This window comes from Nilaparvata lugens, chromosome 13 (assembly GCF_014356525.2).
Source record: "Nilaparvata lugens isolate BPH chromosome 13, ASM1435652v1, whole genome shotgun sequence".
Lineage (NCBI taxonomy): Eukaryota > Metazoa > Arthropoda > Insecta > Hemiptera > Delphacidae > Nilaparvata > Nilaparvata lugens.
Genome location: NC_052516.1, coordinates 15,058,358 through 15,130,446, shown reverse-complemented (window position 1 = coordinate 15,130,446; position 72,089 = coordinate 15,058,358). Strand labels below are relative to the sequence as shown.

The 72,089-nt window shown below is 34.0% G+C and overlaps 5 protein-coding genes across 5 annotated transcripts in view; 4 read left to right on the top strand and 1 right to left on the bottom strand.

Annotated features, from left to right (window-relative positions):
* The window catches only part of LOC111064395 (poly [ADP-ribose] polymerase), a 33,107-nt gene extending 24,788 nt beyond the window's left edge, over nt 1–8,319 (top strand). Inside the window, exons 15-18 of the mRNA XM_039439887.1 lie at nt 402–626; nt 2,975–3,094; nt 4,895–5,055; nt 7,678–8,319. Coding sequence (XP_039295821.1) covers nt 402–626; nt 2,975–3,094; nt 4,895–5,055; nt 7,678–7,936 — 765 coding nt within the window. The 3' untranslated portion in view covers nt 7,937–8,319. The remainder of the gene's footprint in view (nt 1–401; nt 627–2,974; nt 3,095–4,894; nt 5,056–7,677) is intronic.
* A 4,404-nt stretch (nt 8,320–12,723) lies between these two features.
* On the top strand, nt 12,724–18,937 carry LOC111064402 (extensin-like). The gene is made up of 2 exons (XM_022352125.2): nt 12,724–12,835; nt 16,947–18,937. The coding sequence occupies exons 1-2, from the start codon at nt 12,827–12,829 to the stop codon at nt 17,610–17,612; spliced, it is 675 nt and encodes a 224-aa protein (XP_022207817.2). The 5' UTR covers nt 12,724–12,826; the 3' UTR covers nt 17,613–18,937.
* A 3,431-nt stretch (nt 18,938–22,368) lies between these two features.
* On the bottom strand, nt 22,369–26,383 carry LOC111064405. The gene is made up of 2 exons (XM_022352128.2): nt 26,247–26,383; nt 22,369–22,770 (listed from the first exon to the last, which is right to left on the bottom strand). The coding sequence occupies exons 1-2, from the start codon at nt 26,339–26,341 to the stop codon at nt 22,515–22,517; spliced, it is 351 nt and encodes a 116-aa protein (XP_022207820.2). The 5' UTR covers nt 26,342–26,383; the 3' UTR covers nt 22,369–22,514.
* Nucleotides 26,384–50,000: 23,617 nt separating this feature from the next.
* LOC120354104 lies at nt 50,001–52,469 on the top strand. The gene is made up of 2 exons (XM_039440360.1): nt 50,001–50,170; nt 52,110–52,469. The coding sequence occupies exons 1-2, from the start codon at nt 50,165–50,167 to the stop codon at nt 52,467–52,469; spliced, it is 366 nt and encodes a 121-aa protein (XP_039296294.1). The 5' UTR covers nt 50,001–50,164.
* Nucleotides 52,470–54,131: 1,662 nt separating this feature from the next.
* Nucleotides 54,132–61,030, top strand: LOC120354031. The gene is made up of 5 exons (XM_039439885.1): nt 54,132–54,677; nt 56,461–56,557; nt 57,829–57,930; nt 59,991–60,146; nt 60,737–61,030. Exons 1-5 carry the CDS (start codon nt 54,139–54,141, stop codon nt 60,797–60,799), a joined length of 957 nt encoding a protein of 318 aa, XP_039295819.1. The 5' UTR covers nt 54,132–54,138; the 3' UTR covers nt 60,800–61,030.
* The last annotated feature ends 11,059 nt before the right edge of the window (nt 61,031–72,089 follow it).

Here is a 72,089-nt window from a genome sequence, read left to right as displayed (position 1 = left end):
TAAAACAGGAGACATATAGATTGAAAACACTTAAAAACTTACCTTAGAAATGGGGGAAATTTTCGGAGACTGAGTCTCCTTCCTCAACCGAGCAGACTGCAGTTTTGAATCAAAAACTGATCAAACATATATTTGAATCAAAACTGCATTCTGCTCGGTTGAGGAAGGAGACTCAGTCTCCGAAAATTTCCCTCATTTCTAATGTAAGTTTTCAAGTGTTTTCAATCTATATGTCTCCTGTTTTAATTTATATTAAAAACTTTAAAGTGTCTTCTGTTATGTGCTATAAATAAATAATTAGGTACACAAATAGGTTTATTATTGAGTCTTAATTCTATTCGTGATTTATTGGTAATTTTTCTAATTCAATTTGTGATTTATTGTGTGTGTGATGTTTGCAGTCGAAAATGGAGATGCTAGACAGTCTGCTAGAGATGCAGGTAGCCTACAGCTTCCTGTCTTCGGGCGAGGAGCAAGGCCAACACACATTGGACGCGCACTACGGCCGGCTTAACGCTGACATCGAGGCATTGGAGCGAGCCTGCAAGGAATTCGAGATCATCGAGCAGTATGTCACCAACACACATGCCGCCACCCATCAGCAGTACAAACTAGAAATTCTGGATGTGAGTTTTCTTCTTGAGATTTTTTAAAAATGTAATCTTATTTCTTATTAAATTGTTATTTATATTTCTCATTCTTATATAATATATTTTTTTCAATTCTTGAAGTTTACTATCAATCTGTTTGGAGGAACCCGAGAAAATTTGAGCATCAAGTAGGCCTATTCAAAAGATAATATGAATAAATAAATAATAATAATAATAATAATTTCTCTGGATGTTGGACGACACATCCAGAGGAGTTTATTCATAAATTCAACATACATTACATTATATTACATATTTTTTAATATAACAATATTCAGGGTTTAGAAAATGATACCTCACTATATAATATATGTGTCGAGGTTATCATCAAATTAATACTAATTTATGCTACAACAGATAATACAAAAATTCCAAAAAATCTAAAACTATATCTATTACCCTAAGCATCACCTAGTACAAAGATACTAAACCGAGGTACTATTTTCTACCTATAAATTACCTTATTTAAAAAGAATACTACTTAAATCTAAATCCTACTTACTATTAGTTCCTCACTACTTTGTATCCCAATACTGAATAACCAATGTCTAATTTTTCTTTTGAAGCTATTGAAATTTTCCTCTCCTTTGATTTCTAATGGTATTCTATTAGATATTGTAGGCCCTAAATATCCTAGTGATCTTTGCCCAAATGCTGTATTCATCCTTGGTACTTCTTGGTTGTAACGTTCTCTTATTCTAGTATTATGGCTATGATTTATGATATGGTTCCTATTTTGATGTTTTTTCATATACCCTAATAACAACAATATATACAATTGCCTAACGCTGAGTACTCTATTTTCTATAAATAATTCTACAGTTGGAAACCGGATTTCCCTGTTTCCCATTATTTTCAAAATGCGTTTTTGAGTTTTAAATAATGGATCTATAAAACTGAAGTTAGGTGCACCCCAAACTAACAGACCGTACCTTAAAAGAGATTCAACTAATGTTAAGTATACAGTTTTTAACATTTCTTTGTCTATGATACGCCTTAATTGATAGAATTTGTATATAAGCTTTCTTATTTTGGCAGTTGTATATGTTATGTGCTTGTTCCATTTCAATGAATCATCTACTATTATTCCTAAATACTTTATATTGTCAGAGCATTCTATTAGTGGGCAATTACAATTATTGTTACTATTTCTATCACAATATATTATGAAGCTTCATTGTTGTCATGTGTGGTTTTGTGCTATTTGTTAATGAAAAAGATAAAAATTTTGTTTTTTCTGAATTTAATGACAATAAATTATTTCTTAACCAACTAGTGATTTTTGTTAGTTCTATCTCTGCTGTTTGGAACACTTCTTCCCAGTTTTTTCCTTGAAAAAGGAGTGCTGTATCGTCAGCAAAGGCTATAACTCTACCTTGAATTTGATATTTGATAATTTGATAAAATACCATTTTATTGTCAGTCAACTGATCATAGTTACAGACAACGTCATATTCTAATTCTAATTCATACACACAATAAATTCTTTTATCATATGTCTGATAAGATCACAATAGAACTAAATAAGTAGGCTGTAATAATAAAAAAACTGGTTCATTTGTCAGCTCTACTTCTATCAATTCAATTACAGAACTGCAGTTTTGTGTTGGAACCAACATATCTTCAGCTGAACTAAAGCATTTGCTCACAAGTGTTCACGAAACTGCAGTCCTGTATTTCAATTGATAAAAATGGATACATCTTCTTATTGATGGATCTTCTTAAAATTAATGTATTCAGGGCTACTTATTTTTATTTATAACATAGCATTATAGTAACCTTTTTTGAAATTAATATAAAATAATAGATTAAAAACGCAGTTAATTTGTGTTTTAATCAATTAATTAGTTTTTATTTGTGTTTTTTAATCGATTATTTTACATTAATTTAAAAAAAGGGTACCATAATTCTCTTTTGTTTGATAAAAGTGGAATTGACAAATAAAACAATGTTTTTATTATGGAGAAGTTCTACAACATCAATAATTCGACTAATTTTTTTAAGAAGTATGATAAATTGAAGCAACTGTATAAGCATAAGATTCTAGATATCTTACTAGATAAATACGAGGATAATTCAATTTCTATCCGCAAAATTGGTAGAATTTTGTTTATGTTGGCAGTACAGTTATGCGTCGATGACGCATGCTTTGTTTATTATTTATATCTGTGTAAGCTCCAAGTTTTTATCATTCATACATAACCTTTATTTGAAGAATATCAAACAACTTGAAACTTGACCCAAAATCAAACAACGTGGTTTGATTATTAATTCCTATTGTACTGATATGATGAATTGATGAATACGATGATTATTTTGTGCAGGTATTCAAAGTGATCAGGAAGGACGAAGAGAAACGCTTCAAGCCATTCAAGAAGTTGCCCAACAGGAAACTCTTGTGGCACGGTTCCCGCCTCACCAACTGGGCCGGAATTCTTTCTCAGGTAATTTTATTTCATTTTAGTCTCATTGAATATATATATATTCCTATGATTTCGCCACGCCACTAAGTAAAAAAGTCGTTCTATTCCATTCTATTCTATCATAGAGAAAAGATAGCATTAGAAGATATTCCATGGTATCGGGCGTTCATGTTCCAAATTTCACTGTCACGTGAGCCGATAGTCCTATTAAATCTTCTTTGTGAAGCTATGTGACGCTGGTGGTCTCTCATATTCAAGTGGATAGCATAACCTATAATTTTTATTTGTTCATAACTCTACCTTCATTGTATTATCATTTATCCCATCATCATCACCTAGACTCAACCTTCCGGCAGTCGCGCTGTTGTAAAAAGTACAACAGTAACACTTTTTTTGCTACACAAAACTATTGATACATCACTCCACTGAGTTGCAGTATCAACCGAGCAATGGTTCAGTTTTTAGGTGTCATTTAGTCGCGACAGTGCATAAGTCGCACTGTGCATTAGATAAGGAAAGACTGTATACGGGAACTGTGAACGAACTAATAACACAGAATTGATGGATTTGCTTCATGTTCCTTATTGGGCTATGAAATGGTAATCATCCAAATGTTCATACAATTAATTAATATGTTTTGACAGTAAACAGAGTACGTAAAGGTGCGTACAGATATACGCGTCGCGAACATGAGCAATTCACTTTTAATCAGCTGACTATATCTGTATTTTTACAGAAACGGTAAGATACAGATATGAAAAGCTTGGCATCAGCTGATAAAAAGTGAATTGCTCATGTTCGCGGCGCGTAAATCTGTACGCACCTTAACACTTGGAAAATTGGATGTTGTACAAAATACAACACGCGACTGCTTGTGTGATTTAGTAGGGCGCGACTACCGGAAGGTTAAAATACTTCTAGAAAGTCGCCTTTGTAAAATAATAAATAAAAATATTGTGCCGTTTTTACACTCTCCTCCCCCGGCCAAAACAGTAATAATAGACAGTAGTCGACAGTAATCGGCTTGATTTAAAAAAAAATCGGCTTGAAATTTGGAACATAAACGATCTATACCTAATGGGATATCTTCTTATGCAATATTTTCTCTATGAATCTATCCTATCATATTATATATACTCTGTTATACTCTACTCTACTCTACAATAATCATCACTCTCCATTCTCTATTCTACCTCTATACTATTGTAATGTTACACATTTCAAAAAAGGCGCTCAAATTAGATTATGATTGAAAATAGGCGCTCATAACCATTATTGGTAATAAATTATAATAAAATAAATCTGTTTCTTTTTCAAATTTAGAAATAATACATTTATTATATAATCTTTAATGAGCCTAAGAAGAACAGACATTCACTTTATAGGTTAAGGCAGAGGGGAGCAAAACTATTGATTTGGAGATGTACATGTGGTTGACTTGTGCTTTGAGAATAAATCTGTTTCAAACAAAGATATATTGTGAGTTTCTTTTATGTGTTTAGTAATGTGATGTGTGTTGTGTCACTATTCTATTCGAATATGTCCTTGCATGCAAACGTTGCAATATCGCACAACGTTGCAACACGGCTATTTTGCCCGAGTCTCAACATGTTTTATTCAGAGTATAGTATTTAAAAAGTTTTAAATTAACTCTAATCTTCACTCTCTATTCTCTATTCTATTCTATTCTTGTCCTTACATGCAAACGCTGCAATATCGCACAACTTGGCAGCAACACGTATATTTTGTCTCAACTTTTTTTATTTTGAATATAATACCTTTTTAGAAAGTTTTTATTGAATATTTTGAATTCTATTCCAGGGTCTGCGTATCGCCCCGCCCGAAGCCCCAACCACAGGTTACATGTTCGGCAAAGGTATCTACTTTGCTGACATGGTGTCGAAATCGGCCAACTACTGTATGACGTCACCCGGCAACAATGTCGGTCTATTATATCTGTGCGAGGTCGCTCTTGGAAACATGTAAGTACGATTTCAAAATTTCACTTGTGGGAAGAAAGTATATATCTATAGTAAGTGATATAGTAAAGTAAGTGAACCCTTCGAGTGAGGTCCACGTTATAATATTGTAGTGTAGAAAGATAGGAGTACAGCGTTGCCGATTCTATGCCTTGTCACCGCCCTTCTATAGTGAACAACTGATATGTACCAGTATATCTGATGTCAAAAAAAAAAAATAATCTATGTCTTAACAATTTAGTAATTACAATTGAATACATTACTAACAATGACCACACAACTTGTCAAAGTGGTCATATAATTTCCAAAACTTAAAATGAATGTCAAGTGAAATTTATGATGGAAATAAAATTATTTATTTATTTATTATATCATCTGTTCATTCTTGTTTAAAAAAATCTTTTTTGTCATAGTCATTCAATCTCAGCTGTTTTCAAGGCATGAAATCAAGCCGGTAAACAGCTGTTTGCAGAACAAATAAACATATGATTCTCATTACAGCATACTCTACTGTAATGAAACCATATGTTTTCTTTACAGTCGAGTAGGCTATGTTTCCTAGTTCCGAAATAGGAACAGCAAAACTGCTACAAAAAATCCACCTTCAGCGCTCCAGGTGGAAGTTTTGCAAACTTCCGCATAATTCATGATTCGGAATTTTTAAACTAGGTTATGTTTATAGAATGCATGTAGTAGCTTCATCACAAGCAGGCAATGTTTTCTATTTTTCAATTATTCTTCTTTAGATTGTTATGGAAAAAATAGTGTACGGACGTATGTCTTACGCAGTGCTCGAATGAAATTCTAGTCTCGGCTAATGCCTCGACTAGAAACAACATTCTGCAAAAGGCTCCTTCCCATCCTTGTGACGTAAGCTACAATAACATAATAAAGGAAAGAATTGGCTTATACCATAGCCTACTATAGATAGAAGGCCGGAACATGTTCAATATGGCAACGTGTGGTTCAAGCCGACCATGCTTTATTTGATATGCATAGATTCATTACACCATTAGAAAAATTGTATTTTGTTGAATCATTTGTATTACTGTATATTGTGAAATCATTTGTATTTGTTAGTAGGGATAGTAAGTATTTGATTTATGTCAATAATGCTATTATAAACCCACAGATATATGTAAAGATAGATGAAACTATTGCTATTGGATATCAATTCTTCTGTGATTTTTTGTATACTATTATGCCTGGATATAATTGAGTTAATGAACAAAGTTGAATGAATTCTCATTATTCCAGCAATTTATTCTTTCAATAACTTATTAATTCATTATTAATATGAATTATCACTTATCTTTAAAAGGCTACTTTGAAATTATTAAAACATGATATAAATCTTCAATACCGTACGCTTTGTATTTTTTTCTTCCAAAACACGACTAGTTTCCAACTCATCAAGATGAGTTGAAACAAGTCTAGTTTTAAGAAAAAAAAAGAATAATAAAGGATAGGGTACTTGATGATGTGTTTTAATATAAATTGATGGATATTATTACGAACAAAAACTAAATGGTAGTAGAATATATTACTTTTGATAAATATTATTGAACTATCGATTATCATTACGGTGTATAGTTAGTTATAGATGCACAAAAAGCGAATGCATTAAATTCAGTAGTTTCTTAAAAAGAAGACAATATTCGACTTTCATATTTTTATTTTACATTTAGAAGGTACTATTCAATACTTTCATCTATTAATGAAATACATTTGATCATTAAAATTGCTCGTAGGAAATACAGACACAGAAAGTAAGTACAGTGAAGTATATTGCCAAGCTAGGGGTGGGAAATTCGCGAATGACGCATCATCTCGTCTGAACTACTGGACTGATTAACTTGAATTGTGGATATAGATTCTTAATTGACCGAGCGAAGTGAGGTCTAAGATTCAAGTCGACGGTTTGGCATTTCTCTTAATGTTTAAATGTTTGAATGTTTAAATGTGTATATGTTGCGCATTTACGGCGAAACGCGGTAATAAATTTTCATTAAATTTAACAGGTATGTTCCTTTTTTAATTGCGCGTCGACGTATATACAAAGTTTTTGGAAATTTTTCATTTGAAGGATAATATAAAAGGAAAAAGGAGCCTCCTTCATACGCCAATATTAAGCTGGGTTTACACCAAAGTTATTAACAATATGTTAATAACTTAATCCTTATAGATTCTATTAGATTGAACGGAAGTTGACAAACACACATCTTCATTATGTGTATGATAAGTTATGTTCAATCTAATATAATCTATAAGGATTGAGTTATTAACATAACTTTGGTCTAATCGCAGCTTTAGAGTAAAAATCAGACTATAGAATTATTCATCATAAATCAGCTGACAAGTGATTACACAGATGTGTGGAGAAGCCAGTCTATTGCTGTATAAGGTCTATAGTTTCAATCAGGTACTTGTGGATGAGAATACTGCGTGAGGTCTACTGTTCACAGAACTACTAGTTTACCGATGATGGTTATACGCTTATTTTCAATTCTTCATGAAATCTTACGTCATGTTTTCAGTTTGTCAAGTTTTTAATTGGACCCTCTTGCGGAGCACGAGTTTACCTGCTAGTTAGTAATGAAGATTATTGTCTTATTTTGCTTGCAGGTACCACCGCTCCCACGCCGATTACATCGAGAAACTGCCGGCTGGTCACCACAGCTGCAAGGGAGTGGGCAGAACCGGGCCCGACCCCTCTAGCAGTGTTCACATTGAGGACGGACTGGAAGTGCCCATAGGGAAGCCGGTCGACCAGACCCAGCCTGGAAGCACCACCTCTCTGCTCTACAACGAATACATCGTCTATGACCGCGCCCAGGTCAAGTCCAAGTACCTTATCAAACTCAAGTTCAACTATAACTATTAGGAGGATAAGATCTTAGATCCTTAAGATCTTCAACACAGTGATAACTATTTGAATGAGGATAAATTACATTTTGAGGTACCGTTTCCAATCAAGTACAATTATAACTATAAGGATGATGATTTAAAGAACTTGAGACCAGCGATTACTTTTAAGAATGAAGATAAATCTATTATAAAGGGTGTTTCAGAGAAACGGGAAATTTTGAAAGTTGAATAATTTCAAGAAAAACAAATCTTTGAATAAAGTTTTTCATATCATTCAATAGTAAAAATACTGCTATTTTAGAATAAATAATACCGTAACATCTATTTTTTGAAGATGACTACTTCCAGGTATGTTCATTTTCTACGCAAACATTCCTATAGTCTCTTTTCTGTATAGGGCTACTTTTTATAGAAATAGAAAGAAAAATAAAAATCTCAGTACCCATTATTTAATCACAACATGTTTCGAACATTCATGCCATTTTCATGACTTGAAAATGGCATGAAATGGCATGAATGAAACATTAACATGTTTCGGACATTCATGCCATTTTCAAGTCTTGAATTATTTCAAGTCTTGAAAATGGCATGAATGTCCGAAACATGTTGTGATTAAATAATTCAAAAAGGGTACTGATATTTTTATTTTTCTTTCTATTCCTGTAGTCTCTTCATCACATTGTCCATGCATGGTTTGACGTAACATTTCAACTGGAATTTGAAATAGCTTCCCGAATCTTGACTTTCAATTCTGCAACAACGGAAGAATTGAGAGCCAAGATTCGAGAAGCGATTTCAAATTCCAGTTGTAATGTTACGTCAAACCATGGACAATGTGATGAAGAGACTACAAGAATGTTTGCGTAGAAATGGAACATACCTGCAAGATGTCTTCTTCAAAAAATAAATGTTACGGTATTATTTATTCTAAAATGGCATTATTTTTACTATTTAATGATATGAAAAACTTTATTTAAAGATTTGTTTTTCTTGAAATTATACAACTTTCAAAATTTCCCGTTTCTCTGAAACACTCTGTATGTTAAAAACTTGATTGAAGCGATAACTATTGTGAAGATAAATATTTAAAGTTGAAGTAGCGTTTCCAATCAAGTACAAATTATAACTATAAGGATGATGATTTAAAGAACTTCAGACCAGGGATTACTTTTGTGAATGAAGATAAATCTATAATACTATGAGGATGATGTTGAGAACTTGATTTAAGCGATAACTATTATGAGAATAAATTTTGGGATAAATCTAATGTTGAAGTACCGTATATAACTCCAGTTCAACTAAAACTGGATGATTAGAAGAATGTAAGTTTATCGATAAGTGATGATAAATTTAATGTTGAAATACTGTATCAAACTCATTGTGTCAATTTTTTGTGTTGTTTGAAATGTGAATGAAAATATTTTAGGAGTATAAGTTTTTTTGAGTACAGTAAGAGAGCTTGAGTTTAGTGATTACTTTTGTAAGTGAGGATAAATTTAAAGTTTAAGTAGCTTATGTAACTCAAGTTCAGCTATAACATTATTAGGTGGATGATTTAAAGGGTACTTGAATTCAGTGATAAGTGAAGATAAATTTGAAGTTTAAGTACTGTATCGAACTGAAGCTGAACTATAACTATTAGAGGAGGATCGAGAACCTTGAAAACTGGAGCTCAGCGATTGATTTTGTAAATGAGGATAAATTTAATGCTGAAGTACCTTATCTAACTTGAGATCAACTATAACAAACACTATTAGGATGATGATTTAAAGAACTTGAGACCAGCGATTACTTTTGTGAGGATAAAGTTAATGTTTAGTACCGTATCTAACTGAAGTTTAACTACATCTATTAAAATGAGTACCTTGAGAATTTAAGAACAGCGATTACTTTTGTGAATGAGGATAAATTTAATTTTGAAGTATTTTATCAAACTCAAGTTCAACTAGGAGGATAACGGTTCAATTACCTTGAAGATTTTTTTCAATGATAACCTGAATTCAAATCGAAGTAATCTTTTTGTCTGTTGAAGAACCGTGAAGTTCAGCGGTACGCTTTCTGTGCTGTTTGAAATGTGAATGAAAATGTTTTAGGAGGATAAGGGTCCTTCGAGTGCCTTTTAAGAGCTTGAGTTCAGTGTTTAATTTTGTGAATGATAATAAATTCAATGTTGAAGTACTTTTTTCTGTTTTGTTTGAAATGTTGATGAGAATATTTTCATTCAATTCTGAAATTCAGTTACTTTTGTAACTGAGAATAAATTTAAGTTTGATCGGTGTGGCTAATGATAACTTGCTGGATCTTGAGAATCGTTCATGAATAAGACCTTATCTTTCAAATGAGCCTGAACTTCAACTTAGCCTTTACTTTAACTTAGCCTAAACTTCAACTTTGTATAAATTTGAGTAAAAGACTTATAAAACTGGTGGCTAGTATTTATAGGGCAGCATCTATGTTATTGTAATACCATCATTGGTTACATTCCCTATCTTACCAATAATAGTTGACTTACCTTGTCGTCTTTTTGTTAGTTTATGTTTTGTGTACTTTAGTTACTTTACCAATGTTAATGTTTGTATGCTACCAATGAGAATCATTACTACAACTTGTTTACTGCATTGAAACTATAACCAAAAATATTGAATTGTTTATTAAATGATCAATAATAGAATTAATTGTTGCTGCCAATGAATATCTATATTTAATTCTTGATTAGAATGCATTCTCAGGTAATTTAAAAGCAATACAAAGAATAAATTCTGAAATAAATTGGAACAGATGAAAATAAATTCAGTTGATAGAACCATAATGATATATTTATTATGTATGATATGCCTGTTGAAATGATAGATCTGATTGTATTTCATTCGTTACATAGTTTATGGAATACTCGCATGATAAAATCTTTGATTCAATCTTGTTTTTTCGGCTCTACTACGTTAGTATATAATTTTTTATGGAAAACTTAATTTTCAACCATAAAATATTTTTGTTTATGACTACCATTATACGTTTAGACCTATACAATTTTTTTCGTAGCTACATGTCTCTACCTGTTAATAATGATTCTTTGATGTTTTCGTGTATTATTTGTAAGATTTTGTTTGTTTTTAAGTTACTGTTAATGTTAGTAAACGCTAGATTTTTTGATGTAAGAAATTGGAAGTTGCAATATTATGTTGTTTATAATAATTGCGTTTGATGAGTAATTGAAAAAAAAAACTAATTGAGATAAAGATGTCTATTGAATCTCATGAAGTTCTATTATTGCCTGCACTTTATTATTTTTTTGAAATTATTGCACTTTTTCAAGCATTTTCTCGATAATATAAGAAAAAATCAAGGATTAATATTATTTGTAACGTTTTGCTTTTAATAAAATCAATAAAATAGTGCCTTATCACTTTTCAAATTTGTGTTAATCTTGAAGAATATTGTCAATATGCAATTGATTGATTTTGTCAACTATTTTCATTACAGTTAATAAAATCGCAGTTTTCCATTGTTTCAATTGAACTTTTTGAAGTGTGCTTTATGCTGTGATTTTTTCAAAATAAATACAATTTTTTCAAAATCGTTTGTGTTCTTATGAGAAATTCATCCTTTAATATGCTTAACATTTTATAGGCCGATCATATGCTGATAGTGAATGTTTTTGTGATTTTTCTGGCTTCAAATTTATCAAGTTTTTTAATATTTTTCAATTTATTAATGCATTTTCAAGTGTAATAATAATTTGTTTCATCTTTCTGATCAACCGAGATACAAAGTTTTTAGTATAATGTATATTTGGACTGTAAATTTTTGTGATCTGTTTTCATAACCTCATTTGAACTATTTTTATCAAAATTAGGGAGAGGAACAGTTTTGGGTTTATCCTGTTGATTCTCTCCCAATCATTAATTTGATGTTGTGATTAAGGAATGTAATAAATGTAATCTATTTTCCTTGTCATTATCAATTTTCCAAGTTAACTGGAAGGGTTAACGTTTATTGAATCTCATAAATTTGTATTTCCTTCAAATTAATTCCCCACACTCGATTTTTATGCTGGATTCACATCAGTGGAAGCGACTGGCACAGTGAAATATAATCTACATGAGTTCTTATGGGACATTTCACACTCAGCACGGCCGAGCGAGTATGAATAGTCCCATTTGAATTTATGGAAATAATATTCTCACTTTCACTGACACTTATATGTGGGAATCCAGCTATCGAGTGTAGGGAATTAATTGAAAGGAAATACAAATTCATAAGATTCAATGAACGTTAATATTCCCATGCCGTAGCCTACTTTTTGAAAACTGCCTATCTTTAGATCTGTTCTATGTTCACCTGTATGTCTGTACACAGCGCAACAATCATTGATCTCTAGTAATTTTTATAGATGTGAATGTTACTCCACTCTTATTCTAAATAATTCCCCATTATAATTGAAGATTACAAAAATCTTTCCACGATAATATTTTTCATTCATTCTAATTCTTATTCATTTACACCCAAGATCTGATTGAATTTATTGATGCCACAAATCATTAATCGATTTCAAATTACTTGATTGAAGATTGATTCTTCCAAATTGTACGTGAGAACGGAATATTATTGTCGAGTAAAGAGGATGTGAAAGAAAGAGGGTAGAATAGAACGATAGAGAGAGAATAGGATATGAGTGTGTGAGAGAGAAAGAGAATAGTATGTGAATGTGTGTGTGAGAGAGAGAAAGTAGGTGTCATTAGGTATTGTATTGCGCTTCCTTGTCTAGTCTATTCGATCTTAAACTAAAATCTTATCTCTACTTGTAATGTATGTTAAAAGATCTATATATTGTGAGAGTACATGGAAATAAATCATCATTCGCCTTCAGGTCTCAGTGAAGATAGGACGTGTTTAGATTTGTTTCAATATGTTATTGGTGAGTATTTATCAGTCTATATTCAGTGATAAAATCCCATATTAGCATACATTGAACTTGTTTCTTAGTTATAAATTTGCCAAGTGGAGTCTAAAATATACTGGTTTTGTGTCTCATATAAATAACTTGTAATTTGTAAGGATATAACTTGAAACCTTATTCTAATTTATTATTTATTTAAATTGGAAACATTGGAATTTCCAATACTTCTAATTTTTCCCATGTTTTTTTTCTAGATTACGTTGAAACCAACATTCAACTTGAAAATTTGGTTGATTTGAAATTTTCATACTAGTCGCGTGAGCTTTAATAATAATAAATATAGTGAAGTAGCTACCATATAATGTTCCAAGTAATGTATTTTGAGTCGATGAACTGCACTTTGCAGTTTATAGCTGTTCAGGTTTACATTAGAATTCGACAATAAATTATTGTAATTTTTCGTTTTCTCTCGTCAAAAATGAAAATTTCCAATCAAATCAATTTATTTTCTATTTTTAACAATATATACAGAGCATGAAATTACCATAGTTACTGAAATAATTACCATATAACTAAAAAATCACAATTATACCCTGAAGAACAATACAAAAACCAATTTATATGGAAAATAATCCCAAAGGTTACAAAAACCTGTTTGGGCAGAAAAAACTAGGTAATTAAAATAAAAAAGAAGTTCTACAGTTAACAAAGCAAATTAAGAAAGAGTAATATTATAATAGTAATACTGTAGTAAAATTTTAATAGACATAAAAATAATCAGATTTGTATTGCCTATGATGAATATTTTTATCACAAAAAAAGAATTAATTAACAAACTTTATATCTATTTGAAAAAAAATTCTTCAGGTAGGTAGATTGAAATTTACAGTTATTATAAAGCTCAAACCAAATAATGTGGATCATGTATTTTTAGATATTTCTCAGGAATATTTATTATTTTCTTTAGATGTTGCTCAAAACAGTAAACTGCAGGAATTGTTCACTGTTCCCTCTCCTGAATACGACATGATCATTAAAAAATGCATTTCAGTTATACAGTATTAAAATGCTTGATAGCAGTGGTGAATATAGAATATTTTTTCGGGGGGGGGGGGGGTTAGGATAATGTAAGGTTAAGTGATTTCAAGTAAACACCCCATGATACTTAATATCAGTTTTGCTTCTCATATTCAGAGGGTAATTTGCGCTGAACGACATTTTTACTTTACCGTCAGGCCGTCAAAAATACCTTTACCGTGAAAGATTCCGATTTCTGTACTTTTCTCTGTAATTACTGTACTGAGCAACCACTGACCGCATGCATAAACAGAATATTGCAAGAGGGGAAATTCCCTGAGAAACTTAAAATATCAAAGGTGTGCCCTATTTTCAAAAGGGGTCTGAAGATAAATCAGAGAGCTATCGGCCTATGTCATTGGTGCCTGTTTTTTCTAAACTTATTGAAATAATAATGTGTTAGCAATTTGTTGTATTTTTGGAAGAAAATAACTTATTATCAGGAGTTCAATTCGGCTTTAGAAGAGGCAAAGCAACTGTCGATACAGTTGAGGGTTTAATTCATGATATTCTGCAGGTATTTGAAAATAGGTCTTATGCACAGGTTACATTATGTGACTTGAGCAAAGCATTTGACTGCGTCGACCATGCATGGTGACTTGATAGAGAAACTTCATTATTACGGTTTTCGGGGAGTGTCTCTAACACTATTTGAGTCTTACCTGAAGAATAGAAAGCAGATCGTCTGCGTCAATGGGGAGTGGTCTGATGTAATTTCTGGGCCTGCCCTTATAATATACGCCACTGCTTGATAGTAACCAAATATTTTCTTTAAAAGACGTTTTGCTACAATACAGGGTGAGTTATTCACTGAAACATAAAATATTTCCTCTACTCACAGATCAGAGAAATCACTCATCTTCAAATGCTTATAACTCAAGAATGGGAGTGAATTTCGCCACTGTGATGACATATATTGTTCCTCTCGTCAAATACTAATCTAACATTCCTAACATCGTCAATATCTAACATTCCTGAGAGTTTGAGCGATTCTAATTTTCGACCATTTTCGTAAAAATTCATGGATTTCATGAAAAATGCAAATCTCCCAGATTTGGTAGATACTCGGGGCTATGGATAGAGGTTAACTTAACAAGTGTTGTGCTATCTTAATTGCACTTTCAACGATTACTTTCTACTATACAAATCATAGAATCAATCATACAATATTCATTCCAATGATCATAGTTTTTTAAGCTAACAAAATGAAGCCCAAAAGATTGTGTAGGCTACATTACTCTTAGTACCTAATAAGCCAGTTTATGATTGCAATGAGAAATAACATTTTAAAACTTATTGAGGCAAAAAGTTTTGCCGGATTCAATTCTATATTCAAATAATGTATTTTTATTTCAAAGAAATAGTTTTGGCGCTCTTTTCATAGATTCCCATAATTCTTCAGCAGAGAATTAATAATTCATTCATTTATTAATAAACAAAAAGCTTAAATTGAAAACAGTGTTTTGAAAAGTGATGGCAATTATTCCATACGATATAACTTATTATTCCACGATATAACTTATATCATACACATGATGACCATATTGTTAAGTTCCGTTCAATCTAATAGAATCTATAATGATTAAGTTATTAACATTTTTTTGATAACTTTGGTGTAAACGCAGCGTAAACCTTCTTTTACTTCAAACCTTTAGAAATATGGCAATAAAGATGGTTTGTTAACGTTTTATCTTGAAAGGAGGACCATTTGAAATTTCACATGTATACATTATTTATAATAATATATTTTATCTTCACCAATCTTGATATATTTGAAATCTTGAATTTCGAGTCCTAGACAATAATTCCAATCTTGTACAAAGAATCATCAGTTTAATTACCCAGAATACAGAAGAGAATAATTAAAATCTTCAACAGAGCGCATGATTTGAGATGTCGTTTATAATCACTTGAAGGAAGTGTTCAGAATTTCAACTTTTCAAGGAGATAGTTAGTAGTTTAACAAGATTTATTAGGGAGGATATTCAGTTCACTTTAATAATTGAATACTTGGCTGGCTTTTTTAACTCTCAAAGAGTTAACTCCTCATTCTTTCATGACAAGTTTCACTTATTTATTTATTCGTAGATATAATCACAATATAAAATATATGATTAAGATGGAACAACAGGCTTGGCCCAAAACTATTCCATTCCCAAATTTTGATAATAAATAGCATGTCAAAAAAGTAGGTTATATGTTTCTACGGCAAGAAGTTTAATTTTAGTTCAAAAATATATATTAGCTAGAAATTTTGAATTTAGAAGAATTAAAACACCAAATTATAGTTAAATATTACACTTAACTATCACTGCACATTGGAAATTAATTAAGTTATTCTATAAAATTTACGGTACTTTATCCTACTTGTTTGAAGATAATCTAGAGCCACATTTTGATCGATTAGAATAAAAGAGTAAAAATATGCTCGAAATTGTTATTGATAACCGCAATTTTTTATAATTTTCATAACTAAGCAATGGTTTCAGTTTTTACATTCTCATCAATTTCAAGTGATCTCTTGAAAAATAAGAGCTAACAAAAAATTGTGTAACAGCCAACACTAGGCCTAGCCTCTTGCTTTATTTCAATAAATAAATTTGTGACATTTTTTTCAAAATGGATATCTGTCACCTCTAATGCAAACTAAAAAATGTATTCCAATTTAAAAACTTATTATAGTTTATTTATTCTTGAAAAGATAAACTTTTAAATATGTTCTGAATCACAATTCACACATTTGAAATTGGATTTTGGTCACACTTTTTTATGTGTTTTGTCTAAGTGCTCACAGCATCAATAATATTTACTAATCTCCTTTCAAATTTTCAGTTCTGTACATTAGCCCTCCCCTGCCTGGTAGCACCAACAGTCTATACTATCTATTGAAACTCTTCATTAAATTGCTTCTATTTCCAGTACCATACATCAGCCCTTCTCTGCCTGGTAGTAATGACAAATATATTAACATGTATAATAGATAACAATAATTGTTATACCATCATTATACCATCTATTAAAACTCTTCATTGAATATTGTTTTCATTTTCAGTACCATACATCAGCCCTCCTCTGCTTGGTAGCACTGGCAAGTGCCCAATACGCTCCACCAGGAGTACCAGAAAACGCAGCTCCTCAAGGAGGTTATGTAGCACCACCAGCCTTTGCAGCAGCCGCTCCACCAGTCTTCTTTGCTCCACCAGCATTTCCATTTTTTGCTCCCCCACCACCAGGGTTCGCCCCTCCGCCCCCTGCCTACGCTCCACCACCTCCGATTTTTGCTGCATCATTTGCACCTCCACCTCAAGCTAATGGCCCAGCATTTGCATTTGCTCCAGCTCCTGAAGTGAGCGGTCCACCATCTCAAGGATTTGCTGCTGCTCCAGAAGGGAATGCACCTCCACCTCCAGCATTTGCCCCACCGCCCCAAGTTAATGCTCCACCTCCTCCTGCATTTGCCCCTCCACCCCCTGCATTTGCCCCTCCACCACCTGCATTTGCCCCTCCACCACCTGCATTTGCCCCTCCACCACCTGCTTTTGCCCCTCCACCAGCAGAGTTCACCCAAGCGATTGCTTTCTCACCAGTAGCGCCACCAACTCTGCTGGCCGCCCCTGCTGGAGCTGAATTCGCACCACCCCCAGTTGGATTTGCACCAGCAGGAAGACCTCCGCCCCCTGCACCAGCTAAGGAATACGGTCTGCCCAATGTTGTCTGAGGGAGGAACAGCTACTCCATGCTAGAGTAAAGCGTGGGCTACACTTATCATGCAGCTTTCTGATCCTACTCCCATTCAATCACATATGATCAGTGATGACAACAGCCTGGAATGATGCATGCCACACATGTCTGTCTTCCCCCCACCTCTTCACCCCACATACATATTGGACATGAGTAGGCTCAGAACGCTGTATGTTAAGTGCCGCTCTGGCTTTACAAGCGTTTTTTCCCATACAAATTCACCAGAGGAGATTGGAGTAAAATATTTGTGCATAATGGAAGTGATAATATGATAAATGTTGGAAGATTTTTTGATAAAAAACTCAATTTGAACAGGATGAATTGCAATGAGAAGATGAAGTGGAAAAAGTGAATATTTTCATCATATAATAAATGAGCTAGATCTAGACAATAGATTAAGCAAGTAATCTAGACAATATATTTAGTACAATAGATTACTCTCTCAATATTTCGAGCAAAGTGGAGTTCTGATCAATATTAGAAACTGATTTCAACAAACTTTACTGGATTGGAATGAAATTTTGAACAGAGCTATGTAACTTAAAATAGTTTGGTCCTCTATAAGTCATGAATGGAAAGAATAAACTATTCATGAATGAATAGTGAAAAATTGCCTTTATAGGTGCGTACATATTTACGCGCCGCGAACATGAGCAATTCACTTTTAATCAGCCGATGCCAAGCTTTTTATATCTGTATCTTACCGTTTCTGTAAAAATACATATATAGTCAGCTGATTAAAAGTGAATTGCTCATGTTCGCTATCACTGTCTGTACAATCTGTACGCACCTTGAGAAATACTAGAGGCACGGAGTTTCGACCGAAATTCAAGGACCAATCTGGGTCTAATGTAATGGAAATTGGAGATACTTGTAATAGGCTTCCATAAACAACAGAAATAGATCCATTACTTGCCATAGTAGTTGTGGAAGTCAGTAAAAGCCTCATAACTTTTTCAGACATAATTTCTGTGCTATACCATGATCTGTCTTTTTAGATCAGAAAACTAAGCTCTTCTAAACATGAAATACGACTTCTAATTTTCAGCAATTCCCAAATCTGTTGATTTGTCTTAATTAGTATTCTAATGATTATGGATAAGTCTTCAAATGAATATCTCAAGTATCATCTTCTATACCTTCCATGTGCTATGATTTTATTGAAAGCATTATTTTATAGTTTCATAGTACTGTACTATTGGAAGAAACCATGCTTGGTGCCTATTGAATTTGAATTGAATTTTATTGACTAGGAGAAAATTGTTATTTTTGTATCAGAATTGAATAAAAATTGTTTTGGAATTCTCGGTTCTATGAAGTTATGCAAACCTCTTTGAAGAAACTATGCAATTTTCTAAATTATCTGCATAGAAGACGGCATTGCAGAATTATGTTTATTCTTGAAACTATGATGCATTTATTGAAGTACTTTGTTCCTTTTTCAAAATGAGAAAAAACCACTTTTCATCCCTTTCTCTATATTATTAAGTACTAATCAGTCTTATTCAGATTGTTGAGATTAAATATACCAGGATGAAATCACATCTTAAAAATCATATCTTAGTATTCAGAAATGTGACATTTATTTACATTTTTACAAAATTATTGAGCCGTATTATTCATAGTTACACAATAATTCATTATTATACAATATTATACAAAATTAAAAACGAACAATATCAATCTAGAACATTTCCAAACATATATTTTTCCATAGAATTACAATCCATAACAGTGTTAAATCCTCCAACAATAATTCTATCTTTAAAAATGACCTATATTTTGTCTTTGATAAATTTAAAATCAAGATAGTCTATTTACATCGTGTTTATCAGTATTCATCATAAATAGGAGATTTATTGTTCCATTTCCCTTAAGATTCTAAAATAGTTCGATATTTTTGGTGAATTTTATTCATTCCATATAGCTACAACTGAAGTTATAGCGTATTCTTGTAAAGTATCCAAGTCAAAACCAATTTAATTCGATTTCTTTTCGGTGTAGCCTTCAAAAATTGTTCATGATTGAATAGATAGGTAACTGCAATGATTCTGAATCTCCAACATTTAGACTGTCAATCGTCAATGTAGCTTTTGTTATGTAGTTTGTATTTATATTCATCAAAACGCTCTCCAATGATTTAAAACAATATCGGTCATAGAAAACTCTCTCTAATCATGTTATGCTTATTATACAGAGTGAGTCATATGTATGGGAACCCTCCAATAAGTTGGACACTGTTGTAGATATAACCATAGAGAAACAATAGCATAGGAAGATATCCCATGGTATAGGGCGTTAAAATGTCGCAACTTTTACTGTTATCTCAAGCTGATAGTCCACGTAGTTCTTTCCTGTGAAGCTTTATGACGCTGGTAGTCTCTCATATTGTGCCGTTCATACACTCTTACCTGGTCAAAACATTAAAAATCGACAATAATCGACAGTAATCGGCTTGAGATAACAGTAAAAGTTGCGACATAAACGCCCTATACCATGGGATATCTACTTACGCTATTGTTTCTCTGAGATATAACACTGTAACTTTCAGGATAAGTTATTGGTCAAATACTCTAACTTTTGACGTACAACTAAATTTCAACCCATCATAAGGGGGTGACTTAGGGGTTGTAACTCGAATATTTAAATGTAGACACTAAAATCATCATAGAATATTTTTATTGATTCTAGAATATTTTTATTGATGTAATCTTTCTTGTTTTAGAAAGGCCTTAAAAATGATGTACCACACAATGGGTGTTTACATTTAAAATATTCGAGTCACAACCCCTAAGTCACCCCCTTATGAGGGGTTGAAATTCAGTTGTACGTCAAAAGGTAGAGCATTTGACCAATAACTTATCCTGAAAGTAACAGTATTATATTTACAACAGTCTCCAATTTATTGAAGGGTTCCCATACATTATGACTCACTCTGTATAAAATTGATAATGAATTATGAAATTATTTTGATATTTATGAGAAATAATTCAAAGGTAACATTTTATTCAATACTTTTTTGTATTTCATAATACCATTCACCATATATTATCTTTTCTCCATAAAGGAAAAGGATGGCAGATGTCATAATCTACTATATCTGATGTTCAGTATAAATAATAATAATATGACTTGCTGATTCGACTAAAGCGGGTTATAGACGGGGAAAGTAGAGACGGTAAGCTACTGGTGACCAGTAGTTTTCATTATGTCGCTATCAATGTTTATTTACCAAACAACTGGCTTATTCCTAAATTGATGGAAAGTGAGGCAATGAAAAGCATTGTCTGACACTAACTTGAATTATCATCTCTATTTTTCCCGTCTATAAGCTTCTTAGCACGGTAATGTTCATAATACTGCATGTGTTGACTTTAATATCAGAGAGTATTGTTGGAAAAGGTTTTTCAATTAAGAACAGGAGAACCTCTCAAATAATCATAGTCCTGATTATAAATGGGATGCCACGAGAACGAATCAGAAAAGCCTTCTCTTCGGAAAACCGTCTTTGATTGGTGCTCGTGTCATTTAATCATGAGTGGAGTTTAACAGGCTTTTGTGCAATGGGGCTATGATAATGAAACATTTTTCATAGATTGCGTAATCGATAACATTCATTTCCCTACTTTGGCCTGGTTGCACAAAAGCCGCTTAAATTTTATCCTTCTCTGATTGGAAGAAAGCCTTTTTGATAAGACGGCTTCTCTGATTGGTTCTCGTGAAATTAATCACGATTGAAATTTAACCCGCTTTTATACAACTGGAACTAGGGTTGTAGGTAGGTAGACTATTATGAAAATCGGTAATTAACAAAAAAAAATAAATAAATTAAGGAGGCAGTTTCATCCCTGAGTATAGAGTAGATGACAGTAGTTAGTACGGTAGATTAGTACATTTAGTAACCACTGTAAATTATTAACGTTTGACCAGTGTTTGGATTCCAAAATGAACAAGTTAAATTCAACTTTCAATGTAAAATTGAAATCGAAATACATCTTTTATCCTCCACGCATCTTCGAATATATCTAATAATTACACTAATAAAATATAAAAGTAAAAACTTACAACAAATTCGGCACACAGAATTGTATCATTATTATGTTACGTGGTAGTGGTTGCGTTTCCCGTATGCATTGCAATTTCCTCAGCCAGGCTCTTATAAACGCCGGCAAAAGGAGTTGAACTAAATTTTTCAGTGGAATTTAAATTGAAAAAGTTAGTTTGTGCATCAGGATCTGCGGCGGTCAACACTAGACTTGTCATATCACAGGCATCCTTGTTCACAAAAGTGTTGACACCTTCGAAATTTGTTGTCACTTTCTGATTGTTCAGATTCTGTTGTCAAGAATTTGTGATAAAATCGAAAGAGTTGTTGACCGAGTAGCTGGTAGTGGTTGTGTTTGTCAACAGATCACCATCAACCACAGAAATATTGTTTTTGTCTGTTGTTTTCAGTGTAGCTTTTACATTAGATTCCGAGTTTCTACTGCTTGAACGACGTCGCCTGAACTTCTTCACAATTTCACAGTAAAATATATTGAAAGACATCGCCGTCAGAGCCATGCCCACAATAATATACACAGAACAAAACCAAATCGTTAGATCTGTGCTCTTTTTGTTGGAGCACAACAGCCGTGACGGTATTGTATCTCCTGAGCCAATTGTGCTCAATGTCATAAAACAAAAGAAAAGACTGTCCAAATAAGTCCAGGATCTTTCTAACCTACACAAAATTACAGCCCCACCACACAAATAAATTGTAATGACAATTAATGAAAGCAGGATCGGGGCTAAACAGTGTCCTCCCGAATTGCCGTTGAGAGTAGAGTTTGAGTCGTAGTTCGCCAAAACGTCGCTGGATGGCGTTGCTATCGGTGTACTAGTTCCGGGCGCCAATTTCAAAATTGTCGAGCGCGGTATTTTCTTGCCGGTCTGTAGGTGAATGTAGGTTGTTGGTTGTTGCCGATGTTGTGGTGAATGTTGTTGAAGGCGAGCGGACGTAGAATGGCTCCATTTGGTGGCGCTCTTGCTCTCGCATCTCTCTCTTTCGCCTCATTCTTCGCTCTTTCTCCATCATTCGGTTTTCGTCATAGCAACAGTAGCCGCAGTTTGAACAGAGACAGCAGCACAGAGATCTGAGAAAGAAAGAGAGGGAAAATAAAAATTAGTGAATAAAATGAGATAAATGCATCCAGTAATATCCGGAGTGGTAGAACAAAATGAAGTCATCTTTTATTGCCTATTCTGTAATTTTGTTGGTTGCCATGGAAAAATGTTTTATGTGAAATTTTCAGCTTCAAAATTTTATATTTGTTTGCTTTTTAAATGTGAATTGTGTTTAAAAATAATTTTTCTTAATTTTAAACTTTATAAAATAAAAACTCAGGAAGTGAAAGTGAATTATTAGTGAGAAACCATGAAGAACCCAATATATAACCTATAAACTTGAGTGCTAATAGGAAATGACATTGAGTAATACGGCAAGGCAGAACATCCAAAAGGATCTCTCTGCTGATAAAAGCCATATGAATAAATAAATAAAAATTGCAGTTCTCAGTTTATTGACACACATTTGTTTCATTTTTTTTTCAATTCAATCCAATTTATTTTTAACACACATACAAGTTTGATACAGAGATTAACAAGAAGAATACTTGCAAACAGCTACAACATTACACATCAAAACGAAATAAAAAGAAAGTGGCACAAAAAAGGGTGGAGGATTAAATGGTTTTTCCAACTATGGGTATCCATATACTATAGGAAAACCTTCAATCCTTGAGAAGGTGAAAAAGGTATCAGGAAAAAAGTAAATAGACGGTAGATATAATAGGATGGGATGGGGGAAGAATAATAAGGGGAAGGAAGGAAAGAGAAACCGATAGGACCAGGTATTGTTAAGCTGCATACAGACATACGCGCTACGAACAAGCGCATTTCACTTTCCTTCAGCTGATCATCTGATGCTTTATAATACATGTAATTTTTGTACAGGAGCAGTAATTTACAGATATAACAAACACTCAGTATAAAGCATCAGTACTATAAAAGTGAAATGTGTGTTCGTGGCGCGTATGTCTGTAGCCTACACACCTTAAAATTTAATAGATGCTCGGTTGGTGGTGTCATAGAGAAACAATAGCATAAGTAGATATCCCATGGTATAGGGCGTTTATGTCGCAACTTTCACTGTTATCCCAAGCCGATAGTTCATGTAATTCTTTCCCGTGAAGCTGTGTGACACTGGTAGTCTTTCATAGTGTGCCGTTCATACACTCTTACCCGGTCAAAACAGTAAAAATCGACAGTAATCGGCTTGAGATAACAGTAAAAGTTGCGACATAAACGCCCTATACCATGGGATATCTACTTACTCTATTGTTTCTCTATGATGGTGTTTTCTCAAACCTATGACAAGAGTAGTACAAATCGATTGATAACTCATGTTATCAAATATTGAAGTAGGGCTCGTATTACATTAGGCCACTAGTCTCGGTCTCGGCCACCAGAGAGCATTGATGGTCATGTGTAAAGCAAACTATGACACCATCAGTGAGACACCAGGATTGGTGGCGGGGCTGGCGACCCGAGTGGGACACCAGCAGGGCCACCAAAATCTGGTGGTCGGCCGTCAGAATCTGATGACTCTAGTACAGTGTAATGAGTACAATAAGAACTAATAATGTCCCACGACTCGCTCAGACACTTGTTGGTTCACTGGCGGCCGAGACAAGTGGCCTAATGTAATACGAGCCTAAGGAACATGCTCAGGAAAAGCTAATAAACTGTATAAAAGGATCCTGGAATCAAGTAATGAGACTAACAAAATTGATTACTGTTGTTCTAAAATAGTATATCTCAATCAGAATTGAAATACTGTAAAATGTTTTATTATTTTCGATCAGTTGCGACCTGAAAACTCTGACACCAGACCTGAACCAGTCAGGTCAAACGATATTATTAATATTATTATTTTCCATAAAAATCTACATGTAACTTAAGTTTGTTAATAAATCGTGTCCTAAGCGGTTCGAAGTTTTCTTCTTATATATGCATTTATTTATAGTAATACTAGTTTAATCCTGAAGGTTTATATTTTGGGTCTGATGAATGGTTCATTTCAAAATATCGGGGCACCGAGCTTTGCTCATTATTTTTATCTATTGATAAACAGAACACAATTCTCTAGAATGATCGTGTTTATATTTCACAGCTGGCTATACGTCATCTTATAAATTTTGGGGATTCGATTTTTCACATACTCACTTCTTTACTATCCACAGCTGTTTCAGCCAAGGATGAATTATCCTTTTAATGTCGTTTAGCGAGTTTTCTCAAGGATGAGACCTAGTGCAATCGAATCTTTATATCATAAAGAACCTACTACTATGTTCCAAATTTCGTGAAAATCGTTAGAGCCGTCTTAAAGATCCGTTAAACATAAATAGCCAGATATAAAAATAGCCAGTTATGAAAATAACCAGATATATAAATACAGAAATTTCTCGCTTAATATAATAAGATATTCTCTTCGAAAATGATGCATTCATTCGTAGAAATACTGAAAAAAGTCTATGAAACTGTATTACTATGTTATCGTATTTATACTGTATAGTTGTGTATAATTTGGTTCTGAACTTCTGATGAATTATTTCATTTCAGCGGTTTGTAATTCTCTTCAAAAATGTATTCATTCATGGTAGTACTACTTCTGGATTAATTCTGTATTTTATTTTGTTCTAATGAGTGATTCACTTCAGCGGTTTGTGATTCTCTTTAAAAGTGTATTCATTCATAGCACTGGATAAATTCTGTATATAATTGATTTTTGATGAGTGATTCATTCTTTCTCCATAGTCTTTAGTCTTCCAAACCGCTGGCAAAGAGAATTCTAATGTAAAACGAAGAAAGAATTAACAAGATTCTGTGTGAAGTAATCTTACGGTTGAAAAAGTTTGTCAAGGGAAAAGTTTCAGAAACTTTTAAAAAATGGGATGATGGCTCATCGTGCTTATCTCCAATTTCAGAAAAATTCACTTTGAAAAAGTTTTGATGGAGCTGATCCACAAAGGAGCTATTTATATAATGTCAAGTTGGAGTGACTCGGCGCACAAGGTTCAGATCTTTCGATATTCTTACCTTGCTAGATTATTATGATGCAAAGTACATGATTAATAGCATAGAGAAACAATAGCGTAAGTAGATATCCCATGGTATAGGGCGTTTATGTTGCAACTTTTACTGTTATCTCAAGCCGATTACTGTCGATTATTGTCGATTTTTACTGTTTTGTTGGGGTGAGAGTGTATCAACGGAACAGTATGAGAGACTACGAGCGTCACACAGCTTCACGGGAAAGAACTACGTGGACTATCGGCTTGAGATAACAGAAAAAGTTGCGACATAAACGTCCTATACTATGGGATATCTACTTACGCTATTGTTTCTCTATGTTAATAGGTGGATTATTAGATTATCAATTATAAAATCAAAGCCACAAACTCAAGTTCTGTCGTAAATTTCTCATGACCACATAGCGGGTAAACCAAGAGAATGTCATGTCTTGTTTCATCGGATAAGGAATAAGTTTTGGAATATTTCAAATATTTACCTGGTAAATACACCTCTAGCACAGTCTGACAGCAGAGTTCCCATACTGGTTAGGTAGATCAACATGAGTGGTATACCCAAAGCAGCATAACCCATTGTCACAGCCTTTCCCACTGCAGTCTTCGGGCCAAAACTGCCAAAACCTGAGAAACAAACGAAACATCCCATATTAATTAAAATATTGAATTATGAAAGAGAAAAAATGAAACGAGAAATTTTAGAGATGCAAATAGTGGTATCAACATAAAAAATGAATAAAAGTGGATTCCCACATATCAGTGACATTGAAAGTGAACGGCACAGTGAAAAATAATTTCCATGAGTTATGGTTGGACTGTTGGCTGTTCCCACTCCACACGATCAAGTGAGTATGGACATTTGCATTAAATTTAATGGGAATTATATTCTCACTTTCACTGTCACTGATATGTGGTAATTCAGCTTAAATGAACAGAATGAATGGATGAATTTAATTACGAGTAGACGATACTCCTTTCTTTAATATATAGGTCTATACTCGTACAATGAATGGCATTCACTCCGTTGTAGCTTAGAGAAAATATATAGCATAGATTTGCAATCTATATATATAAAAGCGAAATGGCACTCACTCACTGACAGACTGACTGACTCACTCACTCACTCACTCACTCGCAGTACTAAAAATCTACCGGACCAAAAACGTTCAAATTTGGTAGGTATTCAGTTGGCCCTTTAGAGGCGCACTAAGAAATCTTTTGGCAATATTTTAACTCTAAGGGTTGTTTTTAAGGGTTTAAAGTTCGTCTTTTAGCATGTATATTCTTCTTCTCCCAATCTCTTAATTATAATTGAAATTTCCATATCATATGTTACTATAGAACTATAATCTAGATAGAGTACCTCTTCGAAACAGTTGTTAACTGGCAACTAAATTAATAATTTTGTGAGGTTGGCATTAAGTTGAGTTGACTTTGTTAGGTTGGCACCAAGTTGAAGATTTAAATGCATTTATCGCGGAAAAATTGATTGGACACTGCTACTTCAATCCTGGGAATATTATATTACAAGCCGTCAGGCTCGCTTTGCTCGCCATATCCGTTTAGCCAGACGTTTAGTCTGGCCCCCGACTAACATATGATAAAAATGCTCAAATGAAAAATGCAGGCGAGCGAAGCGAGCCTGCTGATTTCATTCTTGGTCGATCCAGTCGGGGGTCTAGGGGGCGGAGCCCCCTGGCTAGACGGATATGGCGAGCGAAGCGAGCCTGACGGCTAGTAACTTAATAAGACTATAGATGCTTTACAGCTGTTATGTAGCTAAGGTGAATGTGATATTTTCGAGCTCAAAATTTAAGAGTTTTTATTCTTTATTTTGTGAATTTATAGTTTGTTTCATGTTTTTAAGAAACTTTCATTATTAATCCATCCAAATTTAAAATTGTTTGTTTTATTCTAATTTATATTTTAGATTGTGATTTGGTGTAGAAATTTGAATGGACATAACCTATAATATTTGGACAATTTAAAACTAAATTAGGAAATTGAAGAAGTTTTAGGCAATAGCCTGTTTTTTTCTTTTCCGATTCTTGTATTTTTTTGCTAACCTAATAAATAAATAAATAAGGTAATATAAGCTATATTTTTTTTTCTATGATTGTGTTCAGGGCTTTAGTTTCTCAGTAAGTTATTTCAAATATCTAATGATATGAAGCATATAAATTTGAAAATATACTTTGTGAAAATATTTAAGAACTGAAAATTTTATGAAGTGAACAACTATAAGACTTAAACTATTTCGGACTATTTTGTGGAACCGTATTCAAATTTGGGAGAGGAATAGCACAAGGTTACCCTACTTTTTCTCTCCCTATCATTTTTGATGATATACTTATTGTATGAATCAATAAAGAATAAATATTCAAATATTTATCTAACTGATGTAGTGACTACAACAGTGTTATTATCGTATAATATTGTTTCATCATGGAAATTGAAAAACAAGATCAATTGCACTGATACATTGCACCAACATTGAATACTGTAGGAATATTGAGGCCCGGTTGCACAAAAGCCGGTTAAATTTCAATCGTGATTAATTTCACGAGAACCTATCACAGGAGGCTTTTTCGAGAAGAGGGCATCTGTGATTGGTTTTTGTGGAATTAATCACGATTAATATTTAACCGGCTTTTGTGCAAGCGGCACTCAGGTAGGTCTACTTCATTCCACAATCAAAGACTTATCTTGAGTCCTTGACGGAAGATTAAATCAAAAATCAACTATCGATTGAACATTACAATAATTACAAAGCTATGCCTCAATTTGTTCACGACTCGTTTGCCAATAAATCTAATCCGATGTTCCAGGAATGCTCTGAGAATTTAATATTCGAAAAGGATTGTATGTAGTGAATTTCCGTGTTATGAAAATAAGAGTTTCTGATGATCAAAGAAAAACTTCCTCTCTTACAAAGAAGGAGAAGGTGAAAGAATACCAGCGTTGGGAATTATTTGGAACAAAAGAGTTGTCTCCCACTTCCGCCTTTTCTTCTTCTTCTTCTTCTTCTACTTCTTCTTCTTTCTATCCTCAGTTCTTTTTATTTTTCCGCCTTCCCACTTCTTCTCCATCACTTTCTCTTTATACCCACTTTTTTCATCTCGTTTGAGGTGGAAAATAATAATTTAATGAAGAAATTCCATGGCGCGGCTGCTGAGTAGCTGTGTTTCGGATGAATTTATTGGCTTTTCAAACGAAACCCGGAGTTTTTCATGCTGCGTGCTTCTGAGGTTGAGTAATCTTATTTTCACTGTAACGCGGTTTCTAATTATATTGTACCTGAGAGAATAATCGCGTATTACATGTGTCATAAATACCATGTAAATATGATTTCATGAATGAAATGCTGATTACCTATGGAAAAATACGACATCTTTCCAAAATGGAAATTTAAATATCATCTAATAACAACTATGAAATACTTATTACCTATGGAAAAAATACGACATCTCTCCAGAATGGAAATGTAATTTTTATCTATCTGCTATTCGGTATAATTTGTGTGGCTCCAAAAAAACTTTTAGCGTAACTTTCGGAATAGGCTCGTCATTGCAGTTTATTGTTTTTACGATAATTCCCAAATTGAAATGTTCATCTACTCACTCAGTTCATATTTTGCTACTTCCATTTAATATTATAATAATCATTATTGGATCTGGATATGGTTTCTGTTTTTTGTATTGTTAGTTTTGTAAATTTCTATTCCTATGGTCAACCGCACAAAAACAGTCCGATGGAAAGTGCAACACTGCCAAATATGAGTCGATCAACGTTTTTCATACTGATTATAGTTGAGGTTTAATTATAATATTTTCATAATATTACAGGACCAATTGACAAACGTCTATGGTTAAGGGGGTCATAGATGGGGGGGGGGGTGAGGTGGAATTCATATTCCTTATTTCAATCAAATTATTTTCGTGCGGTTGACTATAGTTTTGGAAAGTTGTGCTATTTTGACTAGTTTTACAGTCAACCCCACGAAAATAGTCCGATGGAGATTGGAACTGCTCATTACCTCCTCACTCCCCTCCAAAACCCATAGACGTTGCCTATTCGTCAGGTGTATAGTAAAAATATTGATTAATTCTCATTCATAATCAGCTGTAGACAACGTTCATCAACCATTTTTTGGCAACGTTGCACTCATCTGTTCCAATTTCCATCGAACTATTTTCGTGTGTTTTGCTACTGTGACAGACGACTGCGGAGCCGCATAAACGAAAATCTGCTTTTACTCGTTTCATAGAGAAAGGATAATATATTTCTTAATGTCAATTAATGAAAACCAGAGCTTTTCTCGTGGTGAACTGACTAGTTACATCGTGACTTCACCAACACTCTACAATCTATATTATAATAAAGGAAAGAAATTGCTTATACTCGTACGGAATCGGAAATTCACGAATGACGCATCATCACATCTGAACTACTCAACTGATTAACTCAAAATGTTGTACTGTATATTGATTCTTAATTTACTGAGGATGGTTATAGGCCTATTCTAAATTCCTCAAAATTCCAGTAGATCAAGTTTTCAGTTTGTCAAGTTTTCAATTAGACCCTTGCAGAGCACGGGTTACCTGTTAGTGTAATATAATGCAATACAATCAATAAATTACATTGCATTTAATGAATATTGCATGCTGTTCAATATTATTCATTCCTCAATATTAATAATGATTCGAATGAGTCACTGTCAATGTTGTAGAACCGTTCCATAATGAAATGTTACAGTTTTATTCATAAACTGTAGAATTTGACAATATATGTGTGTTTTTATCTAATTATTATTAATAATAATATTGTATTTTTCGTAATATTTCATCACAAAATATGACACACACAGTAATACACAGAATGAAATTTATATTATAAGAAAAATGTGGTGTGGTACACTCACACAACTTTCCTTGTTCATTGATCTATGAGCCTCATTAACGAGGATAATTTAGTGAATAACATTATGCCGATTGGCGGCTAAATAATTTTATTAAAACTACGATTATACTATTGTTATTGTTTTCAGATTCCGTTTTCTTTGTTTGAATTATGAAATTTGAGGATTTTTTAAAAGTTGTCAAAACAGCTGTTCTACAAATAAAATATCGACGTGTGTTCTTTTGAATAAACTGTTCTACCTACCTACCTCAAGCACAAGAAGGAGGTTACAAAGTAAATTTCTCAAGGATGGGGTGGACCCCCTGTTAGTTTCTCAGGGAGGAGACTCATGCTAGTTAATAGAGCTGATATATAACTATACAGGGTATGAATTTGAAAAAAAATCGGTCAAGTCATTTTTGAGAAAATCGTGAAAAACATGGTTTTTTAGTGATTATTCGCCATTTTTCTCAAGAATATTAGGCTACGGAGCTCCTGCAATTTTTCCAGAAATGAAACTCATGTCAGTTGATAGGGCTTATAAATAGCTATATTAGGCTATAAATTTGAAGAAAATCGTTAGAGCCGTTTTCGAGAAAACCGTGAAAAACATGGTTTTTTAGTCATTATCCACCATTTTTTCCGCCATTTTGAATTGAATTTTATTGAATTTCCTATTGTCGGATACTCATGGTATAAGGACTCAGGGGACCTTGAAACGTATAGAAAACATGGAATTAGGGTACCTTAAATTTAATGGAAAGCAATACTTTCCCTACCTATGGTAATAGGGCAAGGAAAGTAATGAAACGTATAGAAAACATGAAATTAGGGTACCTTAAATTTTTTTGGAAAGCAATACTTTCCTTACCTATGGTAATAGGGCAAGGAAAGTGAAAATAATACATAACTACTTTACAGTACATTACGAAAAATAATTAGGTTGCCCTAAGGTTAGAAACCCGCCTCGGGTCAACCATTATCATTCTCTGTATTGCATTCCTCTTGAAGCAAAGCCTTGTGTTGAGGTACAATGAATCTCCAATCAGCGAAGTTATTCTATTAATATAGACTGAGCACTCAATCACCATTGAACCAATTAATAGATGATCCTAGATGTCGCCCCACCACACTCTCTCATCACTGTATTCATCCCGTGTCAGTAAGCCATCTAATAACCTGCCCTTTGCATACATATCTATGTACATTAATCCCCTCTACAGCATGTATCACTATGTAACGGTGGATCAACATGCTACCAGACTCAAATGGAAGATTAAGTGCTAATCTGTAACGTGGCTTCATACGCCACGGTTAATATGCAGCAGCCATAAGCCAACACGACAAGCCTTGTCTCCTCCATAGCTGGAGGTTGATTGTGTAAGATTGATTGCGCTCATAATTGATGAATTGTGATTGATGTGTGGTTATCATGGGGAGAATCTTGAGAAACTTGAGGAGCCTCCAATAAGAAGAAATTTGGAAGATAGAGGGTACCTTACAAATATTAGAAAAAGTGTTGGTGATGATCAGAAGATTTATGATAATTATGGAGAGGATTCTGAGAGAAATATGAGGAACGAATTACGAGAAACTTATCATAAGAATGAATTTAGAAGCAAGAAGTAGGGTATTTACACAAATTTAAAAAATGTTGGTGTAGATGGATAGATAATCAATATTATGAAGGGAAATCTGAGAAAATTATGAGAAACCACTCAGAAACAACTTGTTATAAGGAGAAATTTGGAAGGAAGTAGTAGGTTATTTACAAGAATTCAGAAAATGTTGGTGATGATGGAAATATAATGATTAATAAAAACAATATAAAACTTGTAGTACCCTTTTTATTTAAAACATTTTAAAACTTTGAAACAATTCAACGACTAGTTTCGACCCACTTTAGCCATTTTCAAGTGAAAATGCCAAAGTGTTTTGGCAATTAATGTTTCTATTAATTTGAATAGACTAGCCCATATAAGTGGAGTGATTTTAAAGATAATGATGTATTGTTATTATGAAGAAAATGATGAGAAACTACTCATAAACAACCATCCATGAACAACCTGTTATATGAGGAGATATGGAATAAAGTATCACGGTATTCAAGAAGAAATAAATGTTTATATTCAAGGAGCAACTCCAAAGATTGCTTCTACATAGGTGGACATTGAAATTCTGTTCAAATTTAAGTTGGTGTATGATGTTGATTAGTTTAGTTTACTTTTATCTTAGTTTAGTTTCTTTCACGTCAAAATACACTTCAAAATGAAGCAACGCTTGGTGGTATTTGACACGGCAGCATATATCCGAAGACAAAATTCTGGAATTAATATTTATAAGGACTACTGGGAATCGAATAAAACATAATTTGACTGACACAAAATCCTCTACACCAACCAATGTTGCTGATTGCACTGATAATAAAACTGACAATGAAACACAAATTAAACTGAATTACATCATCAGACAAGCATAAAGTACAATGAAAGAGAACCACAGTAATTTTCAAAAAATCTAATTTGTAATCTCTAATTACTTCCCTTACAAACCCGTTTTTCTCAGGCAATAACTTGGAAACGAGCCAGGACCACAGTCATGCAAATTATTATGAAGGTCAAGTGCTAGTAGAGAAGAAAATGATTAAAGAAGAATGGCAGCTAGAAGAGACTAGAAAGGAAGAAGAAGAAGAAGAAGAAGAAGAAGAAGAAGACGGAAGAAGAAGAAGAAGAAGAAGAAAAAGAAGAAAAAGAAAAAGAAGAAGAAGAAGAAAAAGAAGAAGAAGAAAAAGAAGAAAAAGAAAAAGAAGAAGAAGAAGAAGAAGAAGAAGAAGAAGACGGAAGAAGAAGAAGAAGAAGAAGAAGAAGAAGAAGAAGAAGAAGAGAAGAAGTTGATGGAGTTGAGGAAGAAGAAGAAGAAGAAGAAGAAGAAGAAGAAGAAGAGAAGAAGAAGAAGAAGAAGAAGAAGAAGAAGAAGAAGAAGTTGATGAAGTTGAGGAAGAAGAAGAAGAATGAAGAATTCTTTGAATGAAGAATGAAGAAGAAGTAGGAGAAGAATAAGAAGGAGGCGATGAAAGTGAAGATGAAGTGAAAGAGAGTAAGGATAAAGTTGAATCTAGTAGAGTAGAAGTTAAGAAGGTGAAGAAGGAGAAGGAGGAAGATGTGGTGGAGGGGAGTAGAAGGAGGTGGAGAAGAAGAAGAAGAAGAAGAAGAAGAAGAAGGAGAAGAGAAGAAGAAGAAGAAGAAGAAGAAGAAGAAGAAGAAGAAGAAGAAGAAGATGGAGAAGAAGAAGAAGAAGAAGAAGAAGAAAAAGAGAGACGGAAGGTGGCACAAAAAGAGCGTCCTCTGAATTTCCGTTTTGTACTACTTCGTACCAAACGTTTCACAGTTTCCAAGTCTGAGACTTGGTGGGTATAAGAGTACTGAGTCTGAGACTTATCTCTGGAAGTGTTTGATACTCATAACTATATATATGTTCACTTATACTTAGTTATATTACACTTGTTTGAGAGTGAGATAGAGAGAGACAGTGTGAGTGAGAGAAAGACCCAGCGTCCTACAATAATTTATAATCGGTCTCATTCAACTCAGGTACCTTTTGTCCCTTTGTTTCCTGCACCTTTCCGGCGGGACTTGGTCCCTTTCCCTTGTGAGTACTTCTTTTCCCAAGTAGACTATGAGTAACGGCTTTATCTCAACTCGCCTGCGTATTACAATAATTATTGTCGTGGGAGGATTTTGAGAAAACTTGAAACTGGAGGTAGAATAGATAGTCGTAATTGATGTTGGCTGTATTTAATCTCCTTGTAGTTGTGAAGTATATGGAATTAACTGATGACCCAGACTAGTATCTCAAATCATTTTGATTAATTGACAGAGCGAAGTGAGGTCTAAGATTTAAGTCGATGGTTTGGCATTTCTCTCAATGTTTAAATGTTTGAATGTTGCGCATTTACGGCGAAACGCGTTAACAGATTTTCATGAAATTTGACAGGTGTGTTCCTTTTTAAATTGCGTGTCGACGTATATACAAGGTTTTTGGAAATTTTGCATTTCAAGTATAATATAAAAGGAAAAATCTGGTGTGGCGCACTCACACAACTTTCCTTGCCGTTAAGAAAATTGATCACTTGACGCTAGTGTACTCGCGCATCTCAAGTCTACTATTGAAAGATACAAATATTGTATGAGAAAGCTGGTGATAGGTCAATAACGCTGGAAACACACGAGGTCTGCTATCTCTTCGTAGTGAATGATTTATTAGAACCAACAGTTGCCAACAGTTTGCAATTTAATAATCACATTTTCTCGGATTTCAAGCTTATTTTCAATTCTAGGTGGAAATGTTACTGGACATTAATTGCAGAGATTTTCATGCTCAATCTTTTCCACTTGTTTTTTTTGTTTAAATTGTATATAAAGGCTGATAATTGAGAATCTAAAATCAAACTTTGCATAGATGGGGCAAATCTCCTGAAATTTTTACAGATATAGGACTTGTTGCAGTTGTTAGAGCTTATCAATGACTATTCCAGGTATGAATTTGATCAAAATCGTTGGAGCCGTTTTCGAGAAAATCGCGAAAAACCCTGTTTTTGACAACATTTCCGCCATCTTGGATTGCATTTGACCGAAATTGTTCGTGTCGGATCCTTATAGTGTAAGGACCTTACGTTATAAATTTCAAGTCATTCTATTAACTGGGAGATGAGATGATATCGTGTACACAGACGCACATACACTCATACACACACACAAACACATACAGACCAATAACCAAAAACCACTTTTTCGGACTCAGGGGACCTTGAAACGTATAGAAATGTAGTAATTGGGGTACCTTAATTTTTTTCGGAAAGCAATACTTTCCTTACCTATGGTAATAGGGTAAGGAAAGTAAAAAGGAGCCTCCTTCATACGCCAATATTAGCGTAAAAATAAGACTAAAGAATTATTCATCATAAATCAGCTGTCTAGTGGACTATAATACTACCCGTTCAAAAACATCGAACATCTTGAAAATTGTATCTTTCCATCAACGATGTAGACAGTTGCAGCCAGACCTGATAACAGTGCTCACACTCACATTCCAGGACGACACGTCATGGTACGATAGGATAGAAAGCTCTATATTTATTTAGTATTTTTCAGACACTTTTTATTGATAAATTATTTATTAATTTTTGAGAGAACATAACAACAGGTCAATGTAACTTACTGAGCGCGAGGTCTACTGTTCACAGAACTACTAGTATTAGTGGTGTTAACAATACAAAAGTTGCATTCATTCAACTAATTCTTGTGAAAAAATGTATACTTTCATTCGGGTATGCGACTAGGTGCCACCCCGACTTCTTGACACCCCGACTACTTGACACCCCGACTACTTGAAACCCTACTACTTGACACCCCGACTACTTGACATTCCGACTACTTGTCCCCTTTTAAAACCGGTTTTTAGGGGACAAGTAGATGTGAGCCATACCCGTCCAGTTGTCTCCTTTCTGAGGAGGTGACAACTAGTCGGGGGGACAGCCTGTCGCGAGGGTGCGAGGTGTCAAGTTGTCGTTTACGGTCAGGACTAGTTGGCACCTCCTTTCCAGTAGGTGTAAATAGTCGGGGTGACAACTTGACGACAATGGTATATTTTTACAAGGGTACAAGTAGTCGTCTACGGTCACGACAACCTATCCCCTCGACTCCATTCCACAAGAAATCACCATTCCAGCTGGCTATTCATTTGAAAGTTGGAAAATGAAGCCTAACTATCAGTGCCTAACTATATGAAAAGGCGATTCCCAATTTTGATATAATAAAATATTTTCAACATCATGTCTGTGCTTTTCAACCATGGTGCAATCAAGAATAAGTATAGAAACAGACTGTATAGAAACAAGTGTATATAAATAAATATTCATCCTCATATTAATTACCAGACTTCATGTAATACCTCAGTTGATAACCAGACTGATATAGTGAGGTCCATGTTATAATGGCAGTGTGGGAAGATAGGAGAAAAGGGTTGCCAGATCTCAGCCTTGCCACCCAAACAGCTGATACTGGTATATCTGATCAATTTAACGGTTCATTATTGTTGAAAATAGTTAATCATATTTTATTTGTCAAGAAAATATAATTTTTAAAGATGTAATAATAAATTTTCATGATTGAGATAAAATATTTTGTCAATTAGTTGAATTTCTACATATTGTTGATAGACGATATGGCAACATCGCAATGTGTGAAAGATATAGCGCAATCTGCTTTGTTGAACGATAGACGAGGATAGCAACACCATTGTAAATCACACACTGCCATTATAACGTGGACCTCACTTTAGCTTCATCTGCCATATAATTATGAATGAAAATTTGACTGTCCTAGCATTAGTCTGATGGGAAAATATAACTGAACAAAATGCGTTTAGAATATTGTGTTATACATCTGATTCAGTCATCAAAAGGGCTCATTATTCATTTTTCTCTGTTTTCAATGAGCTCGAAAAAAATTGTCCTAAAAATAGCAAAGACGGCGAATATCTCCCGAACCGTGCGTTTGACTGGAAAATGTTACTGAACCAAAAGGGCTTAGAATTCAATTCTACATCATATATAACCAGTAATAAAAATAGTTTGATCCCTCCTCCCTATGCCGCGGGGGTGTAAGTTGTGCCGACTCTGTAGGTGACAAGTAGCCAGGGTGACAAGCGTTGACGCCAGCGTGCAAGGTGTCATGTAGACGTGAGCCATCCCCGTCTACTTGTCCCTTTCTAAGGAGGTGACAACTAGTCGGGGGGACATCCTGACGCGAGGGTGCGAGGTGTCAAGTTGTCGTTTACGGTCATGACTAGTTGGCACCTTTGGTCCAGTAGGGCAAGTAGTCGGTGGACAACTTGACGGCAATGGTATATTTTTACGAGGGTACAAGTAGTCGCCGATGGCCAAAATGACCAGGTGTCAAACAGTCGGGGTGACAACTAGACGGCTACCCCTTTCATTTGAGGATACATAACAAACTGCAGAATCAACATTGAACTGATGGTAGTAGAGTTGAAATAACCAGCAACACTACTAGAAAGAGGGGAGATTTGGTAGCTTATGATTGGATGGCTCGAATGAATAAATACATTTCTTTCCCTGTAAATTAACTCCTCAACCGAAACACCGGTCTGTGAGAGGCAAAATTATTTTTTCTATTGTGGCAAAATTGTGAATCAAAAATTGCTGCCCGCTCTAATACCTTCTCCCCCACTATTCCTCAACATTCTCCAACAATGCTCGTCAGTCCCTAACTCACTGTTATCAAGAAAACATCAATCTATTGAAAACGTACCGGTGTCAGCTACCGGATCTTTCGGATAACATTCAGTTTTTACCGGTCTAGAATACCGGATGTTTCAACTAACAGATATTTTGAGCATTCAATTTTTTTTCTAATGTTTTTCTTTTCATTATTTCAGTATTTTATTGACATGTTTTATTTGAAAAACTAATTTTCGTAATTTAGAAAACCTTGGTTTAGGAAAATTGATGTCAATGGATGAGTTATCAACCATACAAGCCCCAGCCTTTGGAACTTGTATCAATAGGATGCTTAACAATGAAGTGTCACAAAATAAACATTCACTTGACGAAATAGATGATTCCGACCACGGTAAATAGAAGAAGACGGTAGGTGTCACGCGCATGTTTGTGCTAAATTTCCGGTGTATCTGACGTCATTTTATATCCAATCATCTGTTTTTTACAAATAAGTTTCATAAATTGCCAATAGGTGTTAAAAACCTCGGTTGGTGGCGATGACGCAATCTAGCTGGCTGGCCACTGCGCACACATTTCATGACCACTACCGTTTTCATCTAAATACCGTGATTCCGACCACTATAGTTATTTATGAACTTTTCTTGCTAATAAAATAACTGGAGGCTGAAAACGTTTGCTCAAACAAGTTTATTGGTAATGTCACGGCATATTTTCCAATAAAAATAGAAACAGCTTAAATCAAAAGAATTTTGAAAGTAGGCGCCAATCCCTGAGTTCATTATCTCCTATTTCCTATAACAGAGAGCGCTCCTTTCCATACAGCTGATAGATTGGTCAGCCAAAAAGAAAAATATTCCACAGATGATAATATTTTCCAAATTATTAAAAAAAATTAAAGTAATTCGAAATAAAATGAAATATCAAATTCCATTCACCACCTATCCTATGTCCTTCCTTAATTTGGCAATAGTGTGTGACGTCACATCTCGGAAGTGCGGTGAAAGGAAAATCTTATCGTTTGTCGGGTGTGTGTCGGATCGTGCCGTATGATGATGTGCTGAGAACTGAACGTGCTTCATATGTGAAGGAGAGATAACACATATATGTCGTTGTCGTATCGTGTCGACCGGTTTTATGAGGACTATATATCGGTGAGTTGATCAATAATATATATTATATTGCCAAATTTTCCTGCTATTCTTCCATCACTTAATTTGTAACCGAAATCTATATTATACTTTACTATAATTGAAATTTACCAATAAAAAATATTAAAATTCATATTTAGTAGAAAATATTATTCTTTATCAAAATTTGGGAACAGAATAGTTTTGGGCTATGCCTGTTTTTCTATCCCGATCATATTCATATGATTTGTAATTATATCAACGAATAAATAAATATAACACTTCAAGCAAGACCCGATCTGTGAGACCGGATGTTTCGGTTTAGGTCAGTTCTGACCATGTTTCGGTTAGAATGTTAAAGTGATCGGAATTGATAATTCGATTGCTAATCTCTTATTATTATTATTATCATCATCATCATCATCACAAACGATGAGAAATAAAAGAACACCCAATACCAAAATAGCCAACACAAAATATTTTACCAACACAATAAAACTAGGTTACATCAACACAAAGTGTTGCCACTTAACGGATCACTGTATTTATTCGAATCCCTCAGTTCTTTGTTACATCAATCAATTAAAAAGAACCTCAACAGAAAAGCACTCACTCTTTGTAAAAGAATTAACAAACAAATGAATGTCACAACGATCTACCTGCAATCAGTATCAAAGACTCTCAGAGAAAGAATCCCAAAAAATATATAAAACAGATTTAATCAGTGCCCGCATAGAACAGTGTTATCAGAGTGTGCTTTAGGAGCTCATGAGCTTTGCTGTGTTTTTAAGCTCATTTAAACTCGGCTCTCAATTGTAAACCGGGGCGAAAAAAGAACAGAATATCGTCGTTTTTTCAATCAATCGTTCATCCGAATAATACACAAAGGATTGTGAGATTTGCAATCATCAGCTTGAAAGGATCGCTGCGCGTTAATCGTGTGCATTCCGAACGGAGCCATTGAAGCCCGTAATGAATAATTGGGTTGAATCATTACAATTTCCGATGCTACGTCAATTATTGAGACGAGATCAATCAATGAAGAGCAGCGCTGGTGTGTTTACAGAAGCGTATGCAAAGTTTCGGAATTTCAATCTTTTTTTTCATTCTACTACACCCGGTTCTGCTATGTGCCTCTTTCTCTGTTCCATTTCCATCAATCTTTTGTTTGTCATTTCTCTCTCTCAATAAAGAAATCATATTTGTCATTGTAGTCTCGGAATTTCAATATTTTGTCCTCTCCACTACCTAAAAAACAGTCCATTTCATCACTCCACTCTCCAAATCATATTTGTCATTTTAGTTTCGGAATTTCAATATTTTTTGTCACTTTCCACCACCCGGAGTCTCTTATTCTCTCTCTCTCTGTATCTCTCTAATAATCATAACAATATAATTATTATCTATAGTTATTATATTACAAATTGCTTTTTCATATCATATACAGTTCAATAATTATTTTCTTAGTCTATATCATGTAAATTCATCTATAATTTTGCTGTATTGTAAGCTATTGTATATAAGTGTGGACATTAAGACAGAATATATTGTAATCTACATAAATAAAGTACTCAATCAATCAATCAATCAATCTGTTTCATCTGTATCTAATTTTAGATCTATCTATATGTACCTATCTGTAACAGAGAAACAATAACGTACGTAGATATCCCATGGTATAGGGAATTTATGTCGCAACTTTTACTGTTATCTCAAGCCGATTATTGTAAATTTTTACTGTTTTGTTGGGGTGAGAGTGTATGAACGGCACAATTTGAGAGACTACCAGCAACGCACAGCTGCATGGGAAAGAACTACATGAACTATCGACTTGGGATAACAGTAAAAGTTGTGACATAAACACCCTATACCATGGGATATCTACTTACGCTATCGTTTCTCTATGAACATACTGAGTCTCAATATTATTATTCAATTTTAGGAGTAAGTTTGAGTTTCTTCACAAGTTTCAAAATTTCCAATTATTAATACAGTATTTTTCAGTTATTAGTGATGATTTAGTGAAGTATTCTTATTAGAATAGGTTTTCAACAACTAATGTTCTAAATTCTAAATTCCCAGTCTATATATATTTTGGACTAGAAATTAGACAAAAATCATGAAGTGTAAACATAAGCTATTTTTGGACAATTTCTATGTAAATTTGGGAAAGAAACAGTTTTGGGCTTTAAGCCTGTTGTTTATTTCCCAATCATTCATAATTGAGAATGATAGTGTGTATGTTTCAATGTATAAATAGATGAATATGAAATTTTGTTTGTCACTTTTTTTTTGGATATTCGATTTATTTCTATCCTCCTCCAACCGGCTATCCTATTGCTCCTTTCTCTCTTTGATCTGCATCTATCTTTTGTTTGTAATTTCCCTTTCATCACAATATGAAATCTGTATTTTATTTTCGGAATTTTAATTTCATACATAATTCGTGTACCTAATAAAATTTACAAATTTACTTGACTTCAATCTGTAGCTCTAGCTGTAATATTTTAAAGGTATTTTGATTATTTTCATCACCAAATTTCTGCCTTGCCATACAGCTTTATACTCTAGGTTCAGCTTTATGCTCTAGCTCTATATTGAGGTCCACGTAGAGCAGTGACCACGGCAGTGGAGAGAGATACGATACAGGGATGCCGTATCTCTGTCTTGCCTCTGCCTTCTATGGAATATAACTGATTCCGGTATATCTGATGAAATATTAGCTGTTCATTCTTGTTAAAAATCATTAATTATATTTCATTTGTCAAGAAAATATATTTTTCAATAATTTAATAATAAATTTCCATAGTTGAGAATTAAACTTGTATCAATCATTACTTATATTATATACATTGATGAAAAAGATCTGTTAACGTTGCGGAGATAGAAAAGGATAGCGCTTCCTGCTTTGTCGAATGGTAGACAAGGATAGCAACACATCAATGTTATTCAAATACCACTATTATAACGTGGACCTTACTCTAGTTAGAAATATCCAACATCCAAGTTATGCCGGTAGATGGCAGTAGGTATAGGGTGAGATTGCATGACTAAAGCCGAAGCAACAATCACAGATGAGCTACGTTTCACACGTTAGTAAGCTCCACCTTCCTCTCTCCTGATTGGTCGACGGTTCAAGTTGTCAAACTCCAAGTTCTGTCTGCAGAGTGCAGCAGGTACCGGGTGGAGTCTCAACTTTAATTTGATGGGGCACAGTTTCGGAATATTTACCTTCATGAATAATTATTATGTGAATGAATTATGGATTTATGAATCCATGCGAATTTGTGAATACATGGATACTGGTGGAATTATGTGAATTTTTTATGGAATTATTAGTGGAATTATGTGAACCTTTTCAATGGTAATTTATAGTGGAATTATGTGAATCAATAGTGTTATTATGTGAATTATTTAGTGATATCATGTGAATTTATGGATACTAATGAGCTCGAAAGTCTACTACACTTGTGTATAAAACGGCTATCTACCTTTTTATATGGTAGACTAAGGTAGAATATTTCATATATTAAGGTCCACATTATAATGGCAGTGTACGATTAGCAATGGTATTGCAATCCTTTTCTATCAATCAACAAAGCAGATAGCGCTACCTCTTTTTCGCTTTGCTCTGTTGCCAGATCGTCTTTTAATAATGTAGAATTAATAATTGATTAACAAAAATTCATTATGAAATTGTTGAAAAATATAATTTCTTGCTTAATAACATATAATTGGTTATATTAAACGAGAATGAACCGTTAATATTACATCAATAAACCGGTATCAGTTACCCTCCATTGAAGGCATTGACAAGACAGAGGATCGGCAACGTTGTTCTCGTATCCTTCTCCACTGCCATTATAACGTGGACCTCACTATACATTAGTGTATATTACAGTTATCTGCCTTTTCAAATGGTAGACAAGGATATAGCAACATCAATGTTAATCAAATTCTACTGCCATTATAACGTGGACCTTACTAAAGAGTGTTTGAAAAAGAACTCCCTAGTTTTAAAATGTCATAGAATCTGTAAAAATCTGGTGTGGCGCACTCACACAACTTCCCTTCCGTTATGAAAATTGATCACCTGACGCTAGTGTACCCGCGCATCACAAGTCTACTATTCAAAGATCCGAGCCAGCTGGTGACAGGACAATAATGCTGGATACACACGAGATCTGCTATCTCTTTATAGTGAATGATTTGATAGAATCAACAGTTTGCAATTGAATAATCACATTTTCTCAAATTTCAAGCTTATTTTCAATTTTAGGTGAAAATGTTACTAGACATAAATTGAAGAGATTTTCATGCTCAATATTTTCCACTCGATTTTTTTGTTTAAATTATATCTGAGACCTGATAATTGGAAATCTAAAATCAAACTTTGCATAGATGGGGCGGAGCTCCTGAAATTTTTACAGATATGGCAGTTGATATAGCTTATCAATGACTATTTTAGGTATGAATTTGGTCAAAATCGTTGGAGCCGTTCAACATTTCCGCCATCTTAGCCACCATCTTGAATTGCATTCGATCGAAATTGTTCGTGTCGGATCCTTATAGTGTAAGGACCTTAAGTTCCAAATTTCAAGTCATTCCGTTAATTGGGAGATGAGATATCGTGTAAACAGACGCACATACACTCATACACACACACACACACACACACACACACACACACACACACACACACACACACACACACACACACACACACACACACACACACACACACACACACACATACAGACCATCCAAACCACTTTTTTGGACTCAGGGGACCTTGAAACGTATAGAAATTTAGAAATTGGGGCTCCTTAATTTTTTTCGGAAAGCAATACTTTCCTTTCCTATGGTAATAGGGCAAGGAAAGTAAAAAGTGATATATACTATTCTAGTTTGTGGTGTTTGATTCAACAACTGTCTAAGTTTTGTGCCCCTGCAGTTAGCAGACATGCTTGACCTTGAGACGGCGCCAGGGAACAGTTCCCTCAGTTGAGTTCGGGTTTTCCGGGAAGGTGGATAGGGAGAGCTGGCCCAATTGCTTGCCTCCACAAAGCCTGGACTTGAGCCCTCTGTACTTTTTCTTTCGGGAATACATGAAAAATGTTGTGTTTTTCAAACATTCTTAATTTTAAATATTTTATAGTTATTTCAATCAAATTCATTACCAAATATTTTATTAATCTGATATTGATATATCAATAAAATATTTTATGGTTATTTCAATCAAATTCATTACCATATTTGTGTTCTGTTTTGTGAAACAATGTAAGGTCAGCAAGCACTGGAGAGCCAGTTCAGTTCAAGAGAATTGTGGAGAATTCTATTTAAGGTCACTAGAGATCCAAGTCAAGTCGGATCTCAAGGATTCATAGAAGGCTGAGCAGTGGCAAGACAATGAAAGACAGTCAAGTTTTACTGGTTACAAGTTGCAAGTTGTAAGTTGCAAGATTTGAAAGTTTGAGGCAACAAACGTCGGCGGTGGAAGCGGTTTGCGAAACGGATATGATCGCGACTCCACGACAGAGTCGTCTTCGTTACGACTCAGTGCAGGCCAAAACTTGACTAGATATTCAGAAATGAGGAGGAGGAGGATTAGGAGGAGAGGAGGAGAAGGTGGTGAGGAGGAGGGGGAGGAGTAGGAGAAGGAAGAGGAGGAGGTGATAAGAGTGATGACGAAGTGGAAGGTGGTAAGGATAAATTTGAATCTAGTGGAGTAGAGGTTGAGAAGGTGAAGGAGAAAGAGGAGTTGGATGAATGTGGAGGAGAATCAGGAGGAGGAGGAGAAGAAGGAGGAGAAGGAGAAGAAAGAGGAGAAAGAGGAAAAGGAGGAGAAGGAGGAGAAGTAGGAGAAGTAGTTGGATGAATTTGTAGGAGGAGGATAGAGGCAATAAATAGCAATCAAGTATGGGGGAAAATTTTGAAAATAAGTTTTAAGAAAGAGAACAGAAATACAAGTAGAATATTAAGCGATGAAGAGCAACGAATCAAAGCAGGAATAGTGTAAGTGGAAGTAAGAAATAAAGAAATGAGGAAAAAAGATAAGATTACCAAAAGGTTAAGAGCGTCAATACTGGAAACTGAAGAACACTAAGAAGATGAATGAGAAAATTCTAAAAAAACTTGAATACAATTAAAAAGTAAATTGAGGGTAACTGAAGACTCATCATTTGTATGAGGAACAGGTGCTGTGTGCGCTTATTACCTTAACACACTCACACTATCAACATGTCTCTCTCACACTAATTAATCATCACTCTCTCTCACTCTTTCCACCACTCCCTCAATCACCCTCCCTCACACACTCTCTTTCCTTCTATCTTTTTCACAAAACTATAAGCGAACTAAACGATGATTCAAACTGTTGAGTCTACACTGCAGAGCGTGGAGTGGAATCAATGAGCGCGCTCTCACTTCAACTATGATCTCACTTTAGCTATGACAATTCCAACTCAAATGCGCGCATTCGAGAATACGTGCGTGCGTAACTCCAGTGAAGATGACAACAGCTCTGTTCCAACTCCGCATAAAATGGATATTGTAGTACGGTAGTGTCTGGTGTTACCATCGTTCTAAAGTTGTATTGCCTCGTACAACGGAGCAGTTGTAGACCGTAATTGAATCGTTCATTATTAGTGCGCACATTAAACCTTCACTAGTACTCAACTTGAGGAGCTCAGGATTTCTGGATTAATTCAATAATATTATATTGGATGTATTATCTTATTTCATCTAAGATTGAAAATAGAGTGGAATAGAATGACTTCTAACTTTGGGAGCTTCAGATTTTATTCCTAGATTAATTTGAATAAGATTATCCTATTGTATTAAGCGAGCAGTTTCTGTATTTATATATCTGGTTATTTATGTTTTACGGATCTCGAAAACAGCTCTAACGATTTTTACGAAATTTGAAACATAGTAGGTTTATGATATAAAGATTCGATTGCACTAGGTCTCATTCTTTGGAAAAGTCGCTGAACGACAAGGATAATTCATCCTTGGAAAACAGATGATAATTTCGTCGTCTCTCGATAACAAAAGATGCGTGTGCCTGTGTGGGAGAGAGACAGAGTCATTTCCAGCTGTGTAATCATAATCAATCAGCGAGAAATTTTATCCAGCTGGACAATTTAATCGATTTGATCAACATAATCTGATTTTTTGACATGACATGATAATCCTCCTAAACTAAAGTATATCATAATTTTCAAAGTTGATCATTGTTTGACAATTTCAAGTGATTAGTGAGTGTTATTTTGTTATTCAATTTGGTTTGTATATAATCTGAATTAAAATTTTCTTGTTTTCAAATGTTTGAACAGAAAATTTAACCTGAATTCAAGTGTATGGAGCATAACCCACTTTCTGGACTATTTATAGTGAATAAATCAAAATTCGGGAAAGAAACAGTTTTGGGCTGTGCCTGTTGGTACTTCCGCAATAATTTTAAAGAATTGTATTCGGTTTATCAAAATATTATTAAATGATTGATCATCTAAAGCCCAAATTCAGCCTAGGTCTGAGAGGCAGTTGGTTCTAAGTTAGATAATTTTGAATTGCTTTTTAATATGATTTTTTGTTTACTTAGAATCAACTGGCGCTAGAACCAAGTTTTCATTTTAGTGAATTAGGTCCTTAGATTGAAAATAGAATGACTTTTAACTCTGGAAGTTTCGGATTTTATTATTCCTGGGTTAATTGAATAAGATTATATCGATTGTTATCATCTAAGATTGCACATAGAATGAATAGAATGACTTTTAACTCTGGAAGCTTCGGATTTTATTATTTCTGGGTTAATTGAATCAGATTATATCGAATGTTATCATCTAAGATTGAACATAGAATGAATAAAATGACTTTTAACTCTAGAAGCTTCGGATTTTATTTCTGGATAGATTGAATAAGATTATATTAAATGTTATCATCTGAGATTGAAAATAGAATGAATAGAATGACTCTTAACTCTGGAAGCTCCGGATTTTATTATTTCTGGGTTAATTGAATCAGATTATATTGAATGTTATCATCTAAGATTGAACATAGAATGAATAAAATGACTTTTAACTCTAGAAGCTTCGGATTTTATTTCTGGATTGATTGAATAAGATTATATTAAACTAGCCGTCAGGCTCGCTTCGCTCGCCATATCCGTCTAGCCAGGGGGCTCCGCCCCCTGGACCCCCGACTGGATCGTCCAAGAATGAGATCAGCAGGCTCGCTTCGCTCGCCTGCATTTTTCATTTGAGCATTTTTATCATAATTATTATGTTAGAACAATCCAGTCGGGGGTCCAGACTAAACGTCTGGCTAAACGGATATGGCGAGCGAAGCGAGCCTGACGGCTAGTAATATAATATTCCCAGGATTGAAGTAGCAGTGCCCAATCAATTTTTCCGCGATAAATGCATTTAAATCTTCAACTTGGTGCCAACCTAACAAAGTCAACTCAACTTAATGCCAACCTGACAAAATTATTAATTTAGTTGCCAGTTAACAACTGTTTCGAAGAGGTACTCTATCTAGATTATAGTTCTGTAGTAACATATGATATGGAAATTTCATTATAATTAAGAGATTGGGAGAAGAAGAATATACATGCTAAAAGGCGAACTTTAAACCCTTAAAAACAACCCTTACAGTTAAAATATTGCCAAAAGATTTCTTAGTGCGCCTCTAAAGGGCCAACTGAACATACCTACCAAATTTGAACGTTTTTGGTCCGGTAGATTTTTAGTTATGCGAGTGAGTGAGTGAGTGAGTGCCATTTCGCTTTTATATATATAGATGTTATCATCTGTGATAGGAAATAAGATGAATAGAATGACTTTAAATTTCAGGAGCTTGGAATTTTATCCCTGTATCAATTATTGAAACCAATTATATTGAATGGTTCATCATCTAAGATTGAAAATAGAATGAATAGAATAACTTTTAACTATAGAAGCTTCGGATTTTATTTCTGGATTAATTGAATAAGATTATTTTGAATGTTATAATCTAAGATTGACAATAGAATAGGATGACTCCTTTATTGGATGACGTGGTAAAGTTCGGACAGTAAAGGTGTTTATCTAGTGAGCCCACAAGGTTGGAGAACTCGCTCAAAATGCCGCTGATATTCAGTCAGCTGCTCTATTGGAAGCAGTAAAAGTCAAGAGAGATAGTTCAGGTAGTATTAAGCTATCAATCGCTGACCTTTGATATGATTTATGACATTTGCAATTAATTACATCATTGCATGAAATTTATAGACTAATTCACCTGACAGCTGTCTTGTGATTTGCAACAAACTCGATCTGTATAAAGATGCGTTCAGACTTATGAGCCACGAACACGCGTATTTCACTTTTCCTGTACAAATACAGATATAAGAGTCTGCACACACCTACATGGCTCAAGTGATTTGTGTTGAAAATTTGAAGGTGATTGATGAAAGCATTCGGAAGTTATCATTGAACATAAAACAAACCCACAAACGGACAACCATTCGAGCCAGAAGTAGGAACTCGCTTGGCTCGTTCAAATATATGAGATAACCAGAGAGAAATAGGTTCAAAATGATGAGTTAAAACACCACAAAGAGCAGAATGGAGCAAGCATTAATTGTCTTATTAGTTACTCCAAGAAGATCAATTTGCAATTCAGTATAGGAAGATTTCTGGTATCCTATCTTTGAGTCGATACTATCAAGTACGATGCTTAATGAACTTGTTTTAAGAAAATTTGAATAACTGAATTCACAAATGAAAACTGAGAAACTTGTGTAATGAGACTATATGAATTTTAGGAATTGATGCAATAGATACCATTCAGTGGAGATATCATAAAAAGATCACGAAAATCCAAATTAAATGCTGTAATTCACCCCGAAGACTTCTGCTACTGCAAATATTGACAACAGGGTAAACAACTAGATGGAAATTTGATGAGCTCTACTATTCAGAAAGCGCTCATCGAATTTCCACCTAGCTGTTTACCCTGTTGTCAATGTCTGCAGTAGCAGAAGTCTTCGGGGTGAATTACAGCATTTAATTTGGATTTTCGTTTAATAATAATAATTACTGATTAATTAGCATTTGAATAATCACAATATCTCAGTTATTTCCATCTGTAGATCACAAGATCATAAAATTGAAGAAACACATCATAGAATAAAGAAGCAATTCATTCATAAATGAGTACACATTCTGTAATTGAAATAGAATAATTTATCACATCCAAATATATGAATGAAAGAATTAGCATAGCTTAGGTATGTTGAGAACCTTGATATAAATCAGTATTGAATTCAATCAAAGAGAAATGTTGTCAACCTTTTGATCTGAGATGACACCATATTGAAAAGAGAACCTTCAACAACTCCAGTAGATCTGACATGATTTTCACAGAGAACTGCAACTTTTACCCAGCTTTCAGACCCAGAGACTGATAGAAAATGTGCAGTAGCTTCTAAGGATCCCAAGTTTTCCCCCAACAAAAATAAACAGCAAAAACTGAAGAAAAGCAACCACTTTTCTCCTTAATTATGTACTTTGACACTTTTTCAGATCATGCAGATAATGAGCGTTGGAAAAGCAAGCTGGAGAAAACAAATCATCGAAAATTATGGTGGAACGCAACGATTTTGTGTCTATTTTAGTTGAAATTGTTCAGATTCAGGTTGGTAATGAGAGTCGTTTGTTGGGGTTTTCTACAAAATGAGTATCTAAGTACCTTGCGGATTATTTTTTGAATCTTGAATTAATAATTTCCACATAATTATAGATTATGGTTTTTCAAGAGTTGGATTTTATAGTTCCTTAAACGCGATGCGGGTGCATTATAATGGATAATACAGAGAGAGTTATTTTTGTTAAAATAATAATTCTTCGTTCTTGTGTTGGATTGTTCGTTGTCATAACAAATCACTCGAAATCTAAGTTACAATAAAAGTAAGTTAAACCTCATTTGTCATTCTTTACAAAGCCGGATAGGACAGTGATCATCTCTTAGCCTGTCTCAAATCTTTAAACATTTCTTCATAGCTTCTAGTCTCAACTAATAACTAGACTTCATAAATAAGGATCAATTAGTCCCAGAAGAGATTTTGGGAGTTATGCAGGTATGAGTTGACAGAGAGGCATTGCATGTCCTTCACATGTTATGTTTAAAACAAAAACTCAAGATAACAACATGTTTATGGATTTTTCTCGTAACATGATTATGTCTTCTATCTCGTTTGTTTCGAGTAGTATATTAGTTCAATGTTTTTATATATAGTGCTATCCATTACATTCGTTTGCTATCCTTCTCTAGCTCCACACGGTTGCCAAGTAGATGAAGATGTTGATATAATTAACTACTAGAATATTTAATCTCAATTGGAAAAATCCGTTATTTTAAATGTATAAAGTATCATAGAATGATGAAAATATAGAAACATTCCGTTGAAGGATGTTTGTCTAAAGGTGCGTACAGATATACGCGCCGCGAACATGAGCAATTCACTTTTAATCAGCTGATTATATCTATATTTTTACAGAAACGGTAAGATACAGATATAAAAGGCTTGGATTAAAAGTGGATGAAACTGATTAAAAGTGAATTGCTCATGTTCGCGGCGCGTATATCTGTACGCACCTTATGAAATGCTGTTCCATAATAATTTATTCATCAAATAATACATAATTATATACATATCAATAAATGAGAGCATAATACAGTTTTAGAAGAGATCCCAGACCCAAAATACCGTAAAGTGAATAAATAGCACATAACTGAGTTTGTTAGCTAACAAGGTGAGTTCCTTACGCTGCGTTTACACCAAAGTTATTAACAAAATGTTTATTTCTCCGTTCTTATAGATTCTATTAGATTGAACATAACTTATCATACACATGATGAACGTATGTGTTAGTCAAGTTCCATTCAATCTGATAAAATCTATAAGGACGGTAAAATAAACATTTTGTTAATAACTTTGGTGTAAACGCAGCTTTAGAATGGCAATTAGGTCAAAATGGATGTAACGGGAGTTGTTGCATCAAATTAATGTCAATAAATCATCATAAAATTTCTAATTGTAATTCTTCTCAAATAATTAGATCAAAACTGCGTTATATTTGATCCAATCATGACTCAAGAGTTAAGTGAGCAAGACTACTATTGTAAAATTTATGAATAAATTTACAAACACTACTGAATTAACAACTAACTCATCAATGATTTATCTTGTAAACATTTGAACGAATCATTTCATATCCACGCTTTATGAGAGAATAACCTTTATCCAGAACTGTGCCATATTACCTAAATCGGGAGGAAAGTAGCACAAGGGTCACCTTATTATTCTTCTCTCAATCTTATTTACATTCAGTGTCATCTGTTCAAATTAATAAAGAATATTTTATTTTATTTGCTTATTGTATGTTTTCTTTTTATAATGAAGCACAGATCGAGAGAGAAAAACTAAGAATACCTTGTACTATTTCTCTCCCAAATTAAGGGACGGTTTCCGAGCTCGGGATTCAGCTAAGTTCTGGACTTCAAACAGCTGGAGTCAGAAAATTAGCTTTCCAAAACGGGGCGTAGTCGCAGTTTTTATAACAGTAGTCGCAGTTTCTATTTTCTCATTTCTATAATTGGAAACGTTTTTCCTTGACGAAATTAAACATTTCTAAATAATTGAAAATAGCTGAAACTTTACACTATTTTCTCTTTATTTTATTTTGTGTTTAATTTTCTAGTTTTTTTGAAATTTAATTCAAACGTGACTTTGACAATGACTACGACTACGCCCCGTTTTGGAAAGCCAATTTTCTGACTCCAGCTGTTTAAAGTCTAGAACTTGGCCGAATCCCGAGCTCGGAAACCGGTCCTAAAAGTCCAAATGAGGTTATGTCTTCTAGATTTCCACAACATTTTCTGTCCAAAACTATTTATACAAACAATTCTTTTGAACTTGGATGTTCCAAATTCCAAAATAATAATAATTTATAACACTTGGTTATTTTTATTATTATAATGTCATCATCATGTGTAAAAATAATCCATAATTACAGGTACAAGATGAATCATCATCAAACAATGGTCCAAAAGTGCACAAACGGGATCTTTCTTGGACGGAAAAGTTGGCTTTCACCGACAAGGCAGTCTATGCGTTCTCGTTCTATTTCACTGCTCAAACTATTTTTGTAACAACCAAAGACTGGAAAGTGACAACTTTCACTGAGAAGTTGTCGGCTATTGAGACCCTCAACCTGAATATTTACGTTTTAATTCTGTCGTCAGAGCTGTTCGTGATAACAGGCAAATCGTCCATCTTGAAAGAGTTGGTGGAATCGAAGTATTTCCAGTATGAGAATGACCAGAAAAGCGCTGAAGGTTGGTCATGCTTTACAGGAAATCTTCGTTTAAATTAAATCTTCATTACCAATTAAATTATCATGACTCATCCTCGAGTCTTGGAAATTGAGACTTCAGCTGAGAGTTTCAGAGAAACTGGATTGAAGCCTTGGAATGGAAACTTGTTTTAAGTTTCACTTCAAAACTTGTTTCGAATTGGAAATTTGATTGCAGTTTAGGAAATCGTATTCTTATCTTGAAATTGAAACTTGCCTGGAGCTTCCCCTAAACCTAGTCCAAGTTATGGAATAGTAACTTGTTTAGAGTTTCGGAAAAGTTTATTATTATGGGTCACGAATTGGAAATTTATTCATGAAATAGAATTATAATACCCTTTAAAATTAATAAAATAATAAAACAAGAAATAGAAAGAAAAATAAAAATCTTAGTACCCTTTTTTGAAATATTTAATAGTGATTAAATATTAATAGCGATGGAATATTAATAGTGATTAAATATTTCAAAAAAGGTACTAAGATTTTTATTTTTCTTTCTTTTTCTACAAAAGTAGCCCTATACAGAAAATAGATAAATAAAACAAGAATACAAATAGCCCTGAAGTCATACATTAAAAAACAATTATTATGATACAAAAATCTCATTACAATTTGAAACTATCAGAGAAAACTATTTCAACTCTTTAAATAGAAACTTGTTTGAATTGAGCTAGGTTTGCAGTTTCAAAATGAAAATTAGTTTGAAGTTTCGTAATGAGAACGTTATTGTAGTTCCAAGTCTGCTTGTTCAAAGCTAGCAAAATACTTGTCTGTTAGCTTGTAGAATTTCAATTAATAGAATTATCAGGAGTCAAACTACGGCAATCAAATGAACTATTTCAATCGATGGCATAAAATCGCAGTTCCCATTGGTTAGATTCCAAAATATATGTGTACAGTCTCTAAAATATTCTCAAATACCAATACGTTTTTCAGGTACATTTTTTAAATCTGAATGCATGTTCCTTTCTTATTATTGTAATATTGGAGATAGCCTACTAGCTTGTTTGAATAATTATATGGAATATTTTAAACACAATTCGCATCCATTGGTTTAATTTTAAAATATTTTTTCAGCCTCTAAAATATTTTCAAATACTAATCACTTATTCAGTAAAATACAAATCGCTAAACTTTAGACTTTCATATCTCAAGAGTAGGTGTAGATTTTCTAAAATATGAATGCATTTTTTGTATCTTTCATCAATATTGCATTATTGAAGGTATTCTATCATAATTTATATTAAAGTCACTTGTCACTTGTTCGATTCATGGAAGAGAGCTCTTATATATATAAAGCCGTGTCCACACTGAACAAATGCTCGACAAACATGTTTGTTGAAACAGTTTGGGCAAATCTTATTATGTTTGACAAACAATATTTGCCCGTGGCCAGTGTGGACGCGCCACCAAACAAAATATTGTAAGTGGGGAGAACAGGTTTTATGTTTTACAGCTGTCAACACTGAAAATGTTCGAAAAAACTTAATTTTTTGTTTGACAAACAATGATTGTTCAAACTTTTTACAATGTTTGTCCCTGAACATGTTTGCCGAACATGTATGTCGAACAGTGTGGACACGGCTTTACAGATACCGTACTTGTTATACAAACTATTCATATTCTTTGTACGATTCAGGAAAGGTCTCCTATAATGTGTTGAATTGATTTTTATAGAAAGAAGACAACAATGATCAGAGAAATGGAAGATATGGGTTGGAGATTCCTGAAAGTGGCCCTGTTTTTCACGAAAAGCCTCTACGCCTGTTTCACAATAGACTTTTTCTACGCTTTCGGCTCCTACGCTCTTTTCAGAGAACCCGCTCTCACAAACTCCATGTTCCTCCCTCTAGTCCTCTATCTCCCTTCCTCCTTCACCCCTCCCTCACTCTCTTTCTACACCTATTCAGTGATGGCCGCAGTGCAATGTCTATATCTGTACATTGTCTATGTTGTGGTGGCTAGAGTGTATCAGATAGGATTGCTGCCTTATAACAACATGTTGATAGAGTTGAAGCTCTACCTGATCAGTTTGAAGGATTTCGATGATCATTACTTTGAAGGATTGGATGAGATGAAGAGGATGGATGGATATGTAGAGATGAGAGGAGATGATTTTGGGAGAGAGGGAATAGTTGATTATGGTGATGTGATTAGAGTCGGAGAGTTTAAGAAGTATGTGAAACGGACAGCTAAACAGCTTGTGGAGCATCATCAGTTCATTTTCAGGTATAGTGAAACAATATTTTTTGAAAATAATTTCCATTTATTCATTCATTTTTATTTTATTCATTCAAGATTGTTGTTTCATTTCTCTCTGTAAAACTTGTAATATGCAACTCCGGTTTGCACACAGGAATTTTTTGCCCATGCAGACCATTTTCTAAAGATTTATTTGGCTTAATGTATTCATGAGGTTGTTTTATTCTTTGTTGCTGTTTTATATTGAAAATGAGTACATAAGATTTCTGCTTTGTAAATTGCATTTTTTTAAAATAAATATCTTCTGGCTGTCTGTCAATCATTCAGAATTACACAACTAACAGAAAAGTACCACAGGATAACTTATGCCCAAAACGGTTCCAAGTCTAATTTATACAACAGTCCAAATGTAGCTACAGGTTATGTGAGTCATCATAACTTCAAAATTCTTCAATTACACACTCAATTAACAATTCAAAACACACAGAAATCATTTTTGAATTAGCAAAATTCTTCTACATTGAATTAAATTAATTTGTATTTGAAAACTCTTCAGAGGTAACTGTTAGAACCCTCAACTGCCTCTTTAATATAAAATAAAAGTGCAAAATTGATGAAATATTTACGGATTTATAGGATTTTGTGTCGTTTTTTCAAGAATCTTGTTCATTCTCCTCTATGATTCATAATTAGTTTATAAATCAATAGGTAAAACCCACAACTGCCTCTTTAATATAAAAAAACAGATAAAAGTAATGTAAATATTTACGTATTAAAGATGAAGGATAAGGAATTGATGAGATTTTGTATAGTTTTTTCAACAATCTTGTTCATTCTAGTCTTTGATTCAATTCATCACCAATAAATAAGTTTATTTGTTTTATTAGGAGTAGTACATTCCACACGGTTTTATGTCTGGTGTTGTCCACTTGTATTTCACATTTCTATATTTTTCTTTTGTTGTTTTATATTATGTTCGTTTGTGAAATAAATGAATTGATTGATTGAACCTATGTCTAAATCTTAATTTGAACTGTCATTGTCGAAATTCTTGGATGGAAAAAGTCTAAAGCCGTGTCTACACTGAACAAATGTTTGATAAACATGTTTGTTGGAACAGTTTGGGCAAATTTTATTATGTTTGACAAAAAATGTTTGCCCGTGGCCAGTGTGGACGCGTCACCAAACAAAATATTTGTAAGTTATAAGAACAGATTTTATGTTCTACAACTGTTTTACAGCTGTCAACACTGAAACTTTTTGGTAAAAAAGTAATTTTTTGTTTGTCTAACAAATGAAATGTTCATTTGTTTGTCTAACTGAAACTTTTTGGTAAAAAAGTAATTTTTTTTTTGTCTAACAATGATTGTCCAAACTTTTTAAAATGTTTGTTCCTGAGCTCCTCAACGTACATGTTTGCCGAACATGTATTATATGTCGAACATTTGTTCAGTGTTGACACGGCTTTAGATGAAGGCCTACTTTTCTCAAGTTCACATTTATCGATTTAATGCAAGAAATCCTACTTACTGAATGAAAACAGCTTGATATTGTCAGAACCACTGATGTATTGAAACAATTCTATTGTTAATACTACTTTCCGATGTTTTAGCCTATCACTAGTAGGCTGAACTCGAAACTTGAACATCGAGCAGCAGAATATTTTAGTTTGTCTGAAGCTCTACGATTGGCCATCAGCTGTTGACCAATGTAGGTTGAGCTCTATCACTGTTGGTCGAGACTAGACACGCCCATGTATTCCATAAATATTCCTGTTATTATCAAGTAATAAATGATATTTTCGTTCCAGGAAAATGAATCAATTGAACGAAGGGCTAAGACTGAAGATATTTTATGTGAATGCATACATCTGTTTACAAATATGCGTGGCTATTGTAAGTTTTCAGGTAAGCTAAAATAGAATGAAAATAGTCTGTCTTATTGATTTTTTTATTGATTCTGGAAATAAACAATAAGCATCGTATTATGATACTCAACTACTAATCACACTGTATTATGGTATAGTGTCTCTGCTTTTTATTTTTTTATCATTCATTCATCTATACAATAAGTACATTATCAAAATGATAGGGAGAGGAAAAATAAGGTAACCTCGTGCTATTCCTCTCCCAAATTTAGATAACACATAGTCCAAAATAGGTCAAGTCTTGTATATTTTTCAATTCACAGGATTTTCAGACCCCAAATATTTCCACAAAGTAGATTTACAAATTTAGATGCTTCAAACTAAACATAGAGAAATATTTCACATTATTATAACTAAAAAAGGAAATTTATTGATATTATTGAGAATATTATTGGACAAAGTTTGATTTATGATGACTTCAATTTTATTTGGAAAGATCCATATCCAATAAATAGACTTGAAATAATTCCTACATGACAATTCATTTATTTACTTTCACGTTGAATAATAGATGAGAGACTAGTTCCCGTTTTTACACACTTATATAGTCTACTTTTGCTCAACTAGAACTTGAAAATAAACCAGTAGATGAATAATACTGTAGATGGAACCACATGATTGGTAGCTGGATGATCTTTCAAGGTGAAAGCCTGCCATTGGCCGAGGCAAGACACGCCCATAGTGGGCAGAGCATTCAGCCTATTCATTCATGTCTATGAGAGTCATGAACGAACCACAGAAATTGATCACTAAAATGAGGAAACTGAATATAACATTAATTATAAAAACAATATATGAATAATACTGTAGATGGAAGCACATGATTGGTAGTTGGCTGATATTTCAAGGTGAAAGCCTGCCATTGACCAAGGCAAGACACGCCCATAGTGGGCAAGACAAAAGACAAAAACTTTTAGTACTCTTTCATTAAAAACTTAAAAATATTTTAACGACTAGTTTCAACCTATTAAACTAGTTCATACTATGGTCGAATTTTAAAATATTTTAAAGTTTTTAATAAAAGGGTACTAAAGGTTTTTGTATGTATTTTATTTGAATCAATTAGCCCATATAAGCAAAGTAACATTAATTATCTATTCTGTTTGTTGTCAGTTATTCAACTAGCATTAGTTTTTAATTTCCATTTCCATTTCGATCTTGGATTTATGGAAACGATTTATTTCCTTCTATCTTCTATCAAAAAATAAAACTGTCAAGATCTTTAATCTATGGATTCTTTGTTTCTCATAGCACGGTGGATCTTATAAGAAGTTCAAATACTCTATTCTGACATTATTTGTGATACTATCTTGTCTTGTCTATTCAGAATATGGACAACAAATACAAAATGAGGTGAGTACAAAAAATATGAACCAAATTTCAATGTGCATCAAAGGTGAAATGGAAAAGATGTTGTCAGTTCTACATAATTTATTCAAACCAAACTATAGTTCCAATGCAAACTAGAATTTCGTTCTTATTTTTACTAGCGGGTAACCCGTGCTCCGCAAGGGTCTAATGAAAACTTTTCAATAGAGAGAATAAATAATATTGAGGAATGAACAGAATGCAATATTCATTCAATGCAATGTAATTTATTGATTGTATTGCATTGTATTACACAAGCGGGTAACCCGTGCTTCTCTGATCATTGTGGTATTTTTTTCTATAAAAATCAATTCACCACATTAGAAATACTTTTCATGAATCTTACAATAATATGGCACGTTTCTTTGGCGAGCATCTATTTCATCATATAATATGTATGAGAGACATTATATTTAATAACAGCAGATAACTAGATATCAGCTCATTTTATTTATTTATTTATAACCTGTGCTCCACAAGGGTCTAATAAAAACTTGATAAACTGAGAAATTTACCTACTGAGGTCTTGAATGATTTAAAATAGGTCTATAAGCATGCCCGGTGAATTAAGAAACTATGTGCAAAGTTTCAAGTTATTCAGTCCATGCAGTAGTTGAGACGTGATGATGCGTCATTCGAGAACCTCCCATCCCGTACGTTTATAAGCCAATTATTTCCTATATCATATTATAGATTTTATTTGCATAATCCATTTTACATGAGTGATTGTACAGGTTATTAGTTTCTACATATCATCATAACTAAAAATAAAATAAAAATATTATTCTCAGTACCCTTTTAAATCTTTAAATTCCTTTTATTTCCTATATCATATTATAGATTTTATTTGCATAATCCTTTTTACATGAGTGATTGTACAGGTTATTGGTCTCTACATATTATCATAACTATAAATAAAATAAAAATATTATTCTCAGTACCCTTTTAAATTATTTTATCACAATATGTTTCGGACATTAAAGCGATTTTCAAGGGCTTAAAAGCCATTAATTCACAAGGGATTAAATGTCCGAACAATGTTGTGATAAAATCATTTTAAAGGGTACTGAAATTAATAATTTTATTTTATTTATATTAAAAGTAGCCTTAGAGAAAAAAGATAATATCATAACTATGTTTCTCGTTGATATTGCATTCATTTGCCAAATCCAATGAATAAACGATGTAAGCACTAATGAAAACATCAATTAATCTCGTTTTTGAGTGGATGGAGAACTCAACTTTCGATGCAGAACGAGCCGGCTACGATTGATTATATCAAATAATGGAACGGCCGAAAATAAAAGAAGAACCAACGAGTAACAAGATAATAGATGGCCGAATTATACTTGATTAATTGAAATCGCAGAGTTTCAGCCTCGTGATTAATGGAGAGAGAGAAGACAAATGAATGCTAGAAATGTAGAAAACCGTTTCAAAGAAAATTACGAGAATTGTTGGCGGCTATCATTCGTTATCTGATGTTTAATTCTGTGTTGAATACCACGCGAATTGATGTTTTGATTCGAAAACATAATTAATTTTTTTGAGAATTGAGAAAAGTTATTAATGATCTTTTTGAGGAAGATACTGAGGCTGCATAACTTATTAACATCATACAAAATAATTGAGGATTTTACAAGACTCAACCTATTTCTCGGACAATGTGTAACCTTATCTAAATTTGTGAGAGGAATAGCACAAGGTTACCTTATTTTTTATCTTCCTATCAATGATGTATGAATCAATAAAAAATAAAGAATAGATAAAATACATAGGACTATAGGATGTTTCTCAACATTCATCCATATGACACTCTTTTTCAATTAAATGTTTTTTGGGTATGAGTGAAGTGATTGTGAATATAAATTTGGTGAAATGAATTATAGATTTGAATAGATAGAATCCGATCTATCAAAATATAGAGTAGGATGTTTGGTAGCAGGGAAGTGGCAATGTTTCATATATAGCTAGGTTTGATTTTTGTTTTATTCTAGTTTTAGCTAGTAATCTATATTTAATTAATTTATTTAATTTTATTCCAGTTTGAGAATGTACGTCATGCCTTGTATGAGACGTGTGTGATAGAAAAACCGACTTGGCTTCAAAGATCTTTCCTGATTCTGATGATAAGAAATACTACCATTCCTCAGTTGTCACTTTATAATACATTCACCATCAACAGAAAAAATATATCCAATGTAAGTACTATTATAGTATTTATTCAATGTACAAGATAATAATGGGTGAAATAAAAATTCGTTCATTAAAGGCATTTTTGTTCGGGTTGCCAATGGGGATGTCAAATTTCAAAGTGGAAACATCATAATGAATAAATAAAAACTTGTAGTACCCTTTATTATTAAAAACTTCAAAATATTTGAACGACTAGTTTCGACCATAACTTTTTCAAAGGTCATTTTCAAAGATCTGTGAGATGATGAGAATGACCTATGGTCGAAACTAGTCGTTTAAATATTTTAAAGTTTTTAATAATAAAGGGTAATACAAGTTTTTATATTGTTTTTATTCATTTGTACAAAAGTAGCCCATAAGTGAAGTGTTTTTATCATAATGGATGTATAATAATGTATTCCCAATTCCATGTTCATTTCTCATTACATTTTCCAACAAAAATCATTTGTACAACACAATTACTTGCATACTATCTACATGGTATTTGAATTCCTATTTAAAATGTCGTTGAATCGGCCCAAGTAATGTTTGATAAACGTCATTGAATATAAATAAATTCTAGCCTTATTCATACAATTATTCTTACGATTTCTAGGTATGTCAAGCAGCGTACTCTTACTTCAATCTTCTCAACCAGAAGAAAATCAAAGATGACTAAACTAAAAAATGACTTGTCAAATTGATAGACAAAAAACTACACCAAAAGGGCGATTATATCTTTCTGACCTTCAAATGAAGTGTATTTTAACAAGTATTATCACTAGAACTGTAAGATAAGAAGATTCTAGAAGATGAGAAATGAAATGAACAAACTCAATACAATCAAGTAACTTTCTGTGTTGTTATGGTAGACATCCATATTGAATAAAGCTACTTGATATTGTCACAACCATTCATTTATTAATAGCCTGATGTACTGGTTTTGGTTCTTAACCAATTATCACTCTTTGGTAAACTGAAATTCTCAAATATTCAGATTAATCTCAATTATCGGTTCTTATTTTGAATAATTGGCTTCCATTCTGATCATTGGTTTCTGATTTTTTATTTGATTTGAATCATGTATCAGAACAATAGTAAGAAAGTTTTCTAGTGATTTAGAGAAGTAATTCTGGTAGGTGGAACAAAAATATAAACAAATTTTACAGTTTCAACTTTGATAAGAGATAATATCAAAGAAAGGATACCTATATTTGGGTTGCATAAACACTCGAATAGAAATTTAGGAATTAAAAAATCTCTTTCCTGAATGTCTGTTTGCCACTTTCCTAAGGGAGCAAACATTTATTTATTTATTCATTTATACAATAAGTCCATTATCAGAGTGATAGGGAGAGGAAAAATAATGTAACCTTGTGCTATTCCTCTCCCAAATTTAGATAACACATAGTCCGAAATAGGTTAAGTCTTGTAGTTCTTCAATTTACAAAATTTTCAGTTCTCATGTATTCTCACAAAGTTGATTTTCAAATTTAGATGCTTCAAAACTAAACATAGAAGGAATATTCCACATTATTATAACTAAAATAGGATATATTCACTATATTTCACATAGTGAAGTGGCAAAGATAGTATCTCTCTAAGCTCGAGATTGTTGAAAATAATGCATGAATGTTGATGAGTAAATATAATTTAAATACATGCGGATGGAAATTACTGAGATATTGCAATTATTCAAATACTAATGAATTTATAATAATTATTATTAAACGAAAATCCAAATTAAAGCATTAAATTACAGCATTTAATTTGGATTTTCGTTTAATAATTAGACTATTATTAAGTACATGCATTCTTATCATCAATCTCAAGTTTGAAGCTACATCCGCGTGTCCAATATATTCTTACCCTTAGGTGAGACGATATTAGGCAATTTTAGAAACGTTTTTCAGGCATAAACTCAATCAGCCAATCAGAGACCTTCCTGCCCGGCCGATTCTAAAAACGCCGATAAAACGATCAATTAATTTAACCGTGATTACAACGTTATTCGTTCCTCTTATTTTTTTCGTGGCATTTGATAACGTTTAAATTAAATGTATGCACATGCAATAGGGAGTAAGAATTCCAAAGGGTTCTAAGGAATTATTCTTTGATGTTACAATATTGTGTGTGAGAAAGAAAGTATATTATTGTGAAACAAGATAGGATTGATTGATTGATTGATTGAGTACTTTATTTATGTAGATTACAATATATACTGGCTTATACACTTATATACAATAGCATAGAGAAACAATAGCGTAAGTAGATATCCCATGGTATAGGGCGTTTATGTTGCAACTTTTACTGTTATCCCAAGCCGATTACTGTCGATTATTGTTGATTTCTACTGTTTTGACCGGGAAGGGTGTATGAACGGCACAATATGAGATACTACCAGCGTCATAAAGCTTCACGGGAAAGAACTACGTGGGCTATCGGCTTGAGATAACAGTAAAAGTTGCGACATAAACGCCCTATGCCATGGGATATCTACTTATGCTATTGTTTCTCTATGACAATAGCTTACAATACAGCAAAATTATAGATGAATTTAGAAAATATAAATTAAGAAAAAAATTATTAAGCTGTATATGATATGAAAAAAAAAATCAATTTGTAATAACTATAGATAAAATAGATAATATTGTTATGCATCCACATGAATTGGCGGAACTTTGGACATATCAATGTCCATTCTTCGAAAAAAATATTCGAAGTATTCTTCCCACTAACTCTCTACCAAATAAGAGCGAGAGAAAGAGCGAGAGAGAGGAAAAAATGAAGAGAAAATTAAAGAGAAGAGAGAGAGAGTGAGAAAGTTCATAGAGTAACTACGATAAGTCGAAGAGATAGAAAGGGAGAGAAAATAAAAGAGAGACCAGGCTAGATTACATTATTAGCTTACTTTGGTTAGAGATAACATTATTTTGATTACTTAGAATAGAGATTATAATTGAAAGAAAAGAGAAGAGAGGGAACGACAATGGGAGTGTGTGTATGAGAGAGAAAGAGAGATAGATAAACTGAATAAAGGAGAGAGAGAATGAAGAGGAGTTAGAGAGGGAGAAGGATGATTGGAATGTAGCCAGCCAATAAACAGTAAATCAGGTGGAATACCCTGCGATTGCCGAATAATGCCTCAAATCAAATGAATTGCAGTGTCAGCTTTGTGAGGGGAGGAGGTGGAGGAAGAAGTGATGGAGGAGGTGGATGAGGAGTATGAAGAGGAGGAGGAGGAAGAGAGGAGTAAAAGGATGAGGAGGAGTAGAAGGAGGGTGATGAGGGTGGAGGAGGAGGAAGAGGAGCAGGGGTGGGGCCATTCTGATGCTGACTAAGTAACTGTTGATTGCCAATTATTTAGTCTCTCGCATAAATTAATGTCAGGTGAAAAGTTGCCACTTTTGTAGGGATGTGCAGGATTAGTTTGATAAATGATTATTCAGTGACACCTGAATTATTTATGTATTGATTATTCCGAATGATGTAACAAGGGTGGAATGTCAGCAAATTTTACGATATCCAATGAAAAAAACACACATTGAAATCGTCAACCACTTTCATCATGGTATAATGAGGAAATAATAAAGGAAAGGTTTGGCTTATACACGTGAATGGGATAATAAATAAGTAATAAAGGAAAGGTTTAGCTTATACACGTAAATGGGAAATTCACGAATGACGCATCATCACATCTGAACTACTCAACTGATTAACTTGTAATTTTGCAAATAGATTATTAATTTACCGAGGATGGTTATGGGCTTATTTTCTGGAGATTCTAGAGCTTAAGATTCTAGTAAATCAAGTTTGTCAAGTTGTTAATCAGAGCCTTACGTGCACGTGTTAACTCCTAGTCTATATAATTATATTAAAGCGTTATTGCACTCACTCACTGACTGCCTGACTCACTCACTCGCAGAACTAAAAATCTACCGGATCAAAAACGTTCAAATTTGGTAGGTTTTTTGGAAAATTTCCAAAGATACGCCCAAAATTTGCGTTTTTCCAGCGTTTTTTAGGCCGGTTACAGAGCTCGACCGACCGTCAGTGCGTATAACCGTACCATCATAACCGTACACATCGATGAATCAGTTTTACACATTCAGAGCTCGACCGACCGTCAGTGCGTATGCACCATCCTGACCATACATCAGTTTTTCTGACTCACAAAATGGACGCCTTTACAGATTGATTGCAGCTTATTATCTTCGTAAACAAAAGATTAAAAGACGTAGATATTAAGTTCACCCGATGGGCGCCAAAAGAGCATTTCAAAGGGAATTTAGTACCATTATTTATACATCATTGCTTGGGGTGAAGATACATTTTTTCAACTCAGAATCTCCATCAGAAATTTTGATGAGTTATTTCGAGCTTGTATCACCATTGGGAATACTTGCAGCCACTTTAAGCTACGGATCAAATAAATGTAGATAATATTAATAATATATGATTTTTTTCAATAAAAAATTTAGAAATGATTGAAGAAATGTATAGAAAAACTCTGATTCAAATATGACACTATTAAATTGAATTCATTCATTATGCTATTCAATTCAATATCAGCTGATTGTTGGGCAGAGGTGTCAGCACATTGGTTATGTTGCGATCGAGCTACTGATCAGTACAGCTCTGAAAGATTCTATTTGCTTCAATAGTTCGTCAGTCGACCGATGGAACAGATGCGCACGAGCTCGACCGATGGTATTCGTACGCTGTATAAAACGCATGGTCCTGGCCGTGCGCGTGCGTGCCGTCAGTCCTGCTCTGTACGGATACATGGAATATCTATGGAAAAGACAAGCGCGACTGACGTACGCACTGACGGTCGGTCGAGCTCTGTAACCGGCCTTAGCGTTCTCTCAGCTTTATCGAGAACAAATGAACAAAAAATGTTCAAATGTAGTACAAAAGCTCAGCTAGGGTGTCAGAAGGAATTTGCAATAACGTCAAAGATAATGCCTAAAATTAGCGTTTTTTTGCGCTTTCTCAGTCTTGTCGAGAACAAATGAACAGAAAATGTTCAAATTTACTACCGAAGCTCAGCTGGGGTGTAATGATGTTGTGTTAGAAGTAATTCGAAATAACGCCAAAGATACGCCCAAAATTAGCGTTTTTTTGCGTTTTCTCAGTTATTTCATCAAATAAAGACAGAAAATGTTTACATTATGCAGGCGAGCAAGCGAGCCTGCTGATTCAATTTTTGGAAGATGCAGTCGGGGGTCCAGGCTACACGGATATGGCGAGCGAAGCGAGTCTGACGGCTAGTACTATATATAAAAAGAACCTGGTTTTGTGGCTCCACAAGCCACATCTTCAGCTCTTTTGTTTACAACTTACTTGCCCGGTTGCACAAAAGCCCGTTGAATCTTGATCATGATTAAATGCCTCGAGAATCAATCAGGGAAGGCTTTTTTGAAAAAAAAACGCTCCTCTGATTGGTTCTTGTGGCATTTAACCCCGGTTAAAATGTAACAGGTTTTTTTGCAACCGGGCCTCTGTCTATTAAAGAGAAAATGGTGGAGGAGAAAGTGGAAAGCTGTAAACAGAACAGATGATAGTCGTCAGGGCGCAAAAGGACTAAAAAAGGCACTCCATGGTAATTTTTGGGTCAAAACCAGGGAAGATGTCTCAAATTGTTTGTCGAGACTAGTATAATAAGGATCACAATGATGATTCTTATCAAGCTGAAGATCATCCTTGACTGTAGACCCATTCATTTCTCATCATCTTCAGTTTCAGTATTCACGCACAAGCCTGGATCTCATGTTAGATCTCTCATCATCCTCAGCAAGAAAGGAGGAAGTTCAAAAACAGTATCACTTTGAGAAATGAGAAATTCCAAACAAAATTGTACGGTTTATAGTTATTGATTGATTGATTTATAGATTAGCTGCCTTTATTGAAAACCTAGGAGGACAAAGTTAGGGCGCAGCCGGCCCTCTCTCACACTCAACCCTCCAATACAATAATTCTAAGTGAAACTAGAAAACTGTACAACAAAGATCATAAGATTGAGAAAACAAAATAATTTAACAAAATAATAACATAGCCACCTCTAATACATGAGGTGTATTAGAGGTGGCTATGATAATAATCATCATCATCATCGTCATGGATTAGGCTTTTCAAGCAAACAGGAATCTCTTTTCCATCCATCTCTTTCTCGGTCTACCAATACTTCTTCTATTGGCTTGTGGAGTAGGGCATTTAATGGGAAACGGTCTTCAGGCATTCTAAGGACATGATCTAAATAATAAAATAAGAAAAAAACTATCGAATAGCAAATGAAAGAAAGAGAAAAAAATTCAAATCATTTTTGGAAAATAAAAGAGGGAAAAGCAAGAAAAACAAATAGAAGGAGGAAGTGCAACAACAGTATCACTCGTTAGAGATGAGAGTTTCCAAACAAAATTGTGCGGTTCATAGTGAGAGAAAAAAATGAAGATTATCATCCATGTACATTTTTAATAAGCCTCGATGCAAACAAAATACTGCCCGATTCTACCTTCATTAAATTCATTGAATCCAAGTACAGTATATATTTTATGTTATCATGAAACTTCATAAAGACTAACAAGAATAAAGGTTTTTGTAGGGGAGAGACTACACTTGCGGCTTCATTGGAATTTCAAATGAAGTCGATTTCAATATTCGATAAAACCTCGATTTGGGGGGATGTCGGAGAGGGGGGCGTCATTAAACGCAAAATAACAAATTTCAAACTTCAATTCATTGCCCACAAATTGAATTTCATATCATACGCCACCTCCTCCTCCTTCTCTTACTACTCCTCCTCCACCTCCTCGTCCTCCTCTTCCTCCTCCACCTCCTCTTCATCCTCTTTCTCACCTATCCTCCTCCTCCTCATCTACATCCTCCTCCACCTCCACCTCCTCCAACTCGTTTGAAATTCTACCACAACCATTTCCGAAAATATACGATTAAATGATTAGCATCATCATGCTTTGAAGGGGGTGGTGAGGGTTGATTGCAGGATGAGGAAGATTAGGGAGAGGAGGTGGTAAAGATGGGTGTGGATGAGGATGAGGAGGAGTAGGAGGAGGTGGAGGAGTGTTGGAAGAAGGGGAAGGAAGAGCAGATGGTGGTAGTAGACGGACGGGAAGGAGGAGGAGGTGGTGGAGGCAAGTGGTGGTAAAGGGTGGAGAAAATGGTGAAGGAGAAAGAGGAGGAAGAAAAGGTGAAGGAGAAGGAGGAGGAGTAGTATTGAAAGGAGGTAGTCGATATTCACAGGTGTGGAAAATGATATAGGATGGAGGAGGAAGACAAACAAGAGAAGGAGCAATAAAAGAAGAAGAAGGAGAAGAAGAAGAAGAAGAAGAAGAAGAAGAAGAAGAAACAGAAGAAGAAGACGTAGAAGAAGAAACAGAAGAAGTTTATGATGATGAACAAGAACAACAAAAACAAAAAGAGATGGACGATGAAAGGAGGAGCAGTGAAAGAGGGGAAAGAGCAGTGGGATGAGGAAAGAAGTGGTAAGAGAATGATGAGGAGAAATTGGAAGAGGAGGAGCCAAAGGAGGAGATGAGTAGAAGGAGAAGGTGAAAGAAGGGAGCTGAATGTGGAGTAAAAGAAAAAGGATTAGGTGTGGGATAAGGAGGAAGAAGAATACGAGGTTTAGAATGAGAGGGAGAATGGAGAGGTGTAAGAGGAGGAGGAGGAGGAGGAGGGTAGTAGGAGGAGGAGGAGGAGGATGAGGAGGAGGATGAGGAGGAGGAGGAGGAGTAGGAGGAAAAGGAGCAGTAAGAAAATGAAGTTTGCTGAGATATTCCGCAAGCAGTTGATTAAAATTTAGATTGCTCGTGGAAGTGGTGAAGTTGAAGACTTGGCGTAGTGAAGAAGTTGAGTTTGTGATATTTAATAGTAGTTGGTGAACCTTATTTATGAAACTCTTGCTGGATCTCCCTCAATATCAGTTGGAAACAGTAATATATTAGTAGAATGAGGCATTTAAACCGGGAAATACGTACTCCGTTTTGTATTGAAATGTAATAATAAGCAGGAGTGAAAGTTCTAAAGAGGATTTGAATACTCAACAAATACGTACCTCTTTCAGGGTTTCTCATTTTTTCTAGGCTAAAACTGAATCAATTATTAAAACCGCTGTCATTATGTTTCTAAACTAGATAGATAGATGTATAGTTATTGATAATTATTGTTACAAGGCTGTTGACTATGGTCACATTTACAAAAATTGACAATATAAAATTAATTTAAACTTGAGAAATGAATAATTACCTACAGTTGCGCATCATTAATCAATTACAAATATTGAAGAAAATAATATTGCATATATTGAGCCATCAACACTATACTAGATCACATTAGCAAACTAAAGTTGTTATTTGCATCCATGTGGAATGAAACTTATCATGAAAGTATACCATGAAATGTTGAACTTCATAATACAATACAATGGAGGGAAGATGGAATAGGTAAGGAATAAACTATAAAGGTGGTCCTATTACAAAAGATTGTGATCAGGCTTTTAATAAAGAAGAAGAGATCGACTCTTGAAATTGATACAAATACTCCAATAAAATCAATGCAATCGCAAATAGATCCACCCACACGGGAAGAACTCATCAGAGCAATGTCAGAACTGAAGAATTACAAAGCCAGTGGTGAAGACACATTGACTGCAGAGATTTGGAAGAATGCCTCAGCTCAGACAATAAACGAATTGCATCACCATTTAATCAAAATTTGGAAACTGAAAGATTGGAAGAACACTGGACAACTGCGATTATTCACCCACTGCACAAAAAAGGCGACAGAAGCAATCCTGATAACTACAGGGGAATTTCGCTTCTAGATTGCACATATAAGATACTGTCGCGAATAATTTACAACAGAATTAAAGATCAGCTAGATCTAGAATTGGGAGAATACCAGGGGGGTTTCCGACCGTGGCGAAGTTGCGCTGACCAAATATTAACGCTAAAATTAATCATGCAATATTACAGGAAACGAGGCAAACAACTAGTACTCTCTTTTATTGATTTCAAAAAAGCGTATGACAGCATCCATAGGCCATCTTTACTGAAAATTTTAAGGCATTTGGGTCTCAACCCGAAGTTGATCAAAATGATTGAATTATCTTTAACAGATACAAAATCAAAAATAAAGTTCAGAGGAGAACTGTCTGAGGCATTTGAGATAAAAACCGGCTTGAGACAGGGCGATGGGCTCTCTCCAATACTCTTTAACTGTGCTCTAGAATTCATCATTAGGAAATGGAGAGAATTAATCCTGAAACCATACAAATTGGCTATCATAAAGACAACATCAAACTTAATTGCTTGGGTTTTGCAGATGATTTGGTTTTCCTTGCAAATGGAGTAGCAGAAGCACGGCAACAAATAACATCTTTGGAAGAAATAGCAGGAAAAGTCGGACTGAAGATTTCTTACGAAAAAACGAAACTCATGATAACGGATCCTTTGTGTATAAATAAAATTAATATTAACGGAAGTCTTATTGATATTATGGACAGTTTTAGATAATATCTAGGAGAGACGATCACATATAATCTTAGTGAGAAGGCCTCATGGAAGGCCAGAATTTCAAAGCTTTCCAAGGGACAGCATGTAACTAGGGACACTTATAAGAGAAAAAGTCTTTCCATTCATACAAAACTGAAACACTACAAGGCAGTTCTAAGATCACAAGCAATGTATTGCAGTGAAACACTTTTCAATATTGATGGAAATGGAATTAAAGAAACTATAAGAAGAGTTGAAAGACGGATTCTTAGAACCTGCATAAACAAAAAACATGTAGTTGACAACCAGTTCAGACTCCTTCCAAGAGAACAGATTTATAGAGAAATCGAACCAATAACTGACGCAATGCGCAAAAAGAGAATTTCTTTCTTTGGACATATTCTCAGAACCCCAGCGAATCGATTGTTGAGAAGACTTATTGAAAAATTCATGAGTGCGAAAACAGACAGAGCCACAATTCCTTGGCTTGTGGAAATTAAAAAAGACATATCGGAACTAAATTTAACTATTGACGATGTCAAAAATCGCACAAAAATCTATAGGGAAACCATCACTGACAGAAAGAGGATCTTATCTATAAAAACAATTAGGAGAAGGCAACAGGTTTGTTCAGATGAATTGAGAAAAGAAAGGTCTGACAGAATGATAAGGTACTGGGAAGAAAGGAGGAGAATTGAAGCGAATAAACGAAGAAAGAGGACTAACCAGAGACTACAGTGATCCTATGTGGTCATAAAATTGAAAAAAAAAAAAAAAAAAGAAGAAGAGAAGTAATTATGAAACTGTGCATAAAATGAGAGCAAAAATGCACTAAACCCTGCCAATCATAATGACTTTATGCTAATGTATCATTTATTAATCTTTTATCATCTTTTCTTTTCATATCTCACGCTCCAGAACGGTGAGTCATTATAACTCTCCTCTGAATAGAGCACAGAGAATTTTCAATAGTTGTTCTCAGCGCTTGGATATCTTTTGGTTCTCCCCGTACAAATTCCGTGGGATGGCGTGCGATCTAGTAGATAATATTATGTGATTTGTCATTTCGTGATTTGCATTTCTTTCTTTCATTAATTTTATGTGGTAGTGATTCACAGACATTCTATTTTTCTTTTCATTGTAGGCTAAACTTGAATCAACAGACTTTTATTGAGTTTTAAAGTTCAGGGTTTAATTACCTTTGCAATTTTCTCATTATAAATATTTGTTTTATTTGTTGTGATTTATTGAAAATTATTGATTAATTGAATAATTATTTTTCAGGCCTATTGATTAATTTATTGTATGATATGTTTGATAATTGATTGTTTGTTTGATTGTATGGAGTTTATTGATAATTGATTAATTGAATACAGTAATTATTGATTTCAAGTTTTCTACGATTGTTAAAATCTTGTATTTAATTTCATTCTCATTCATTTTACATACTTTTGTTAGTATTTTTGATTCATTTAATTTCTATTTCCTATTATTTCACTTACATTACATTTCTTGTTTTTTAACATTTCTTCATACTTAATTATTAAAATACATTTTTGGATTGTATAGTGTATGATTGTAATGTGTGAAGGAGGCAAAATGGGTTTTTACCTGTTGCCTCCATGAATAAAATTATTTATTTTATTTATTTTTATTAATGATGACAGAAGCCTCAATTTAAACAAACAGAAGCTTGGTGAGAAAAACAATTCAGATGATAGATTGTTCCACAGTTGGGACGCTACTACAGTAAAAGAGAAGTAGTACATAACCATGCCATGGAGTGGAATTTGTAGGAAATACTGGTGCTGCCGTGTGTTTCTGTGGTGGATGTGCGCAAAAGGGTTGAATCTCTCTTTCAGATACTGCGGACCCTTGCCCTCGACAAATAGGTGATATACAAGACATAATAATTATGAAGTATTGTCTCCGGTCCTTCAGTTTCAGCCGTCTCCTATAGAAAGATGTGCTATGGCCATCCCTTCGTGCATCATATATGAACCTAACTGCATAGTTCAATGCACGCTGCAATTTCATATTAAGCTCCCCAATCATGTCATTGTAGACCATGCTGCCATAGTCCACAATGGGCAGGACAAGACTTCGAACAAGCGTAACACGAAGGTTGGTTGGGAGAAACTTCCTCAACCTCTTGAATTGATGCATTGTGGCAAAAATCCTCCTTGATAAGGTGGATAAAGTACATCTTATTAATGAAAAAAGGAATTTGCTTAGAAATGTACGGGATAGGAGAATCATGTTTGACACATCATCGCGTCTGAACTACTGGACTGATTGATTTGAAATTTTGCATATAGATTCTTGATTATCGGAGGATGGTTATAGACCTATTTTCAATTCTTCAAGACTTCATTACGTCAAGTTTTAAAATAGACCCTTGCGGAGCACGGGTTATCTGATAGTTCTACATAAAGATTCTGAATTTGCCAAGGATGA

Excerpts from the sequence above, each read along its gene's own strand:
- LOC111064405 (XM_022352128.2), bottom strand. The coding sequence starts at position 26,341 with ATGGGTTATGCTGCTTTGGGTATACCACTCATGTTGATCTACCTAACC. Across the intron at positions 22,771-26,246 it reads GCTAGAGGTGTATTTACCAG|ATCTCTGTGCTGCTGTCTCT; the intron begins GTAAATATTTGA and ends TTTCTTTCTCAG.
- LOC120354031 (XM_039439885.1), top strand. The coding sequence starts at position 54,139 with ATGATCAGAGAAATGGAAGATATGGGTTGGAGATTCCTGAAAGTGGCC. Across the intron at positions 54,678-56,460 it reads CATCATCAGTTCATTTTCAG|GAAAATGAATCAATTGAACG; the intron begins GTATAGTGAAAC and ends TTTTCGTTCCAG. Across the intron at positions 57,931-59,990 it reads GACAACAAATACAAAATGAG|TTTGAGAATGTACGTCATGC; the intron begins GTGAGTACAAAA and ends ATTTTATTCCAG.